At 44.0% G+C, this 62,284-nt stretch overlaps 1 protein-coding gene across 7 annotated transcripts; it reads right to left on the reverse strand.

Moving 5' to 3' along the window:
* Window positions 1-7,647: 7,647 nt before the first annotated feature.
* Window positions 7,648-59,787, reverse strand: LOC110533736 (connector enhancer of kinase suppressor of ras 2). 7 transcript variants are annotated; one of them, XM_021618222.2, is made up of 22 exons: window positions 59,271-59,787; window positions 52,805-52,968; window positions 43,476-43,678; window positions 41,109-41,196; window positions 40,253-40,294; window positions 39,983-40,102; window positions 35,865-35,924; window positions 35,657-35,725; window positions 34,082-34,228; window positions 27,518-27,651; window positions 26,298-26,503; window positions 25,653-25,742; window positions 24,329-24,504; window positions 24,171-24,219; window positions 23,863-24,041; window positions 23,642-23,715; window positions 16,036-16,107; window positions 15,763-15,830; window positions 14,467-14,570; window positions 12,752-13,259; window positions 10,292-10,491; window positions 7,648-9,758 (listed from the first exon to the last, which is right to left on the reverse strand). In XM_021618222.2, the coding sequence occupies exons 1-22, from the start codon at window positions 59,332-59,334 to the stop codon at window positions 9,711-9,713; spliced, it is 2,865 nt and encodes a 954-aa protein (XP_021473897.2). In that variant the 5' UTR covers window positions 59,335-59,787; the 3' UTR covers window positions 7,648-9,710. The 7 variants fall into 7 exon arrangements, with proteins under 7 accessions (XP_021473897.2, XP_021473895.2, XP_021473896.2 ...); XM_021618220.2 differs by having other exon boundaries at window positions 26,298-26,536; XM_021618221.2 differs by having other exon boundaries at window positions 41,109-41,214.
* Between the last annotated feature and the right edge of the window lie 2,497 nt (window positions 59,788-62,284).

Below are 62,284 nucleotides of genomic sequence, written 5' to 3' on the forward strand. Positions count from 1 at the left end.
CAAACATTTGGATAGATAGCATGCATACAAAAATAGACATGTGTTTCTGATCAATGATTCACAATTTACAGTACTGGTTTATTATTGCCAGTTCTCGTATGTCTGTCTGTCTGCCTCTGTGCACCAGTTTGTGTTTATTATAAGAGAGAGAGAGTTAATGGCTGCCTACCTACACTACATGACCAAAAGTATGTGGACACCTGCTCATCAAACATCTCATTCCAAAATCATGGGCATTAATATGGAGTTGATCCCCCTATAACAGCCTCCACTCTTCTGGAAAGGCATGTATGGACCTCGCTTTGTGCACACGAGCATTGTCATGCTGAAACAGGAAAGGGCCTTCCCCAAACTGTTGCCACAAAGCTGGAAGCACAGAATCATCTAGAAGGTCATTGTATGCTGTGTCATGACGTTGGCCTCTTTGGGTGTAGCAAGCCCCATCCCCCTCTCCCTGCCTCCCCCTTGCCTCCTTCAACTAGGTTGCTGTGGTCAGAGAGACGTCGTAAATTCCTGAGGATCTCCTCATGGACAAACAGTATGGAGAGAGTACATTTTCATAGAGAACAAAGCAATTCCTTCCACCTCACAGAACTTGAGGTACGAACAAATGTCATGTTCCGGAGAAAGTATAAAAGATCGGTGAAGAATCCAGCTACGAACTGGTCCGTTTGTCACAACTTGGGGAAGCTCATGGGAGACGGTGTGGTCACATTACCATAACGCTGTTTATATAATAGCCTCAGATATGAGATTTACATCTAATTGTTGTATAATATGAATGTGAGTATGATACTGTTTGTAAAATTGTGTAATATGATTTTGGACTGTTTAATGAAGGGAAACTCAAAAAGGGGATTGGAGTTAACTAAATCAGAGGACCGCCCCTGAGCCCAGTTAGGGTCAGGCGTCCTGAGACAGCACTTTTCTGCCATTCCAAATAAAACCCAACTTTGAGAAATTATCACCAGACCATGTTTTTCTCCATTTGGGGAGGACAAAGGTTGTGGACCATTGCTGAATCTTTTAACCATACCACATGGTTAAACTCTTAGACTATCGATACCGACAGAATAAGAACAAGTCTTTGATATTAATTACTAGTCTGCAGCTAGGAATTCAGTATCATTGAATGCGAAGAACGACAACCACCGAAACATCCACTCTATAACGAAACGAATGAGTCACTCTGAACAATCCACTATAACCACGACAGAGAGAGAGAGAGGGAGAGAGACGGACAATTCTACAAAAGAAACAAACTTTTCACCAGCGATCAAGACGACACACTGATCGTAAATATATATATTGATTGCAATTGTTCCCGAATGAGTGAGCGTTCATGTGCAAGGGATTAGCATTTAAATTGTTATAATTATCACTCTGTAGTGACTTCTTAGTCAACCCCCACTTCACCTTTTGTCTAACAAGCCGCCATGCCGGTTTAGCCCACTAGGGCACATTCTCCTATCATTTCTTGTAACCATATTCACTGTATGTTTATGCATTTCTGTGAATTACTAAGTTAGTAATAAATAAATGATTTAAGACATTTGATGTATGGATGACTCATAGTGAAGACTGGGTTCATGCAGATAACCAATCATTTACGACGTTTGGGATGAGACTAACGCGAGGTAAAGTAAATAATTAATTAATTTGAAGACTAATTGATCAGATAAAATATCTGAAAAGTTATTTTAGGAAATGATAATTTTGTAATCTGAATATTTTTCCTTGGTGCCCTGACTTCCTAGTTACAATTACATTTACATGATTATTCAGTCTAATCGCGCAATACTAATTACAGAGAATCTTTGATAAAACTTATAAGTCTTCAGTTTAATGATAGTAAAGACATGACAGCTGTAACATTAAGATTTCCATTCACTGGAACTAAGATGCCCGAACCATGAAAATCAGCCCCAGACCATTTTCCCTCATCCATCAAACTTTACAGTTGGAAATATGCATTGGGGCAGGTAGAGTTCTCCTTACAACCGCCAAACCCAGATTCGCCTGTCGGACTTCCAGATGGTGAAGCGTGATTCATCACTCCAGAGAACACGTTTTCACTGTTCCAGAGCCCAATGGTGACAGGCTTTACACCACTCCAGCCGACGCTTGACATTGGCCATGGTGATTTTAGGCTTGTGTGGGCTGCTCGGCCATGGAAGCTCCCTGCTAATAGTTCTTAGCTTCCAGAGGCAGTTTGGAACTCGGTAGTGAGTGTTGCAACCGAGGACAGACGATTTTTATGCGCTTCATCACTTGGCGGTCCCGTTCTGTGAGCTTGTGTGGCCTACCACTTTGCGGCTGAGCTGTTGTTGATCCTAGACGATTCCACTTGACAATAAAAGCACTTACAGTTGATAGGAATATCAATTAAATTCAAGGGCTTTATTGGCATGGGAAACATGTGTTAACATTGCCAAAGCAAGTGAGGTAGATAATATATAAAGTGAATATATAATAATAATATAATATATCTCTAGCAGGGCAGAAATTTCACGAACAGACTTGTTGGAAAGGTGGCATCCAATGACGGTGCCACGTTGAATGTCGCTGAGCTCTCAGTAAGGCCATTCTACTGTCAATGTTTGTCTATGGGGATTGCATGGCTGTGTGCTCGATTTGACACACCTGTCAGCAATGGGTGTGGCTGAAATTGCCGAATCCACTCATTTGAAGGGGTGTCCATATACTATTGCGTGTATAGTGTATATAGTATACCCATTCATTCTTGAAGAATATAACTTGTAGATGCTCATGAGCTAAGTTCATCTATTGTGACCCATCAGAGTCTGGGTCTTGCAAGGCACACCCAGTTCGCTGAGAATTAAGAGTGCTGGGGGCTGACTTTTGTAAATATGGTGTATGTTCACCCAGTCTTGAAGTGTTAATAACTTCAGAATCTCTGAACACTAAAGTTGAGATGTAATTGCCTTACTTTTTGCACTGACATCGCAGCTAACAACAAATGTTCCCACAACTTTAGAGAACGTTCCTTTTAAGAGTCTCATTACGTCATTATCTAACGTTTTCATATGAATGTTCCAGTGATGTGCAAGACTTTTTCCAAGAGACCATTAAACACAACTTACCCAGATTGTGGTTACTATCAAGGCACAAGGCGAGACCCAGATGCAGACACAGGAGACAGATGGTTGGAGTCTTACAATGTTTAATAATCCAAAGTGAAGGCTGATACCCCATGGAGCACTCGAAAGGGGAGAGTCCCGTGGCAGAACTGGGAAGGGTGTTCCGGGCATACTCCACCGATCGGAGACCATGTCTACCGGGAGTCCATGGATTCGGAAGACATTCTGCACCATAAGCTGGGCAATCTCCTTGGCAGAAGGTAGTTTGGGGGTCAGATGAAATGGGCGGCCTTGGATAATGACATCAGACGGAGGGAGCCCAGTGGCAAATTCCAGAGATATATGAGACCAGGGACGATGAGGGACCGGTAGTGACTGAAGGAGGCCAGAAGGCACTTGCCGTGGAGTCTTGTTCTCCACGGCAAGTGGAGAACAAGTCTTGTCTTGCACACACTGTGCAAGCGGCGATGAAGGCAGAGACGTCAGGAACCGTTGTGGGCCACTAGAAACGTTGTCGGAGGAAGGCTAGTGTACAACGGGACCCTGGATGACAGGTCATCCTGGAGGAATGATCCCATTCCAGACCCGGGACCGGACTGGATTAGGGACAAAAGGCCAGTTAGCCGAGCCCCCTTCAGGTCCAGGCTGAGAGCTTTGTGCCTCGCGGACTAGGTTCTCAATACCCCAATCCACAGTGGCAGCAAGGCATGAGGTAGGGAGAATGGTTTCAGAGGTCGAGGGTGTGGCAGAGGAACTGTATAGGTGGGAGAGGGCATCAGGCTTCACATTCTTTGACCCAGGGCGGTAGGAGATGGTGGAGTTAAATCTGGTGAACAGGAGGGCCCACCGGGCCTGCCTGGAGTTGAGGCGCTTGGCTGTACGGAGATATTCCAGTTTTGTATGGTCAGCTGTTCTGCTCCTTCCAGGCAGTGCTTCCACTCTTCCAATGCCTTCTTCACAGCCAGGAGATCTCGGTTTCCAACATCATAGTTTCTTTCAGCAGGATTGAGACTGGAAGGCACAGGGATGAAGCTTCTGGTCCTGGGCAGGTCGCTGGGACAGGATGGTCCCCACTCCAACATCCGAAGCATCCACTTCCACCACAAATTGACGCGAGGGGTCCGGATGGATGAGGATGGGTGCTGTTGTGAACCGATGCTTCACGTCTACAAAGGCTTTGTCGACAGCTGAAGACCATTTGAACGGTACCTTGGGAGAGGTATACATTTATTTATTTATTTATATTATTTTTTATTTTACCTTTATTTAACTAGGCAAGTCAGTTAAGAACAAATTCTTATTTTCAATGACGGTTAACTGAACTGCCTGTTCAGGGGCAGAACGATTTTTACCTTGTCAGCTCGGGGGTTTGAACTTGCAACCTTCCGGTTACTAGTCCAACGCTCTAACCACTAGGCTACCCTGTCGCCCCAGTGACGAGAAGGGGGCCGCCAGGGTGGTGTAGTCCCAAATGAAATGTTGGTAGAAGTGTGCAAACCCAAGAAACAGTTGCAACTGCACCCTGCGTGTTGGTTGAGGCCAATCCACCACTGCTTTCACCTTTCCAGGATCCATCTGAACTTTGCCCTCAGTAATGACATATCCCAGAAAGGTGATTGTAGAGCGGTGGAAATCACACTTCTCGGCTTTCACGAACTGTTGGTTCTCCAGGAGGCGCTGAAGGACCTATCTGACATGAAGATTTTCTTGTGCAGATTGGGAAAAAAAACAGGATGTCGTCAAGGTACAAGAACACAAACCGGTTTAGCATGTCCCGAAGCACATCATTGACCAAAGCCTGGAAAACAGCGGGGGCGTTGGTGAGTCCAAATGGCATGACCTGGTACTCATAATGTCCACTGGCTGTGTTGAAGGCTGTCTTCAACTCATCCCCCTCACGTATCCAAACCAGGTGGTAGGCATTTCGAAGGTCCAACTTGGAAAATATGGTGGCCCCCTGGAGAGAGGAGAGGTAGGGGGTAACGATTCTTGACAGTAATGTCATTAAGTCCCCGGGAGTCACCGCACGGACGCAGGGTTTTGTCCTTCTTCTCCACAAAGAAAAACCCTGCGCCGGCAGGAGATGCAGACGGACGGACGGACCCAGTGGCCAGAGACTCCTCTACGTACTCCTCCATAGCTTTGGTCTCTGGTCCAGACAGAGAATACAATCGACCCCGAGGTGGTGTAGTGCCTGGGAGAAGATCAATGGCACAATCATAAGGATGGTGCGGGGGAAGGGAAGTAACACGTAATCAGATGGTTATCGGCTACATTAACATTGCAGTAGTCAGTGTAGGGTTGATTACCTAGCAAGCCATTGAGGCATGGTAAAATAATCACAAACAGAGCTAGATAAAGCCAGAAGAATAATATACTTGTTGAGCATAGCTATAGCCATCAGTCTTGTGTGTCTATAGCCATCAGTCTTGTGTGTCTATAGCCATCAGTCTTGTGTGTCTATAGCCATCAGTCTTGTGTGTCTACAGCCATCAGTCTTGTGTGTCTACAGCCATCAGTCTTGTGTGTCTATAGCCATCAGTCTTGTGTGTCTATAGCCATCAGTCTTGTGTGTCTATAGCCATCAGTCTTGTGTGTCTACAGCCATCAGTCTTGTGTGTCTATATCCATCAATCTTGTGTGTCTACAGCCATCAGTCTTGTGTGTCTACAGCCATCAGTCTTGTGTGTCTATAGCCATCAGTCTTGTGTGTCTACAGCCATCAGTCTTGTGTGTCTACAGCCATCAGTCTTGTGTGTCTATAGCCATCAGTCTTGTGTGTCTACAGCCATCAGTCTTGTGTGTCTATAACCATCAGTCTTGTGTGTCTATAGCCATCAGTCTTGTGTGTCTACAGCCATCAGTCTTGTGTGTTTTTCATGATCATCACTCACTCAAGTATGTCATTCTACAGGGCTTTTTGTTGCAAGCATGCGCGCGCATCACTCAAACATGACGTTTGCTTGTAAACAAAAAAATGGGTCTATGAACCTAGCTAAGCTGTGGAGGTCACTAGAGAATGTTTGCTGTGCTGGTGCTTGTGCACATGTGTAATGTTTTGGAAATACAGTACATTGGGTTAGCGCCAGCCTAGTGCATCAACTCCCATCAAAACAAAACACACTGAAAGTAGAGTAGTGAGCATTTTCACATTATAGCATCTAGTTAAATATGTTTGTATTGTCATATTAATATGACAGTTTTGGTTGCACAAAACAAAACGTGTTGAACCAAGAAAAAGTGGCAAGTTATCCAATACACAGTGCTGGCCAACATAATTAATCTTGGCTCAACAAACATTACATCGAATTGAACACATTCATGGGAACATGAGTGGGAAAAGTCTTGTAATCATGTATCTGTAGGCCTAGTAGTGCATAAAGGGAAGGGCTGCCTACAGGATATTTATATCATAAGGGTGGCTTTCTAAACCTTAATGAACAGAAAACACATTAGCATAGTTTGATAACAATGACAAGCTCATTAAACAGTGTTGGCCGTCTCCAACGGGATTGTCTTGTAAGTTTACAGTGATCAGATATCGTTCTCCCCATATATCTAAATAAATAGGGAGCAAAAGTTTCTCGTTCTGTCCGAAGCTGATTAGCATGTTAAACTCAAACCAAGTGCAGCCAAATTAAATTGACCAACAAAGGTACAAACGTCCAATGCATTTTTTTAAGAACTTGAACTTGACCGGCTAACTTCAAAACAATTAATCTTAGATATTATCTGAAGAACTTATATGCCCTAACCCTCGTAAAAATCTAGGATTTTTTTCCAACGGGATGCAACTTCTGCCTCCTTGCTGTCGTCAGCCAATTGCTTCTTCCTTGCCACTCCTTCAATGCTGAGCAGCTCCAGGGCTCTCCAGAGTGATTGGCTTGCGAAGCCCCTGCAACCGACCTAAACTGGGGGCGTATTCATTACGCCGATTCTGTTGCAAAACGTTTCTTCAACGGAAACATACGGAACGAAGCGGGGAGGAACCTACATTCATTTGTCCAATAGAAACTTTTGTGTTCATTGCAAAACACAACTGTTTGCAACTGTTAGGACTAATGTTTTCACACCTGGTAGATTCGAGGCTCTCCATCCATTCTGCTCAGGATGAGGGACTGGTATTTCTTGAGCTTCCAATCATGTGCCTCCTCTATCCTCTCCTCCCAGGGCACTGTAAGCTCGATGACGACCTGTACCTGCGTGGTGCCTCTAGACCAGAGAATGATATCTGGTTTGAGGCTTGTGCTGCCTATCTCCTCTGTAAATCTGAGCTGCTTCTTCATCAACCTCCTGATAGGCTGACAGCCATGTTCAGAGATGGATTTATAGGGAATGTTCTGTTCTTTTCAATAGTGTATCAACATGAGGGTTACCAAGTAAGAAGTACTTATTAATGCTTACTGCTGATACAGTATAAGGAAAAATCCAACATTGAGGGAGAACCTTTCAGAGGAAAATAGTTTTATCTTGTACAATCTGTGTTCCCCTCATCAGGAGTAGAGCACCTAAGAAAATACTTGAAATGGAGGATTCACCATTCAGGGAGAGTTCAGGAGATGGACAAGCCATCGTTTATTATTGAATAAAAAAGTAAATTAGCCACGTTACGCCAAACATGTGCGACTTCCATAGATTTCAAATGGCATGATATTCTGTTTAAGTTATACAAAGCATGCTCAAACAACGAACAGTTTATAAATACAGTTATTTACCTTTCTGCAGAGAACACTTCAAAAACAAACACTTTCTCCTGTTGCTTTTACTTCAAATGTAAAATAGCTCTTAGAAACACAGAGTGAATGATGGGTTCACACCAGCAGTCCTCATGATGGGTTCACACCAGCAGTCCTCATGATGGGTTCACACCAGCAGTCCTCAGATCACACACCTCGGAATACAAAACCATTTACAAACATTTGGATAGGTAGCATGCATACAAAAATAGACACGTGTTTCTGATTAAATGCTTCACAATTTACAATACTGGTTTATTATTGCCAGTCCTCACCTGTCTTTCTGTCTCTGTGCACCAGTTTCTGTTTATTATAAGGGAGAGATTACGCCCTGCAGCCATCAACTATTTATGTTCACCCAGTTTTGGAGTGGTAATACTTTCAGAAATCGCTGAGGCACAACACTGAAGTTGAAATTATATCTCCTTAGATTTTGTTCTGACCTACCAGTTATGCGATATCCAGTTTATGAAATAAATATATATGATTAACATACTGTACACTCTCCTAACACACAGACATACATACTCATTTACCATTCACACATGCATAACATAAACATTGTAGACATCAAAAATACAATTGCTTATTATAGTTCGTTTAAGATCAAGATTCATTGTAGTGTTACTGTACACAACCCTGGCATAGTCTTCAGAACAGACAGTACTGTACAGAAGCAGAAGGTTCTAACATGGCCATGCAGGTGAGCAGTGAGTTAAAGGGCGCTCCACTAATGCAGTCTTTCAGATGAGGGGACATATCCAATATCATCAAACCAGAAAAGGCTGTGGAAGTCTTATGTGCCTTCTAGAAGCTTACTCTTAGTAAGTCAAACAATACTGTCCTTCACAGACAATGTTCTGAGAGAGTGAGAGAGATAGAGTGGACAGAAACCCAGAGTGAGATGAATATGTGTCCAAGAGCTGCTGAAACAGGTGGAGGGGAGATGGAAATAAAGACACACAGGGCAACATCCTCATGCAAAACAGCATTGAACTGTGCAAAAAATACCATAAAACTCAGGCCATGTTTCAATCAGATCAGCGCTAACAGACAAACTCATAGCTTAATATTGCTTTTATTTAGCCGGTGTCGGAGGTGTAACTGCATTCGTGGACATTGCCATTAGATGCACTGAGTCACATGAGTAGAAATCCCATGCAGCCGTGTTACAAGTTTGAACACTGGATTGTGTGATATAATCTATACCTCGATTAGGCTGATATAAATCATTATTATTTTGTTTAATGATTTTCAATTTGAGTGTCATTATTTCTATATAACCTACACTTTCTCCTTCTGAACTTCTAACGCGGGTGGGACATAAGGACGGCGTGGTTTTCGTGACAACGACCACAAGCGCAGCCGCTCACCGACTTAACAGCTCCAACGCAGATACACCTCCGACATCGCCTAAACAAAGGCAATATTAAGCTACGCATTTGTTGAATACCGTGGGTTAAAGCTAATCTGATTCAATCCTGGCCTCACTATATTCTCCAGTGCAATTTATGTTATAACTTTCCTTTAACAATGTCAATGAGAAGAAGACTATTATTGAACTAGAGTTTAATTACTGTAAATAGCGTGAACATGCATTGCACGATGCAACTATTGAATATGTTATGGTTATTTTGATCACTGAACAAACTATTTGGCATGAGGGAAGGTCCTTAGAGGTAGATGTGGGCATGCAGAGAGAGAGTGAGATTGAGTGAAAGAGAGAGGTAGAGAGGGGTTAATCCTGGTTGTTGTGACTGTCTTCCAGGGATGTGGGCATGTCTGGGGGTAGGGCAGTAAGGTCACGTCCCTTGGCAGGATGAATTGGGTGACTATGATGGTGCTGCTGTGTCCATGGTCCGTTCCATACAGGCTATCCTAAAAAACCCAACGACGGGTCAGAGTCCTGAAGAGGGACATTCTGTCAGGGGGAAAGAAGAGTATGATTTAAGATGTGATACACTGTATACAGTACATAAACAGTACACCCACTGTGCACACTATATTCTATAGGTCCTGTCATCTATCAATCAAATGTATTTTATAAAGCCCTTTTTACATCAGTAGATGTCACAAAGTGCTTATACAGAAGCCCAGCCTAAAACCCCAAAGAGCAAGCTTTGCAGATGTAGAAGCACGGTGGTTAGGAAAACTAGGAACCTAGGAAGAAACCTAGAGAGGAACCAGGCTCTAAGGGGTGGTCAGTCCACTTCTGGCTGTGCAGGCTGGAGATTATAAGGATACATGCAATTAAGGTCGGATCGTTCTTCAAAAAGATTTTCAAATGTTCATAGATGACCAGCAAGGTCAAATAATAATCACAGTGGTTATAGAGGGTGCAACGGGTTAGCACCTCAAGATTAAATGTCAGTTGGCCGAGCATTCCACACAGCAGGTGCAGTAGAGAGAGAGAGAGGGAGATGGGGAGAGAAAAAGAGAGAGAGGGGGTCATACCTTGAGCGCACTCTGTAGGATGCGGAGACGGTGCAGCTTTTCGCTGAGCAGTGGGTCGTTGACGCGGCGGACAAAGGAGCGTTTGTACTCAAGGCGGGCGGAGGGCCGGTGGTCTCCCATGGAGGACAGGTTGGCCCTCTCCAGGGCCCGGTACAGGTCCCCCAGAGAGTCCGTCTGGGGACGGCCCTCTCTCTCACGGCCTGAGGAAAAGCAGAGTCACAATACATGGCATTCACCGGCTGGCACCACATTCAACAACAAAAACAGCAATATGCATGTGCATCAAGATCTCTCACTCCTGGAAGTTAGAACAATACTGCATTTCCTCATAGGCAGGCAGAACACACACAGTAAGCTGCTACAGTGGAATGTCCCATGCTATCCTTTACATATACTGCCCTCTTATGGTGCTATTGCCACATAGCTCTTATCTTATCTGGCACCCGTTCAAATGAGTGGATTCGGCTATTTCTGCCACACCCGTTAATGACAGGTGTATATAATTGAGCACACAGCCATGCAATCTCCGTAGACAAACATTGGTAGTAGAATGGCACGTACTGAAGAGCTCAGTGACTTTCAACATGGCACCATCATAGGATGCCACATTTCCAACATGTCAGATTGTCAAGTTTCCGGAGGTGTCAACTGTAAGTGCTGTTATTGTGAAGTAGACACGTCTATAAGCAACAACGGCTCAACCACAAAGTGGTAGACCACACAAGATCACAGAACGGGACCGCCGAGTGCTGAAGCACGTAGCGCGTAAAAATCATCTGTCCTCGGTTGCAACACTCACTACCGAGTTCCAAACTGCCTCTGGAAGCAACGTCAGCAAAATAACTGTTCGTCGGGAGCTTCATGAAATGGGTTTTCATGACCGAGCAGCTGCACACAAGCCTAAGATCACCATGTGCAATGCCAAGCGTCAGCTGGAGTGGTGTAAAGCTCGCCGCCATTGGACTCTGGAGCAGTTAAAACGAGTTCTTTGGAGTGATGAATCACGCTTCACAATCTGGCAGTCCAACGGACAAATCTGGGTTTGGTGCATAGTGACAGCTGTAAAGTTTGGTGGATGAGGAATAATGGTCTGGGGCTGTTTTTTCATGATTCGGGCTAGGCCCCTTAGTTCCAGTGAAGGGAAATCTTAACACTACAGCATGAAATTACATTCTAGACTATTCTGTGCTTCCAACTTTGTGGCACAAAGCGACAAAGCGAGGTCCACACAGAAATACTTTGTCGAGATCAGTGTGGAAAAACTTGACTGGCCTGAACAGAGCCCTGACCTCACCCCATCAAACACCTTTGGGATGAACTGGAACGCTGACTGGGAGCCAGACCTAATCACCCAACATCAGTGCCTGACCTCATTAATGCTCTTGTGTCTGAATGGAAGCAAGTCCCCACAGCAATGTTCCAACATCAAGTTGAATGCCTTCCCAGAAGAGTAGAGGCTGTTGTAGCAGAAAAGGGAGGACGAAGTCCATATTAGTGCCCATGATTCTGGAATGAGATGTTCAACTGGCAGGTGTCCACATACTTTTGACAATGTAGTGTATGTTGACTAAAACTTAACCAAAGGTTTTGTGTCTGGTGGTTGTCATACTATGCTGTGCATTTTCAATACGTGTTTTGGGGGTCAGCAATACGTGAGTTTTGGGGGTCAGTTGTGAAGCTGTGGGGCTGTGCCTCTTTAAGTGTATCATGCAGTATTTGCTGCGTGTTTTTGTGTTAGAGCCTATAGAGGGAGTAGTAGAGACAGTGAGTGATAGAGTGGCAGAGAAATTAGGACAGGAAAAAAGGCCCCTTGGGCATGTTTCTTTGTCCTCTTCAAAATTCAATGTTAACTTGGGCTGAAAGGATTCTCCCTCGCCCCACCTCCCCAAACACTGGAGGTGGGGCACAGCGATGTCTCTATCATGGATGTGTGTGTGTGTGTGTGTGTGTGTGTGTGTGTGTGTGTGTGTGTGTGTGTGTGTGTGTGTGTGTGTGTGTGTGTGTGTGTGTGTGTGTGTGTGTGTGTGTGTGTGTGTATGGAAGACATCGAGGAGGAGCCCGGGCTGCCAGGATGAATTAGTGTCAATTAGGACACTAAGATTTCCCCTCACTTTAGAATAGTGTCCTGGAGATCTGTAGGGATGGGGGATGGGGCTGGTCTAAATCTCAGACAATCAGCAATGTCTGTGACACAGACTGTGTCTGAACAATGCCTATAATTAGCAACATCATTTACCATTGGATACCAGGTTATAACCCTATAAGTACTAATTTCCATGTAAGTATATAAAACAATTTTTACACATCAAGTTATCCTAGAATGTAACAGGGAGAGAGAGGTTAAGGTCGTTGTCACATCTCTTTCTTCTCTGTCTCATGGTGCCATGTCTCTCTATCTCATGGTGTCATGGCTGTCACGTCTTTGTCCTGTGTCTCAGTCATGCCTTAGTAATGTCTCACCTGTGTCTCTGGCCAGCTGGTAGTGGTGGTGGTCCCTGTGGTCAGAGGCGCTGGCCGAAGCTGAGAGAATGGCATGGAGCCCACTGTCTCGGGGCAGGGTGAAGCTACGTTGTTTCCCCACAGCCTCTACAGGGACACTGGAGCTGAGTTGCAGGGGCAGTGGGCCATAGTGCTCCTGCAGCAGGCTGCGCTGGGCAGGGAGGGTTGACTGGCGGCGGTACTCCACAGACAGACCTCCTCCTCCAGGGGAACATAGCAGGGCCTCTTCCAGGGGCAGGGGCAGTGTCTGCAGGTAGTGGAGCCCCGTGCTGCCCAAGGGCGTCTCAATTAGGTCCTGCCACGAACGCCGTTGGCTGGAGGACTTCTGGCCAGGCGAGATGCCGCCTCCGCTGCTGCTGCCCTCCTGTGGCTCGGGGTGGAACTCCTCATGAGAAGAGCGTGACTGGAAGGTCTCAGAGGAGGAAAGGCGGCCGTGTTTGGGCTCCAGGTATGGACTCATCTGGGACACCTACAGACAGAGAGGTGTCATGGCATAGCATTGTGTCATGACGTTGACCTGGGGGCAGGTTTATGACAGTCATAAATACCTCTTCCCCCCTTTTCCCTCTCTCTACCCTACTGATGTGACATGGTTAACATAGAGATTCTGGGAACATCAGAAGGAAATGAACTATATTCTGGTAATCCGACCAACTGAACATATGCGGTGGTACTTAATGAATATGATGTCAGTTTGTCAGTCTGAGACATTCTCATCGATGATAGGATGACATAAACTCTACAGTGGAAAGTCTACACATCAGAGTTATCGGATTCACATGGAATTGTTGTTCAATTTAAATGTTGAATATAAAATTATTGGTGAAAAGATTAAATGTAATTTTAGCTTCCAAATGAGAGATTTGGGTTTTCATAAGGTTAGGGCTCAGCTCAATCAGTGGCCTGCCCCTGTGAAGGGACATGGGTTATAAAACGTTTCAAACACACCCTTCTCGCTCCACTATATAAAGCCTTGACGAAAATGTAACCTCCTGTTCCAAGGAGGTGAGGTCTGCAGCCTCTGCATTAAAAGGACTAACATGTCAACTACAGAATTAAGCAAACCTCAGCGTGAGCTTTGGTTGCGAATGGTATGAACTTTGAACTCTTATTCTCTACAGAAGTGATACCTCCTAGCCATTGAGTTAGCAACAGCAGCTGCAAACGCGGGCTAGGAAAGAACAGACAGAGTATCCCGTCTACCACACAATGACGTTCCTACAATGTATTCAATTTACCACCAGGGACATTCTTCAAAGGACTCGGTTGGGCAACACGGCCTTCCATCTACCACCAACCTACCGAAGCGCAGCTCAGAGTAAATATCTATTGCATTTTCCTTTTCCAAATGGGCAGTAATTTAGAATGCATAAGATACTGTATTTACAATAGCACAGCTTCGCCCTTTGTTCCTCAGTCTTCCCGCTCTTTCACTCAATCCCAGACCCTTTTCTTTTGTGTAACCAGCTGTCGTATCTGTTCCGCTTGCTAGGGACGTTTTCCTTTATGACGTAATTTGTAATCAAGGAATATTTTTTGTAAAGGGAAGAGACTCAGCTAGAGAGGTATATAATGGCATTGTAACAATAATGTAAATAACAGGAGGATTAGAAAAGAGGGAAGAGTCCAGATTAAAACTATGCACAGAGTAGCTTTTCACAGAAAGAGTGACTTACCGAGGGGGGCCTGGGGTAGGTATCATAGGGGGGAGGAGGGCTGTCCTGTTTGGGCATGGTTGAAGGCATCTCCATGTCCTCATGGTCACTTTCACTCCAGTAGTCTGGCCATGATGACAAGGATGAAGCAGAGAAGAGGACACGTCACCATCAGAAAGAGACAATGTGGGGGGATTTTCTAAAGTAGACCTAGGGCAAATGAAGCAGCTCTTAGCCTCTATTATTGTCAACTATATTAACTTCTTATGGCTGGGGGCCGTATTGAGTAGCTTGGATGAATAAGTTTGCCAAACTAAATGGCCTGCTCCTCAGTCTCAGTTGCTAAAATATGCATATTATTATTAGTATTGGATAGAAAACACTAAATTTTCCAAAACTGTCAAAATATTGTCTGTGAGTGTAACAGAACTGATATTGCAGGCGAAACCATGAGGAAAATCAAACCAGGAAGTGGCTTCTATTTTGAAAACTCCATGTTCCTTAGCCTGCCTTTGCTCCATTTAAAGGGATATAAACCATATTCCCTTTCCTATCGCTTCCTCAAGGTGTCAACAGTCTTTAGGCATAGTTTCAGGCTTTATTTTGAAAAATGAGCGAGAAAGATAACATCGCGTCATTGTATGGCCGGGTGCCAGTAGCGTTTTGAATGCGCAACAGAGTTTGGGTAGCCATTGCCTTTCCCTCTCCTACTGAAAAAGAGAGTTGCGGTTGATATATTATCAATTATATATTTTTAAAAACAACCTGAGGATTGATTATAAAAAACGTTTGACATGTTTCTGTGCACATTACGGATACTATTTGCAATTTGTCTGCGTTGTCGTGACCGCTCTTTCCTGTGGATTTCTGAACATAACGCGCCAAACAAACAGAGGTATTTTGGATATAAAAATAATCTTTATGGAACAAAAGGAACATTTATTGTGTAACTCTCGTGAGTCTCGTGAGTGAAAACATCCGAAGGTCATCAAAGGTAAACGATTAATTTGATTGCTTTTCTGATTTTCGTGACCAAGCTACTTGATGCTAGGTGTTCATAATGTTTTGTCGAGCGATCGATAAACTTACACAACCGCTTGGATTGCTTTCGCTGTAAAGCATATTTTCAAAATCTGACATGACAGGTGGATTAACAAAAGGCTAAGCTGTGTTTTGCTATATTACACTTGTGATTTCATGAATATAAATATTTTTAGTAATATTATTTGAATATGCAATTCAGCGGTTGTTGATGAAAATTATCCTGTTAAGGGGATGGCAGCCATAAGAAGTTAATGTGTATTGACGTATTCTCACCCTGGTCCTGTCGGATCCTCTCCTGCTCCGAGTAACCTGCCACTGCCATGGTCAGACGACTCAGCCACCTGTGAGGGAACAACATCAATGACCCCATTCCAAATCTCACACACCATTCTGTTATCTCCTGCTGTTTTTGCATCTCACATCAGCTCACCTGGTCATCTGCCTAGCCCTATTTGTCAAAACCGTTCAGTTTTTCTCACCTCCTTGTCTCTGCCTGCCTCCCCCTCCGTGTTAGCTACAGTAATTATGTCTGACAGTGACTCTCACCTGTTCATGTCATCTGCATTGTCTGCTGCAAAGTAGAAACTCTTGATCTTTGGATGGCAGGCCTTGAAAGCACTGGAACAAAGAAACATGCGGTCAAGGACAGATTATACCATACAGTAAATAGTGCTGAGCGGTTAGTGCTTTTTGAGGTCGGTTAGGTTCGGTTTCAGGTTTGATTATAACAAAAATAATTACGTTTTTTGGTTTCGATCATTTTTTAATACATTATGAAATACAGCTTTTTAATGGACATTCCAAAGCCAAAAATAGTGGGCATTCAATTGACAAAACATTTTAAACATTCCATTGTCTCTGTCACGTCTACATTGGGTAGACATTCAAACCCCCGAGCTGACAAGGTACAAATCTGTCGTTCTGCCACTGTTCCTAGGCCGTCATTGAAAATAAGAATTTGTTCTTAATTAACTGACTTGCCTAGTTAAATAAAGGTAAAATAAATAAATAAAATCAATAGAAAAACAGGAAATTACTATGAAATAATAAAATATTTCAGTTATGTGTATTACTTTGTTTTATTTGATGACTTTATTATTTTTCATTTCTTCAAGTCATCTCATCTCTGCTCAGGCACTAGCAGCCAAACCTAGCTTTACCTGTGTGTTCCCCATAATTTACTGTCTTTAGTTATCCTATTTAGCTATTCAGCCTAAGTAGCCTATGCTGCAGAACTGTCTGACAAAATCATTTTACTAGTTCTTCAACGTAGATAAGATATACTTTCACAAACTGTCTCTGTCCCTCTCGTCGTTGTGTTGTGAACATTACTCTCTCATGTGGTCTGTGTTTATCTAACCCAGGGTTGCCAGGTCAAGCAAGAAATTTCAAGCCCAATGACCACTCTAAACCCACCCAAAAGACCTGAAAACTAGCCTCATTTTTCTATATACAATAAAGCCTTTTTCCATAATGTTTTCGAGACAATTAAGAAGGAATATCATTGTATCTTGTAATGACATACAGTGCCTTGCGAAAGTATTCGGCCCCCTTGAACTTTGCAACCTTTTGCCACATTTCAGGCTTCAAACATAAAGATATAAAACTGTATTTTTTGTGAAGAATCAACAACAAGTGGGACACAATCATGAAGTGGAACGACATTTATTGGATATTTCAAACTTTTTTAACAAATCAAAAACTCAAAAATTGGGCGTGCAAAATTATTCAGCCCCTTTACTTTCAGTGCAGCAAACTCTCTCCAGAAGTTCAGTGAGGATCTCTGAATGATCCAATGTTGACCTAAATGACTAATGATGATAAATACAATCCACCTGTGTGTAATCAAGTCTCCGTATAAATGCACCTGCACTGTGATAGTCTCAGAGGTCCGTTAAAAGCGCAGAGAGCATCATGAAGAACAAGGAACACACCAGGCAGGTCCGAGATACTGTTGTGAAGAAGTGTAAAGCCGGATTTGGATACAAAAAGATTTCCCAAGCTTTAAACATCCCAAGGAGCACTGTGCAAGCGATAATATTGAAATGGAAGGAGTATCAGACCACTGCAAATCTACCAAGACCTGGCCGTCCCTCTAAACTTTCAGCTCATACAAGGAGAAGACTGATCAGAGATGCAGCCAAGAGGCCCATGATCACTCTGGATGAACTGCAGAGATATACAGCTGAGGTGGGAGACTCTGTCCATAGGACAACAATCAGTCGTATATTGCACAAATCTGGCCTTTTTGGAAGAGTGGCAAGAAGAAAGCCATTTCTTAAAGATATCCAAAAAGTGTTGTTTAAAGTTTGCCACAAGCCACCTGGGAGACACACCAAACATGTGGAAGAAGGTGCTCTGGTCAGATGAAACCAAAATTGAACTTTTTGGCAACAATGCAAAACGTTATGTTTGGCGTAAAAGCAACACAGCTCATCACCCTGAACACACCATCCCCACTGTCAAACATGGTGGTGGCAGCATCATGGTTTGGGCCTGCTTTTCTTCAGCAGGGACAGGGAAGATGGTTAAAATTGATGGGAAGATGGATGGAGCCAAATACAGGACCATTCTGGAAGAAAACCTGATGGAGTCTGCAAAAGACCTGAGACTGGGACGGAGATTTGTCTTCCAACAAGACAATGATCCAAAACATAAAGCAAAATCTACAATGGAATGGTTCAAAAATAAACATATCCAGGTGTTAGAATGGCCAAGTTAAAGTCCAGACCTGAATCCAATCGAGAATCTGTGGAAAGAACTGAAAACTGCTGTTCACAAATGCTCTCCATCCAACCTCACTGAGCTCGAGCTGTTTTGCAAGGAGGAATGGGAAAAAATGTCAGTCTCTCGATGTGCAAAACTGATAGAGACATACCCCAAGCGACTTACAGCTGTAATCGCAGCAAAAGGTGGCTCTACAAAGTATTAACTTAAGGGGGCTGAATAATTTTGCACGCCCAATTTTTCAGTTTTTGATTTGTTAAAAAAGTTTGAAATATCCAATAAATGTCATTCCACTTCATGATTGTGTCCCACTTGTTGTTGATTCTTCACAAAAAAATACAGTTTTATATATTTATGTTTGAAGCCTGAAATGTGGCAAAATGTCGCAAAGTTCAAGGGGGCCGAATACTTTCGCAAGGCACTGTAAGAAGCAAATTTTGGGTTTCTTTCAAATATAAATTATTTTAGTTTCCATACTATAGTTTCTATACTATGCGTTGTGCATGTAACATGAAAAATTATGAAAGTGTTTTAGTCTTGTGAGGGGTGTGATTTGAGAAGCTATAAGAGATAATTATTTTCCATGAACTTTGCACAGGGATCAGTCACCGCCCTGGAGTGAGGTCAGGGAGCATGCCAGCCTGCCGGAACCACCCCTTTCCAGCAAAAGGTATAAATGATGGGTTTAAAAAAACTCACATTGGACCAAAAAAGAATGAAGCTGCAGCTGCGCATTTAAAGTGGTTTGAACTTTGAAACTCAACACGAGGTGGAGACGATAAACTCACCTCCCAGACAATCATTGGTACGGGTGATTAGCTGTTCTAAGTAAAGTATTTTTGGTAGCGAATTTAAGTAGGATCATCCTGTTACTCTGCTCAAACCATCGATACAGCTGGCTAGCCTATCTTCAAAGAAGCCTCTTCCAGAGTGAAAGGAAGGAAAGTCAACTCTGTAGTTCTGTTCAGGACTACATGACAAGTCACCGGATACCGAACAACTACAAAGAAGGACAACAGTAGAAGACTTGTTGGAACCATTTCGGACAATCGGAGCCTTACAAACATGCTGCGAAAAGGACCAACGCCCTTTCCAAGGCTGCCCTGTTTACCGAGAGATCCCCGGGATTTCACGTAAATACATTCATGATTTCTTGCTCAAAGTGGGCGGCTGTTCGTGTGCAAAGTATTTGGTTACTATAGGTGAGAGTAGTTTCTGAATGTACCAAATTTTAAGTGCCTCTGTCCCTCTCTCTCTCCCCCTCTTCTTTAACAAGCTTTAACAATGTTGTTGTCATTCCGCTAGAGACTGGTTTTCAGTGTATTACGTCTCCAGTCAATAACCGGTGCAGAGTGTGTATGTTTATCCTGTGTCCTATTTAAGTAGCTAATAAATAAATACATTTGTGTTGTAGTGGATCACAAGTAAGGCTCAGGTTTTTGCAGATGCAATGAGGTTACGACTGTTCAGAATGATGATATGATACGAGGTTATGATTAATAAGTTAACTGTTTATAGATGTGATAGGTAAATACCTTTTAGAGTTTAATTCGGGAGATGGTAAGAAAATAAAGGTTAAATAAAAAATAAAAACTAGTTGATAGCACTCTCGTGTTGCCCCAGATCCTAATCAGCTAATTGTTACATGATTAATTGAATTGGGTAACAATTAAAGATAATTAGTTAATTTGATGAATAACCGCCTTCAGATTAATATTAAAGTCAAGTCACGAGAATATGTACAGAAACAGTCAAAAGTCTGGACACACCTACTCATTCAAAGGGTTTGCTTTATTTTTACTACACATATACATTGTAGAATAATAGTGAAGACATCAAAACCATGAAATAACACATATGAAATCATGTAGTAAAAGAAAATGTTAAACAAATCAAAATATTTTTTGCCTTGAAGACAGCTTTGCACACTCTTGGCATTCTCTCAACCAGCTTCACCTGGAATGCTTTTCCAACAGTCTTGAAGGAGTTCCCACATATGCTGGGCACTTGTTGAGTGCTTTTCCTTCACTCTGAGGTCCAACTCATCCCAAACCATCTCAACTGGGTTGAGGTCACGTGATTGTGGAGGCCAGGTCATCTGATGCAGTACTTCATCACTCTTCTTCATCACTCTTCATATTATTCCAGTGCTAGCTTCCCTACACTGGCTTCCTGTTAAGGCAAGGGCTGATTTCAAGGTTTTACTGATAGCCTACAAAGCATTACATGGGCTTGCTCCTACCTATCTTTCTGATTTGGTCCTGCCATACATACCTACACGTACGCTACGGTCACAAGACGCAGGCCTCCTAATTGTCCCTAGAATTTCTTAGCAAACAGCTGGAGGCAGGGCTTTCTCCTATAGAGCTCCATTTTTATGGAATGGTCTGCCTACCCATGTGAGAGAAGCAGACTCGGTCTCAACCTTTAAGTCTTTACTGAAGACTCATCTCTTCAGTGGGTCATATGATTGAGTGTACTCTGGCCCAGGAGTGTGAAGGTGAACGGAAAGGCTCTGGAGCAACGAACCGCCCTTGCTGTCTCTGCCTGGCCGGTTCCCCTCTCTCCACTGGGATTCTCTGCCTCCAACCCTATTACAGGGGCTGAGTCACTAGCTTACTGGTGCTTGTCCCTAGGAGGGATGCATCACTTGAGTGGGTTGAGTCACTGACGTGATCTTCCTGTCTGGGTTGGCGCCCCCTCTTGGGTTGTGCCGTGGCGGAGATCTTTGTGGGCTATACTCGACCTTGTCTCAGGATGGTAAGTTGGTGGTTGAAGATATCCTTCTAGTGGTTTAAGAAGTGAGGGGGACATAATCATATATATAATTTTTTATCCAGTCAGGTAAACACTCCAAACAGGATACCCGACCGTTCGGAGGCATCCGCATGGTCCTAAAGCACACCGTTGCCCAGTTTTGTATCACATTCTAATTATAAAACAGGGGGGACAAAAATGCTATTTCAGAATGTGGGGGGACATGTCCCCAGTGAAACGTGCACCCCTGGCCTAATCTGACTACTGTTACCGTCAATCTAATGCATTCATAATAACACAAGTCTACAACAACAATAAACTGAAGTCATAGGCTATTTATTAAATTGGTTTGCCAGCTCCAGGTAGGCTACACAAGTGATTTGCAATAACGCCAGTGATATCGTCATTTCAACACGTTTATTTTATTAAATGGTAGCCTACAATGGTATATATATTAATAGGCTACTTGATGGCCAACATAGGCAAATGTATAATTCTCCACATTAGCCTAATGTCAGTTTCATTGAGGACTTTTCTCCATAAAAACAACCATGTGAGGGAGTTCCATAACTTGCATTTCAAATCTCCACTCGGGCAGCCCCTGAGACCCAAGAACTGAGCATGCATAAAGAACTTCGCTTGATACCGTTTTATTTAAGCAGTCAACATTAGAATGCAGTTTAAACCACCTCTGAGCGAATGTATGTAATGCGCTCTAGTGTGCCTAAAGTCATTTTCCAGTACTTTTTCTCCATTATTTCTTGATGTGCATTAGTTCTAGTGTAATAATATGTTTTATGGAAAAAAGGGTTATAAATAGGTGTCTCCATACCGACAATCTAAATAGCCTACCCCCAACTGGGAAAAAGTTGTCACAATGTGCAAGCGTGCTGCTCTCTCTCCTCTCGCTCACGTGACACAGCCAATAAATGTAATGCTCTGTCAACACACACACACACACGCACACACCCCTCCGGCCCTCCACGTCACTCACTCATTCAGCAACTGTCACGCCCTGACCTTAGAGAGCTGTTTTATTTCTCTATTTGGTTAGGTCAGGGTGTGATTTGGTTTGGGCATTCTATGTTGTCTATTTCTTTGTTTTGGCCGAGTGTGGTTCTATCATTGTCTCTGATTGGGAATCATACTTAGGCAGCCTTTTTCCCACCTGTGTTTGTGGGTAGTTATTTTCTGTATAGTCTCTGTTACCTGACAGAACTGTTCGCTTTCGTTTTGTTACTTTGTTTGAATGTTTTTTGATAATAAAACAAATCATGAACACTTTTCACGCTGCGCTTTGGTGGACTCCTTCCGACGACAGACGTGACAGAACTACCCACCAAAGAAGGACCAGGCAGCGTGGTCAAAAGGGCGAGTGGACATTGGAGGAGATCCTGGACGGAAAAGGACCCTGGACGTAGGCTGGGGAGTATCGCCGTCCGAAAGAGGAGATAGAAGCAGCAAAAGCGGAACGGAGGCATTACGAGGAGTTGTTCGAGGCATTACGAGGAGTTGGAACAACGAGGCAAGAAGGAGAGGCAGCTCCAAAACATATTTTTGGGGGGAGGCACACGGGGAGATTGGCAGAGTCAGGATTCAGACCTGAGCCAACTCCTCGTGCTTACCGTGCTTACCGTGAGGAGTGAGTGACCGGTCAAGCACCGTGCTATCTGGTTCTGCGCACCATGCCTTCAGTGCGCATCCACAGCCTGGTGCGCTCTGTGCAAACTCCCCGCAGTGGCTGTGCTAGAGTGGGCATTCAGTCAGGACGGATTGTGCCAGCTCAGTGCTCCTGGCCTCCGGTGCGTCTCTTCGGCACAGGTCCCTGGTTCGCCAGCACAGCCCAGTGCTGCCTGCGCTGGCTCTATCCTAAAGCACACCGTTGCCTCATTTTGTATCACATTCCAAATATAAAACTGGGGGGGAACAAAAATGCAATTTCAGAATGTGGAGGGACATGCCACCCCCCGTCCCCAGTGAAAGTTGTGCCCCTGCGTAAAAGTGTATCCATCCAGAGATCTGTATATAATGGCGAGATGCTATTGTCTCCGTCCTATCTATGGGAGTCGTTGTCCCAAAGGCAGGAAGACAGGCGACATGTTTAAATCCAAAATAAGCCCATAGAAACGCATTGGGCTTATTTTGGACAGATTTTGGCGAGAGTAAAACCTCTCGCTTCGCCTCTTCCCCTCTTCCCCATCTCTGTCCAAAAAAGAAAAAACTGGCGCAATGGATTATAGGATTATAGTTAATTACCATGTTTCTGAGCTAAACTAGGTTGAATATTTGCGAACTACAACTCCCTTTAGCCCAGCGTTCCACATAGCTCTTGACTTGATTTCTGTCTTGAAAGATTTCTCTAGAGAAACGTCACGCTGGGCTCACAAAAAAACAAACTACATGGAATACCAGTAATTGAACCGACGTCGGTCAATTAGTTGTTAAATAACAACAAAAAATGAAATGTCGGTTAATCGCTCAGCACTACCTGTAAGTATTCTGGGGCACAAACACAGGTTGCATATACTGAACATATATTGTATTTAAAGACTCACACACTACATTCTCAATAGATTCAAACAAACACATGCCAAGGTTCACACAGACAAACAGACTACAAGACTCACATATGAATTTATTGTATACAAACACAAATGCATGTACTCACTACTTCCTACGGCACTCAGACGCACGATCAATCTTGAATTCTGGGAGACTAACAAAGCCCTCTGCCTTTTCATCCTGAGGGAGGAACAAACATTACTTTACTGAGTTACAAAAAATATAGAGGAATGGTTAACATCTTCACAGGATAATCAAGAGAGGATGCAGAGAGGGAGTCACAGTACGACAAATTAGCAAGTTGGTCAGTATCACTCACACACTCACCTCCTCATTCATGTACCAGTATAGGCAGGTATCTTTCAGGATGAACCAGTATTTCTTCCACTTCTGGGAGAAGTAGCTTTTAGCATCCTTCTTTTTCCACAGCCAGCCCTCACAGTCCCCCCGCCCCAGGTCTTTACATGAGATACGCCTCTTACTGATGGAGGACAAAGAGTCACCAGCTGTAGGAAGGAGAGAGGAGTATCAATGAAACAACTGTATTGGATGGTCTGCATCAGATTACATGTATGTATGTAGTGTATATGTGAAACTGTACATGCATTGTGGACTGTAGGTTTTGAATAACTCACCTTTACTCTTCTTCCTAGACCTTGAGCGCAGCGAGGATCGTTCAAACATCTACAAAATAACACACAGGAAAATGAGAGATATCAAACCACATTAATCTGTCTCCACTGTGCTCAGACCTCTATATATCTACTCATAATCACAACAAAAAAACACTTACATGGTAGAGGGAGGCGGAGTCAGAGCCAGACGTGGAGACTTCCATCTGGAGGGCTGGGAGGAGGGCGTAGTGGGCGGGGCTGCCCTTGTCACTCTTCTTCCTGCTGCGCCCTGTCAGGTACTCCTCTGGCATGGCCTTGTCCTCACTCTGATTCACATAGCAGAGCAGGGAGTTCTCTACGAGAGCAGGGGAGGCCAGCAATTAGATCACTTTGTCTAACACCATTTGATTATATCGGCCTACTATATGTACATCATTTCTACCTACTGAATATTCATTGTGCTGTCACTTTGTTACTACAAACTTTAAACAACAGCGAAAAACAAGCCCAAAGCCAATTCTAGAGATTGTGTAATGATTGCTTGGAGGAAAAGGGACAGTTGTGTGACTTGTGGACTTAGTCATGTCATTAGGGCCTTGAGGATACAGCGAGACCCCTGATGAACATCCTCCATCTGACTCTTATAGGCTAGTTTTGGGAGCCATATCATTGGGAAGTGTAATTGATGTTTTGTGTAATCCTGTGGTGTGTCCAGGCATTCGGCTTTAGGGCTCTGAGGCTTTACTCGGTCTTGTCATTCAGACAAATGCCTAGGCTTCACTCTAACCCCATTATTGTACTGAACCAACAGAGCTATTTCCAAAGGATTGTCATTATTCTGATATTTGCAAGACATCTTCCCCAAAAAATTGAAAGAAATGTTGCCTTTAGGCAATACGTCAAGATACTGCCTCTTGCCAAATATACAGATAAATATAGCACCCTAAATGATGCTGAAAAGCCCAGGGGGAATAAACTAAATTGCCATTGGGAATAAAAACACAACATCACAGTGGCTGCCTCTCAGACTGAACCAAGGCCATTCGCTCTGTTCCTACTCTGATTGCCACCAGGCCTAGCAGCAACCAATCAAACCAAGCAAATCTTGGGAAGAGCCTGGTTACAGTTGCCAAGGCAACGACATACCTTCAAGACCCAAAAGCAAAGAGAGAGAGAGAGAGGCAGAGAGTCACTGAGAGAAATGGGTGAGATTGAAAGAGAAAGAGAGTAGGAGGGACTAACAAAGATACACAGAAAGAAGAGACCGGAAAAGAGGGACAGATAGAGAGGAGGATAGCTAATTCAGCATCATATCTATTATGCACTGAGCCCTGCCTGGCTGCTCAGCTTCCTAGTCCCTTGGCTAAGACATCTGAGATGGGGAAGCAGAAAACCCAATTATGAGAGATATCCACCCACTCACCTCTGCTGCTATAGCTCTCTCTTTCTGTCTCCCCTCTCTTTTTATCTCTCCCTTTCTCTCCATCCTGGCCTCCCACTCACCTCTCCTGCTCTCTCTCTTCAGCTTGGCCGGGTCTTCATAGTCTCCCACCCAGTTATATTCCACTGGCATGGAGATGGGCCTAAGCCTGCCTGGAGCACCAGCACAGATAACACACAACATTACAGACCTACCCAGGAAAATCTAAGAGCTACAAACAGCCTATATTAACAATACAGTGACAAACATCACAAACACAGCAGGCATTGTATACAGATGTAGGATCATTCATTTTGCTACAACAGGAAAATAATCCTGCAGCAACAGGAAATGTGAATTATTATGTGTATTACAATTAATGAGCATTTTTGTAGGGGTTGATACATTTTTTGTTTGGGCAAATCAAGTCTGAAATGTTCAAAGTGGAGATTACAAACTTTAGAAGCATTTTTAAAACAGAAATACACTACACGTTTGCATTTCCTGCTTTGCAGGACATTTTTCGCAGCAACAAAAGAGTGATCAAATCTATAGGAAGTGCACCACCCGCATCTCTCATACAAACACACAGCCTTGGACTGGGTTGTAACATATATGGGGGATAGACATCCCACATACAAACAAACAGGCTTGGACTGGGTCATATCATACAGTATATGGGGGACTGACATCCCTCATACAAATATGCGGTTTGGACTGGGTCATACCATAAGTGGGGGTGCAGTCCCTGCGGACAGGTGGAGGCCCGTGGTTCTGGTCGTATTCGTAGCAGTACAGAACAGCATCCTCCTCCACCAGAGGGAAACGTCGGCGACACTCCTGGTCCAGGAAGGAGTTGGGGGACTCAGAGCCCTTGGCCACCGGGATGTCAGTTTGGAGGTCGTCATCACCTGATAGATTTCCCTTGTCGTCTCTGCAGCACAGATCATGGAGAGAGTCTGTTCGCCTATGGAGCATCGACTGCATTGGTAAACTTCAACAAAGTCATATACTACAAGGCACATAAATCCCCCCACAAAAGGGAATAAACTGACTAAATTCACAGAGTGAAGTAATTACACAGGTAAACCACTACACTTTTTCACTGCAGATAATAACATAAAACATAATCAAAGTACATTATACAGTGACTACACTGTGTAATCCCTCAGGTAAAACATACAGTATAAACAGTGACTACACTGTGTAAACCCTCAGGTAAGGCATACAGTATAAACAGTGACTACACTGTGTAATCCCTAAAGTAAGGCATACAGTATAAACAGTGACTACACTGTGTAATCCCTCTGGTAAGGCATACAGTATAAACAGTGACTACACTGTGTTATTCCTCTGGTAAGACATACAGTATGAACAGTGACTACACTGTGTAATCCCTCTGGAAAAACATACAGTATAAACAGTGACTACACTTTAATCCCTCTGGTAAAATTTACAGTATAAACAGTGACTACACTGTGTAATCCCTAAAGTAAGGCATACAGTATAAACAGTGATTACACTGTGTAATCCCTAAAGTAAGGCATACAGTATAAACAGTGACTACACTGTGTAATCCCTCTGGTAAGGCATACAGTATAAACAGTGACTACACTGTGTTATTCCTCTGGTAAGACATACAGTATGAACAGTGACTACACTGTGTAATCCCTCTGGTAAGACATACAGTATAAACCGTGACTACACTGTGTAATCCCTCTGGAAAAACATACAGTATAAACAGTGACTACACTTTAATCCCTCTGGTAAAATTTACAGTATAAACAGTGACTACACTGTGTAATCCCTAAAGTAAGGCATACAGTATAAACAGTGATTACACTGTGTAATCCCTAAAGTAAGGCATACAGTATAAACAGTGACTACACTGTGTAATCCCTAAAGTAAGGCATACAGTATGTCAAAGTGAGGCAGCTTGTGTGTCTACCTGGGGGTGTATGGTTCCTCGGGGGGCGGGGGGATGAAAAGGTCCTGCAGGGCACAGCTGTCCCTCCTGGAAGGGGTGCTCAGGGTACTGGTGGGTGTGACCACACTGCTGCTGGGGCTCTGAGGGATGATGGGCTGTGAGGAGAGAGAAACCTAATCAGTTGCACAACTGAATGCATTCAACTGAAATGTGTATTCCTTATGTAACCCAACCCCTCTAAATCAGAGAGGTGCGGAGGGATGCCTTAATCGAAATCCACATCTTCGGCGCCTGGGGAACAATGGGTTAACTGCCTTGCTCAGGGGCAGAATGACAGATTTTTACATTGTCGGCTCTGCGATTCGATAACCTTTCGATTACTGACCCAACGCTCCTACCCGCCAGGCTACCTGCAGCGGGGGAGAGAGGGTGAGTTTTCTGACATACTGCTGTGATGTGTCGTTTCATAATAAATTACGATCAATCAAACCTTTAAAGCTTCAATATGTAGGAAACGCTAGTCTTGTTTCTCCATTGGAGAATGGCTAGAGGCAGGGTTAGGGAAGGGAACATTGATTTGATCCTTTGCATTTGATGAATTATAAAGCATAAATCAATAACTGAATCTGGATGTATGATGAAATGAGGAGGAGGGTACAGAGAGGAGAAGAGAGGAGGCAGAAAAGAGGTAAAGGAGAAGGGGGAGGAGATGAGAGGGGATTAGGAGGCGGCAGAGCTCTGACGCGCTCCAGTTGGTCAGGGCCCCAGGGGGAGGGAGGGAAACAGCACTTAGCCCAGCGTGGGACTCAGAGGGGGACAGGGATAGAGTCACATATGCCCGTCTCATCTCCACACATACGCTTCCCTCCACGCACCAGTTCAGATACAACACAGATATGAAATAATTGTTTGGGGTAAAATATGACAGACACAGAGACAGACACATTCACAAAAAGTCACTGCTTTAACGAGACCCACAAACATGGAATGCACTCTCCTGCTTGCATACTCACCATGCACAATCAGGCACATACTGTGCACATACAGAAGTTTGCCCTCTCAGTCATTAACCCAAAAGAAAGTGGTATACAGTACATAAATCACCTCTCACTAACACACAGGGCTCTATTTTAACAAACCTAACGCAATGGTAAATCTTATCACTGGTGGTAGCACTATAGGTCCTGGGTGTGTCAGAAATACTTTTGTTATTTTCACAGCAGGAATTATGAGCTCATAGGCTGGCGGGGGTGTGAAAGGGTTTAGATTAATAAACAATTTGTAGGTGTGACGAGAACTTGGCCACTCACTGGTCAAACAATGTGTTCCATGGCTTAATAATTTTTTTATTTCACCTTTATTTAACAAGTTCTCATTTACAGCTGCGACCTGGCCAAGATAAAGCAAAGCAGTGCGACACAAACAACACAGAGTTACACATGGAATAAAATAATGTACAGTCAATAATACAACAGAAAAATCTATATACAGTGTGTGCAAATGTAGTAAGATTAGGGAGGTAAGGCAATAAATAGGCCATCGTGGCGAAATAATTACAATTTAGCAATTAACACTGGAGTGATAGATGTGCAGAAGATGATATGCAAGTAGAGATACTGGGGTACAAAGGAGCAAAAATATAAATAACAATATGAGGTAGTTGGGTGGGCTATTTACAGATGGGCTATGTACAGGTGCAATGATCGGTAAACTGCTCTGACAGGTGACGCTTAAAGTTATTGAGGGAGATATAAGTCTCCAGCTTCAGTGATTTTAGCTATTTTTGCTGGAAGGAAAGGCGGCTAAAGAAGGAGTTGGCTTTGGGAGTGACCAGTGAAATATACCTGCTGGAGTGCGTGCTACTGGTGGGCGTTGCTATGGTGACCAGTGAGCTGAGATAAGGCAGAGCTTTACCTAGCAAAGACTTATAGATGACCTGAAGCCATTGGGTTTGGCGACAAAAAAATAAGCGAGGGCCAGCCAACGAGAGCATACAGGTCACAGTGGTGGGTAGTATATGGGGCTTTGGTGACAAAACGGATGGCACTGTGATAGACAACATGCAATTTGCTGAGTAGAGTGTTGGAGGCTATTTTGTAAATGACATCGCCGAAGTCAAGGATCGGTAGGATAGTCAGGGGGTATGTTTAGCAGCATAAGTGAAGGAGGCTTTGTTGCGAAATAGGAAGCCGATTCTAGATTTAATTTTGGATTGGAGATGCTTAATGTGAGTCTGGAAGGAGAGTTTACAGTCTAACCAGACACCTAGGTATTTGTAGTTGTCCACATATTCTAAGTCAGAACCGTCCAGAATAGTGATGCTAGATGGGCGGGCGGGTGCGGGCAGCAATCGGTTGAAGAGCATGCATTTAGCTTTACTTGCATTTAAGAGCAGTTGGAGGCCACGGAAGGAGTGTTGTATGGCATTGAAGCTCGTCTGGAGGTTTGTTAACACAGTGTCCAAAGAAGGGCCAGAGGTATACAGAATGGTGTCGTCTGCGTAGAGGTGGATAAGAGAATCACCAGCAGCAAGAGCAACATCATTGATATATACATAGAAAAGAGTCGGCCCAAGAATTTAACCCTGTGGCACCCCCATAATACCGCATGCGGTTGTCTCAAGTTGTGTAGGTCATTGACGGTCTTTGAGTTGCTGGGGGCACGGAATATTCTCGTCCTAGTCCACTGTGGAATGACACCAACTACGGTTTATTAAATGGCATAAGCTACAGTAACGAGTATAACAAGAGTAAAAAAAAACATCCAGTGTTTGCTCAATATGTTCAGAGTGTTAGCAGTCAACATTGTTGTAATTGCCTTAAATATTTACACACCTCAAATATCGCCACTCCTCCCATCTCAGCGCAAGTGAAATGCCACCCTATTCAATATTTACTATAAAGTAACCACTAAAAAGGAGGACCTTCTTGATGCAATTAAAGCCTTTGAGTCTAGGAAAGGGCTGGATGACATACCAATTAAGGTAGTATATCAAACCTTTTTGGTTGTACTCGGAGGACCGTTATTAGCATGTTTTAACCACTCCTATAAAAATGGTAGATTATCAGACACTCAACAAGAAGGTCTGATTTCACTATTACTGAAAGAGGACCCAAGTGGTAAATATAAAGATCCAGTCCATTTAACAAATTGGAGGTCCCTTATACTTCAGTGTTGTGATACAAAAATTCTAGCAAAATGCAAAGCGCATAGAATTAAAAAGGTACTGTCAGATATTATTATACATTATAATCCTATTAATCCAGTTTTCTTTAACATAAACAATACATTGGAGATAGTATACAGTGCTTCTTCCATGTAAGAATGATCGAGGCCACTGTGTTCTTTGGGATCATCAATGCTGCAGAAATGTTTTGGTACCCTTCCCCAGATATGTGCCTCGACACAATCCTGTCTCGGAGCTCTACGGAAAATTCCTTTGACCTCATGGCTTGGTTTTTGCTTTGACATGCACTGTCAACTGTGGGACCTCACATAGACAGGAGTGTGCCTTTCCAAATCATGTCAAAGTAATTTAATTTACCACATGTGGACTCCAGACAAGTTTTAGAAACATCTCAACGATGATCAATGGAAACTGGATGCAGAGGGTCTGAATACTTATAAGGTATTTCCTTTTAAAATGATTTTTATACATTTGTCATTATGGGGTATTGTGTGTAGATTGATGTGACTACAATTTACTGTAATCCATTTTAGAATAAGGCTGTAACGTATCCAAATGTGGAAAAGGGGAAGGGTTCTGAATACTTTCCGAATGCACTGTAAATACTGGAAACAATAGAACACTATGCCAAGTCTGGGAAACCAGGCCTGGTATTCATAGCTGACTTTGAAAAGGCTTTTGATAAAGTGTCCTATATTACATATATGATCTAAAAACAAAATGAAACTTTTACATTACCGTGTCGTTTACCAATAAAATGGTCTGAATGGGAAGTGGACATACTCTGTATTCATATCCCGAAAGAAAGAAATGTTCTCACTACAATACATTTTAATAGAAAGTTAGCAAAAAATAAATAAGATCTTGTTACCGTGGAAAGGAAAATATCTGTCTATTTAGAAAAATCACCCCGAGTCATATCCCAGTTAACCTATTTGCTTATGGCCCTGCCTACACCTAACGACTTGTTTTTCAGTTATATGAGCAAAAAATATTCAATTTTATTTGGAACGGCAAGACAGACAAAATTAAACGGGCCAATTTATATAATTAATCTGAAATCGGAGGGCAGAAATGATTAAATATTAAAGTATTAGACCTCTCACTAAAGGCTTCAGTCATGCAAAAGCTATACTTAAATCCGAACTGGTTCACTAGCAGATTAGTAAATATGGCTCACTCCGTGTTCAAGAATGGCCTTTTCCCCTTTATTCAGATTACAACCTCTCACTTTCACATTATTTGAAAACGAAATAATCTCCTAAATATTGCTATTTTTAAAACAAACCAAAGAAAGTTGGTTGCAATTTCAATTTAATCCACCAGAAAAGACAGAACAAATATTACAACAAATATTTTGGTTAAACTCAAATACACTAATTGATAAAAAAAAAGCATTATTTTTGGAGGAACATTTTTTTAAACGGTATAATCTTTGTAAATTATATCATAAATAGCACTATTCGAGTTATGTCACACATGCAGCTAACAAAAATATATCTAAATGTCTGCTCTATCCAAAATGTCAACCAACTAATTGCAGCAATACCGCAAAAATGGAAGAGGCAAGATGAAGGGGGAGAAAGTGAGGAACTTGTCTGTCAGCCCTGCATTAAAGACCAAAATTTGTTAAAGAAAATTGTGATGAATAAAATAGTATAAGAATCAAAACATTTACAGCTGTGCCATACAGATTCAAAAATAGTTGGGAAGAGATTTTCGATGTACCGATTCCATGGCACTGATACACAAAATAATGCCAGATTTAAAACATAAGAGTTTTTAAAATTTAAATGATTATTCAAAATTCTTGAAACCAATGGTATGTTATATACATTGCATTCGGAAAGTATTCAGACCCTTTGACTTTTTCTATATGTTATTACGTCACTGCCTTATTCTAGAATGGATTAAAAAAAAAAAATAAAAAAAAAAATATATATATATATATATATATATATATATATATATATATATATATATATATATCAATCTACACACAATACCCCATAATGACAAAGTGAAGACAGGTTTTTAGAAATGTTTGCAAATGTATTAAATATTAAAAAAAAACAGAAATACCTTATTTAATTGAGTATTTAGACCCTTTGCTATGAGACTCAAAATTGAGCTCAGGTGCATCCTGTTACCACTGATCATCCTTGAGATGTTTTGAACAACTTGATTGGAATCCACCTGTGGTAAATTCAATTGATTGGACATGATTTGGAAAGGCACACACCTGTCTATATAAGGTCCACAGCTGACAGTGCATCGGGGGAGATGGGCCTTGGTCAGAGAGGTGACCAAGAACCCAATGGTCACTCTGACAGAGCAACAGAGTTCCTCTGTGGAGATGGGAGAACCTTCCAGAAGGACAACCATCTCTGCAGCACTCCACCAATCAGGTAGAGTGGCCAGACGGAAGCCACTCTTCAGTAAAAGACACATGATAGCCCGCTTGGAGTTTGCCAAAAGGCACCTAAAGTACTCTCAGACCATGAGAAACATGATTCTCTGGTCTGATGAAAACAAGATTGAACTCTTTGGCCTGAATACCAAGTGTCACGTCTGGAGGAAACCTGGCACCATCCCTACGGTGAAGCATGGTGGTGGCAGCATCATTCTGGGGGGGGGTGGATTTTTTTCAGCAGCAGGGACTAGTCAGGATCAAGGGATAGATGAAAGAAGCAAAGTACAGAGAGATCTTTGATGAAAACCTGCTCCAGAGCACTCAGGACCTCAGACTGGGGTGAGGGTCACCTTCCAACGGGACAACGACCCTAAGAACACAGCCAACACAACGCAGGAGTAGCTTCCGGACAAGTCTCTGAATATCCTTGAGTGGCCCAGCCAGAACCCGGACTTGAATCCGATCGAACATCTCTGGAGAGACCTGCAAATAGCTGTGCAGTGACGCTCCGCATCCAACCTGACAGAGCTTGAGAGGATCTGCAGACAATAATGGGAGAAACTCCCCAAATACAGATGTGCCAAGCTTGTAGCGTCATACCCAAGAAGACTCCAGGCTGTAAACGCTGCCATAGGTGCTTCAACAAAGTACTGAGTAAAGGGTCTGAATACTTATGTAAATGTAATATTTCATTATTTTTTTTATAATATTTTTTTTGCAAAAATTTCTAAAGAACAGTTTTTGATTATTATGGGGTATTGTGTGTAGATTGACGAGGGGAAAAATATATGGGAAATTGGAAATGATTGGAAATGATGCAGACAATTACATTGATAGAAGCCACAATCTATCTGCAATACTAAAGCTGATCTAATTTTAAAAAATAATAATAATAATAATAAAGAACCACTATTAAGGGAATGGTTTGTGATTTCACACCCATTCATCAGTTGTGTGGAGGTTGAAAGTGAATGTGTTGTCATACTTGCAGGGCTAAGGGTTTCCATCTCATGTTCTTCAGCAGTGCTGGGGTGGATGTCAGCGTGCTCTGTGGTCGCTTCTTCAGAGTCAGCATAACACCCCCGGGGTCCCCACGCAGAGAATTCACCAAGTTCTTCAACTGCCAGCCCACCTAGCGCCACAAGCCAATACACACACACACACACACACACACACACACACACACACACACACACACACACACACACACACACACACACAAATATAACACACACACACACACACACACACAAATATAATGAAAAACACATAGGGCAACATTTCGCACAAACATAGTAGTAATCATAGGGTAGTCCTATAACAGTATGTAAACGTAAGATAAATGGGGATGGACAAGGGAGATAATATAAAAAATATACACAATTCATGACCTTCACCAGAGCTCGCTCTCAGCCAGAGATGGTTAGCATGTTATAAATGTTTTCTGTAGGATATTACAAAATCGATGTCAAAATGTAGTTTTCTTTATCAATTATCAATGACATAGAATGAATCATTAGATTGGACTTTACAATATTATAACCTTAATATACTTGTGTTTGACAGTGTTGATGAAATAAGAATGTTAATTTGCGGTGACCGTTGCTAGTTTAGATTGTGCAACTCTTGGTTGTATCTCTTCCATATTAGGCATTGTGTGGTGGTACCATTTGGATGTGTTTCCAAATGGTTGAACCAATCAAAATCAACTTGATATCATTTTCACCTCCAGATCCTTGGCTTTCATTGCCTAAAATGATGATCACTCTACGTTGAGAGGGGCCATTTCTATGCCGATTTAAAGGGAAAGACTGGAACAGATTGTCTTTCGCAAAGGGTGGATATTGAAATTCAATCTCTTAGCTTTGTAAATAAATATATATTTAATCTAATTTTAATTATTGTATTCAGCAGATTTCATTTAGAAAAAGCCCATGTTTTCACTCATGAACCTGCAGCCACTAGTTAGCTTGTCAGTTGAGTTTCGAAGTTAGCGCCGTTCTGCCACGGAGCAGCGCCACAGAATTCTATTGAGCAGTGACCGCTTTTTTTATCATACAGTGATGACATTCCATTCACTCTAAACATGCTAAATTCTCAGAGTAAATTGTCTGTAACGTTTGAACCATATACAGTGTAGTAGAGACATGAGGTTTGGATTATTGTTTTTCTGATGAAATTCTATATTGACTGGACTTTTCTTTTTATGCAGTCAGATGAACACTCCAAACAGCCTACCCCGACCGATCAGAGGCAGCCGCATGGTCCTAAAGCACACCGTCACATTCCTATGATAAAACTGGGGTTGACAAAAATGCAATTTCAGAATGTGGGGGGGGGATGTCCTAACCGTCCCCGGTGAAAGTTGCACCCGTTTGTATTAACCTTGAATTAATTAATCCTTTCATGGGTGAACATCTTAAATGTTATATTGACTACTACTGCTATCTTGGCCAGGTCACCCTGGAAAAAAAGAACCTGCTTCTCAATGCGTTTCTTCCTGGTTAAATAAAGGTATCATTTTTTTTTTTTAAAGGTTAGAAAATAGAGAGAGACGCACCACTGTCTGATGATTGACCTGGATGACTTCATCGCCTGCATGAATTTTCTTACAGCGGTCAGCCAGAGACTGATGGAGAGGAAGAGACACATCACACAGCTATAAAAACACTGATGGGCCTGATGCTGTTCACTGTCATTTAGGAGATTCACTGTGACACCGCCTTGAGTGACACATCTCCCTCTGACTGAGCATGATCGATACTCACTCCCTCTGTAGTTCCAGTGATGACATGCAGGCCATCATATGTTGATTTGATGTACATGCCCTATAGAGAGACAGAGAGAGGTAGCTTAGCGCCATAGCCTGGTAATAGTTTGCACATCCATATACAGTACATTACAAACACAAACACATAAATGCATACAGTACAAAATTACAAAAAACATCCATGAATCTATATTGTACATATTCAATCGGACACTGTCACTCAGAGAGGCAAACAGACAAACATACTCAAATGTTCAAGCCTTTCCTCAGGGGGGCTGTAAGTGCATAACAAACAGACACACAGAAACGCACACGCGCGCATACACACACACACACATTCAGTGCATCTCAGTCTGAGTGAGAAGAGAGTAAGAGGTTTATTTTTGACCCACTCTGCCCACTCCTCTGTTCAGGTTCAATTGACAGTCCTGTATGTGAAAAGCTCTGTTGCCTTCTGTGTGCTCTGTGGCCCTATGAGGGCTCTGTGCATTTGTGTGTGTGGGGGGGGGTGGAAGTTTACAGCCCCAAGCAGGACAGACATATCAACAGTTGCAGTCAGAAGTTTACATACACCTTAGCCAAATACATTTAAACTCAGTTTTTCACAATTCCTGACTTTAAATCCTACAAAAATTCTCTGTCTTAGGTCAGTTAGGATCACCACTTTATTTGATAGAAAGTGAAATGTCAGAATAATAGTAAAGAGAATTATTTATTTCACCTTTTATTTCTTTCATCACATTCCCAGTAGGTCAGACGTTTACATACACTCAATTAGTATTTGGTTGCATTGCCTTTAAATTGTTTAATTTGGGTCAAACGTTTCGGGTAGCCTTCCACAAGCTTCCCACAATAAGTTGGGTGACCCATTCCTCCTGACAGAGCTGCTGTAACTGAATTAGGTTTGTAGGCCTCCTTGCTCGCACACGCTTTTTCAGTTCTGCCCACAAATTTTCTATGGGATTGAGGTCAGGGCTTTGCGATGGCCACCCCAATACCTTGACTTTGTTGTCCTTAAGCCATTTTGCCACAACTTTGGAAGTATTCATGAGGTCATTGTTCATTTGGAAGACCCAACCAAGCTTTAACTTCGTGACTGATGTCTTGAGATGTTGCATCAATATATACACATAATTTTCATTCCTCATGACGCCATCTATTTTGTGAAGTGCACCAGTCCCTCTTGAGGCAAAGCACCCCCACAACATGATGCTGCCACCCCCATGCTTCACGGTTGGGATGGTGTTCTTCAGCTTGCAAGCCTCCCATTTTTCCTCCAAACATAACGATGGTCATTATGGCCAAATAGTTCTATTTTTGTTTCATCAGACCACAGGACATTTCTCCAAAAAGTACAATCAGTTGCAAACCATAGTCTGGCTTTTTTTATGGCAGTTTTGGAGCAGTGGCTTCTTCCTTGCAGGGCGGCCTTTCAGGTTATGTCAGTATAGGACTCGTTTTACTGTGGATATATGTCACGTTCTGACCTTAGTTCTTTTGTTATGTCTTTGTTTTAGTATGGTCAGGGCGTGAGTTGGGTGGGTAGTCTATGTCCATTTTTCTATGTTGCGTTTATGTGTTTGGCCTGGTATGGTTCTCAATCAGAGGCAGGTGTCGTTCGTTGTCTCTGTTTGAGAATCATACTTAGGTAGCCTTTTCCCACCTGTGTTTTGTGGGTGATTGTTTTCTGTTGAGTGTTTGTATCTGCACCAGACAGAACTGTTTTGGTTTTGTTCGTTCACTTTGTTGTTTTTGTTCAGTGTTCTATTACTTTATTAAAAATATGGACACTTACCACGCTGCGCATTGGTCCTCACCTTCTTCCATCGCCAACGGCCGTTACAGAATCACCCACCAAAAAAGGACCAAGCAGCGTGGTATCGGGCAGCAGCAGAAATCTCTGGACTCATGAACATGGGAGGAGATTCTGGACGGAGAAGGACCCTGGGCACAGGCTGGGGAATATCGCCACCCCAAGGCAGAGCTGGAGGCAGTGAAAGCTGAGCGGCGGTGGTATGAGGAGGCAGCACGGCAGCGCGGCTGGGACGAGAGGCATCCCCAAAACTTTCTTGGGGGGGGGCACACGGGGAGTGTGGCTAAGTCAGGTAGGAGACCTGAGCCAACTCCTCGTGCTTACCGTGGAGAGAGGTGGACCGGGCAGGCACCGTGTTATGCCGTGAGGCGCATGGTGTCCCCGGTGCGCAGGCATATCCCGGTGCGTTACATTGCAGCGCCTCGTATCGGCCGAGCCAAGTACCATGAAGCCGGCTCAGCGCATCTGGTCTCCAGTGCGTCTCCTCGGGCCAGGGTACATGGCACCTACTCACGGTGTCCCCGTTCGCCAGCACAGCCCAGTAAGGTCTGTTCCACCTCGCTGCACTGACCTGGCAACGGGGAGTATCCAGCCAGGTAGGGTTGTGCAGGCTCGGTGCTTGAGACCCCCAGTGCGCCTCCACGGCCCGGTCTATCCTGTGCCTCCTCCAAGCATCAGGCCGGTGGCAGCCCCACGCACCAGGCTGTCTCTCCGTGTCCTTCCTCCAGGTGCTCCCTCCTGTCCAGCGCTGCCAGAGTCTCCCGTCTGTCCTGAGCTGCCAGAGTCTCCCGTCTGTCCTGAGCGGCCAGAGTCTCCCGTCCGTCCTGAGCTGCCAGAGTCACCCGTCTGTCCTGAGCTGCCAGAGTCTTGCGTCTGTCCTGAGAGGCCAGAGTCTCCCGTCTGTCCTGAGCGGCCAGAGTCTCCCGTCTGTCCTGAGCGGCCAGAGTCTCCCGTCTGTCCTGGGTGGCCAGAGTCTCCCGTCTGTCCTGAGCGGCCAGAGTCTCCCGTCTGTCCTGAGCGGCCAGAGTCTCCCGTCTGTCCTGAGCTGCCAGAGTCGCCCGTCTGTCCTGAGCTGCCAGAGTCGCCCGTCTGTCCTGAGCTGCCAGAGTCGCCCGTTTGTCATGAGCTGCCAGAGTCGCCCGTCTGTCCTGAGCTGCCAGAGCCGCCCGTCATTCAGGAGCTGCCACAGTCGCCCGTCAGTCAGGAGCTGCCAGAGCCGCCCGTCAGTCAGGAGCTGCCAGAGCCGCCCGCCAGTCAGGAGCTGCCAGAGCCGTCCATCAGTCAGGAGCTGCCAGAGCCCCCCTTCACTCCGGTGCTGCCGGAATCGCCACCGCGGACAGACGCCCACCCAGACCCTCCCCTATAGGTTCAGGTTTTGTGGCCGGAGTCCGCATCTTTGGGGGGGGCCAACGGCCGTTACAATATACATACTTTTGTACCTGTTTCCTCCAGCATCTTCACAAGGTCCTTTGCTGTTGTTCTGGGATTGATTTTCACTTTTCGCACCAAAGTACGTTCATATCTAGGAGACAGAATGCGTCTCCTTCCTGAGCGGTATGAAGGCTGCGTGGTCCCATGGTGTTTATACTTGCGTACTATTGTTTGTACAGATGAAAGAGGTACCTGGTCTACAATTATTTTTCTGAGGTCTTGGCTGATTTCTTTAGATTTTCCCATGACATCAAGCAAAGAGGCACTGGGTATGAAGGTAGGCCTTGAAATACAACCACAAGTACACTTCAAATTGACTCAAATTATGTCAATTAGCCTATCAGAAGCTTCTAAAGCCATGACATCATCTTCTGGAATTTTCCAAGCTGTTTAAAGGCACAGTCAACTTAGTGTATGTAAACTTCTGACCCACTGCAATTGTGATAAGGTGAAGTATAAGTGAAATAATCTGTAAACAATTGTTGTAAAAATTACTTGTGTCATGCACAAAGTAGATGTCCTAACCGACTTGCCAAACTATAGTTTGTTAACAAGAAATGTGTGGAGTGGTTGAAAAAACGAGTTTTAATGACTCCAACTTAAGTGTATGTAAACTTCCGACTTCAACTGTAAGTGCAAGTTAGGGCAAACATGCAGGTTTTAGATAACGGTTTATATCCACATACTGTACTGTACAGTACAAATATACTAAGTAAATACATAGTAGTTACTCTCCAAAATCTATTACCCAGAAGAGTGATCTGTCACCCAGAAGGAGTGCATGTTTTGTAGTTGTGTTAGAGAAAGAGAGAAGGTAAGTAAAAGGTACAAGACCTTTTAGTCTGTACGTCTGAGTATCTGGGGAGTCTTACCAGTCCCTCAGTGGACTTGATGTTGGCCAGCTGAACCACCTCCAAATGGGCTGACTGGGACACCATCGGGTCAGAGGACAGGGAGATGATGTGATCACATACTCCAGATAGAGTCTTACACTGTAGACAGAAAGGATGGAGAGTAGGGAAAGAGAGAAAACAGGGATTTTAGATGGATTAGGGATGAGTCGCCAGACAGTAACTGAGTTATGGGGACTTTAATTATGTTTGGATGCATTGAAAGGAATGGAAATAAGTGGGCCCACTCACCACATGCAGAATCTTATTTTCTGTCTCATACACAGAACAGTCCTGCCAAACAGAGGGAGATGGAGAGGCAGAGATTACCACAGGACAACGTGTCAGAGAAGTGCTTATTCCAGTTATAACAAGGTGGCAATATGAAAAGAACAGAGAAGTTCAGCACTGATGCCCCACTCTCACACAAACACACACAAACAGTCCGCTACGAGTCACTCTGCCTTGTCAGGGGCATGTGTCCCCTCTCTCCACTCCTTCTCTCTCTCTACAGACAATATCTCCTGGCCATCAGATAGACTCCATAGACAGCCACACATGGATGAAACCTCTGCTGCTCTACCTGCTGCTCTTTGTAAACACCTCTGCAGCCTTGGACCAGGCCCTCTTGTAGAGCCTGTACCCGAGCCAATCCCTGCAGGACCAGGCCTGAACTCACCCTCCCTCCCTCCCTGCAGCCCTCCTCCTACAGTACGTTGTCCTGCTCTAGTGAAGACGGATGCCTCTATACAGTCACAGCCTTCCCCTATTTATATCTATTGGAACAGTTCAGTTCTGCTCCCGCAGTAGGAATTAGAGCAACACAGAGAAACCCTTCCACATCCTCCCAGCGTACACACATACTGTATGGTAGGCAGGCAGGCTGTCATGCTCTTTACAAAAGGAAAGGCTCCATTTGAGTAGCCAGAGGCTGTCTTTGCTCAGTTGGCATGATGACACATACAGTTATTTCCAATAGCAGAGCAGAGAACACAGGTCCTGTGTTGACTAACTCCATTTAAAAAGACCTTTGAGACATGTTTGTTACAACAGTGGTTAATGCTAGCTAGTGGTACAGCTGTATATGGGATTGTGTTTGATGGCTTGCCTGCTGTACAATCGTGGTGAGCTCTAGACACAGCTGAATCACATTGTTTCTTGTCATGGAGTAGTCTGCCACTGCTGCGAACGGAGACCTGAAAAAGAAGTAGCACCTGGAATGAACCATTAGATCATTCTTCATTCTGATCCCTTTGAGTGGACAATGCATGTGGGTGAGTATGAAGTGTGTCTCGTGTGCCATATTATATATGACAATGACCGTTATCTATGAAGCCGGTGTTGTTCAGTTCTTCAACTAGAGTGCAAGTCTAGGGAATCAAACTAATAATGCAGCTTTCATACAAGTTTGCCTACTGCATATGATAGTCTTAATACACCCACCCACACGCCGGTCCACACGCACAAACACACACACAGACACACTGTCTGGCAGCAACTCACAGAGGACCTGAGGAGGATACACAGCAGCTCTTAACAGCTCTCATGGCCAACCTCTCAAAAACAACCCTTACATAAAGGCTTTACTCATCCTTTGTTCGTCAGCTGATTGCTCATGGAGATTATGTAAGGACATAGACTTTTGAGTGGTCGAAAACAGACCCTGTCTGTCTGCTACCCAGTGAGCCATCGCTGACCCTTGACCTCTGAATTAATTATGGGTAAATGTTCATATGACACCCTATGGGTCTGGACCAGTGGCGACTCGTCATTTAGGTCAGGTGGGGCAAAAAAAAAAAATGGGGGGCTTGCCTGTTTTGCTTGTTATTTTCGCATTTACATGTCACATATCAGTTTGCAAACAATGTAAATAAACAAAAATGTAACTGAGTTAATAAAGCTGCATACATTTTCTTGAGTAAGGCAGCTCCAAAATGCAGGTGTTTCAGCTTAGCTCAGTGCTTTCTGTGATGGTGGGGGTAGCCAGCATGATTGGCTCAGTTTTCTGTCATTCATGGTACAGTACGTCACCCCCAATTCTATGGTTAGAGCTCGGAAATTTTAGCCCCTTGGTTTCTGCTATAGAGTTATATTAGAAGTGCCCATCCAAGAAGGCAAAAGATCATTGGCCACAGATAGAATGACATCAAATCACGTTATATCTACAATAACTTTGATTGGACTTTCAAAGTCTTAGCTAGCAGTTATTATCATGAATCAAGTCGACAATCTACTGGCAAATTATTTTTAATCCTTGTCATATGAAGAGAAATAATGAAGAGAAATTATAGATAAAACGTATCGATGCTCATCGGCAATTGGAAATAAAGATTACACATCAAGTTGGAAATCGCAAATACAACAATGAGTCTTATGGAAGGAATCAGTGGCTAACTGCAAGCAGTGCGAAGCAATAAGTAACAGCCTGCTATTCAATCGAGTGGCTGTGTGTTTTCTTTTCCGAGTTCCTACCATAAATCCAGAGAATGACAGACTTTGATGACAAAGTTTGATGACAAAACCGCAGCGTCACCTTTATGTTTAAGTGAGCAAATCACAAGCCAAGGTGAGTCCAAAAATGTATTGTATGCTGCTGCATAAATTATGTAATATGCCAGGGAGATATGTATTCTGTAGCTGAGAGAGTAATACTAAATGTATGTTGTGTGGTAAGCTGTTAGTAGCCCATGTGCCTCACCCTAATCATTTGGTCAATTTTCACCAGCGCGGTACTGTAAACACATCGTTCGTGGCCGGTGTGTGCTTGTTTGCCTATCACCTGTTTAAGAGAAATGTATTCATCAAATATTGTAAGAGCTTTCATTGTCTGTTTGTATGTAAGAACGGCCCATGTGCTGAATTCTGTCACTGTACATTTAAAAAATGCTGAACAAATAGTTCAAGTATATTGACTACGTGGCAGCAGGTAGCCTATATAGTTGGGCCAGTAACCAAAAGGTTGCTGGATCGAATCCCCAAGCTGACAAGGTAAAAATCTGTCTTTTTGCCCCTGAGAAAGGCACTTAACCCACTGTTCCCCTGGCACTCAAGACGTGGATGTCGATTAAGGCAGCCCCCCGCACCTCTCTTATTCAGATTTCAGTTGAATGCATTCAGTTGTAGGGGACTGTGTGATTTGAAAAACAACCTTTGAGAGTAGTCTGTGTATGATAGTGTGTCTCTGAGCATGTACAGTGCAGATGCTGTCAAATATGTTATTGCACTTTACAATGAAGTGCAATGGAGCAGAATGTTCTGTTTCCTCTTTTCAAAACTGGTGGAATGTCTTTTCTACCCTGTAGGCACCTGAAACTTACCACAGGTGAGATAAATTACACAGTAAAGAGAATCACTTGCCACCAACAACATTAATTTGACTGATTTACTTGTTTTACTTTGAAGTGAAAAACGATGTATGCGATTACGTGTGTGTGTGTGTGTGTGTGTGTGTACTGTAGCTCTTTGCAAATCTCACCTATCCAGCCATGCCAGCAGGCTCTTGGCTGCAGCGATGAGGTCCACCACAGAGGTGAGAAAGTCGTTGGGCAGCTTGTGGGTGGCGCGGCCGTCATAGTGACCACTGCGACGCCTCCCTGTGATGAAGTTCTGCAGGTTCTTGGCTGAGGCATTCAGCTTGTGGGATAGAGTCTTCAGATTCTCTGTCTCCAGACCGTAGTTCTGAGAGAGCGAGAGAGAGAGAGAGAGAGAGAGAGAGAGAGAGAGAGAGAGAGAGAGAGAGAGAGAGAGAGAGAGAGAGAGAGAGAGAGAGAGAGAGAGAGAGAGAGAGAGAGAGAGAGAGAGAGAGAGAGAGAGAGAGAGGCAGAGAGAGAGAGAGAGAGAGAGAGAGAGAGAGAGAGAGAGAGAGAGAGAGAGAGAGGATTTGGTTGACTCTCGTTGTCATTTATTACCGGGATGTTATTGTAGTTTTATTTGGGATTTTGGATGATTTCTGTTGTTGTATGTCTCTACAGAACCCTCATGAAGAGGGACCGGCCGGGGGAGTGGGCGGCGTTCATACCCTGGGCAGAGATGGCCCAAAACTCCCTCCGCCACTCCTCTACCAACTTCTCCCCCTTCCAGTGCGTACTGGGGTACCAGCCAGTTCTGGCGCCGTGGCATCAGAGCCAGATCGAGGCTCCTGCGGTGGACGACTGGTTTAGGCGCTCGGTGGAGACAAGGGACGCCGCTCATGTGCACCTCCAGAGGGCCGTGAGGCGTCAGAAAGCAAGCGCAGACCGTCACCGCAGTGAGGCCCCGGTGTTAGCACCGGTCTGGCTCTCGACCCAAAACCTGCCGCTGCCCTGCCGGAAGATGGGCCCGCGGTTTGTGGGGCCATTCAAAGTCCTGAGGAGAGTGAACAAGGTTTGTTACAGTTTACAGCTTCCCCCAGATTACCGTATTAACTCCTCGTTCCATGTGTCTCTCCTCAGGCCGTTGGTGGCTGGTCCACTCCAGGAGCCTGAGGTGACCCCGTAGTGCCGGAAGACATGTGTGAACAGGGCCTCTGCAGTCTGTAGGGCCGTAGGGAGACCGGGCAAAGGGAGGATACGGAGGGACTTAGAAAACCGATCCACAACGACCAGGATCATGGTGTTGCCCAGTGAGGGAGGAAGATCCGTCAGGAAGTCCACCGACAGGTGCGACCACAGCCGTTGTGGAATGGGTAGGGGTTGTAACTTCCCTCTGGGCAGGTGCCTAGAGGCCTTGCACTGGGCGCACACCGAGCAGGAGGAAACATAAACCCTCACTTCCTTAGCCAAGGTGGACCACCAGTACTTCCCACAGCGCACTGTCCGACTGATGCCCGAATGACCAGAGGAGGGTGACGTGTGGGCCCAATAGATCAAACAGTCGCGGACAGCAAACGGAACGTACAGACGCCCAGCTGGACACTGGAGGGGAGTGAGCTCTGTACGTAACGCCCACTCGATGTCCGCGTCCAGCTCCCACACTACCGGTGCCACCAGGCAAGAGGCCGAGAGTATGGGAGTGGGATCCCTAGACCGCTCCTCTGTGTCATACATCCGGGACAGTGTGTCTGTCTTAGCGTTCTGGGAACCTGGTCTGCAGGGCAGGGTGAAAACAAAACGGGTAAAGAACATGGCCCACCTTGCCTGGCAAGGGTTCAGTCTCCTCGCCGCCCGGATGCACTCCAGATTGCGGTGGTCCGTCCAGATGAGAAAAGGGTGTTTAGCCCCCTCAAGCCAATGTCTAGACGCCTTCAAAACAAATGGAAAATGAAAAGTGGATCGGCGATGGCTAGAAGGCCGCTGACGTCGACCAGCGTTCCTGCTCGAACAAGGAGAGGGATCTACTCCGGCGGAAGTCGTGACAGTACTAACTTTCCCAAAAGCTGTAAATATACTGTATGACAATGTTGTTTAGATAATCAAGTCAACAGTAATCATAAAGATGCTCCTTAAACTCACCTTCACGTTAACACTGTTCACCCTCATTCAAAGGAAGGGAATGTGGCATAAACACACAATTCACTGTAGCATGTTTCTTTCCATAAAGGCAGAGAAAGTAAGGGATTAAAAGTGTGGTAAATAAAAAGCCAATTGTACTGACAGGGGCTCACAGGGAGTCTAGCCTGCCTGCTTATGCCTGCCTCAATGTGTGACAAACATGCGAGGATCTAACAGAACGAGTGACCCATCAGACCCGTCCCCCATTCCCCCTCCAGCTGTCACCTCGCATGTGTGGGGAAACCAGAATACTCATTACCCGCTACCCACAATGCCCCGCTGCACGTGGGGGCCTGTGGGCGTCTGTCATGAGAGGGTTTCTTGGAGGGGGGCTGGCCGATGAGTAATCATATTTAATACAGTGCCTAACTGTGCCTGACTGACTGACTTAACCAAATCCGAGTTACATAAGGGGCTTAGGGAGTGAAGGCGAGCTTACCCGTACGGCTAGGGAGGATGAGTGGGCTTCAGATAACATCTGTGACCTCTGACTGCTTACTCTCTATCCCCTCCTCTCTCTATACCCTCCTCTCTCTCTCTCCATTCCCTCCCCTCTCTCTATCGCCTCCTCTCTCCCTCTCTTTCTATCCCCTCCTCTCTCTATCTATCCCCTCCTCGCTATATTCCCTCCTCTCTCTCTCTCTCTCTATCTCTCTCTCTCTATCCCCTCCTCTCTCTCTATCCCCTCCTCTCTCCCTCTCTATTCCCTCCTCTCTCTCTCTCTGTATTCCCTCCTCTCTCTCCATTCCCTCCTCTCTCTCTATCCCATCCTCTCCCTCTCTATCCCCTCCCTCTCTCTATCCCCTCCCCTCTCTCTCTCTCTCTCTCTCTCTCTCTCTATTTCCTCCTATCTCTCTATATCCCATCCTCTCTCTCTATCCCCTCCTCGCTCTATTCCCCCTCTCTCTCTCTCTCTCGCTATCCCCTCCTCGCCCTATTCCTCCCCTCTTTCTCTATTCCCTCCTCTCTCTCTCTCTCTCTCTCTCTATCCCCTCCTCTCTCTCCCTCTCTCTAGCCCATCCTCTCTCTCTATCCCTCCTCTCTCTCTCTATCCCGTCCTCTATTTCCCTGTCTATCCCCTCCTCTCTCTCTCTCTCTCTGTATTCCCTCCTCTCTCTATTCCCTCCTCTCTCTCTGTATTCCCTCCTCTCTCTCTATCCCCTCCTCTCTCTCTATCCCATCCTCTCTCTCTCTCTCTCTCTGTATTCCCTCCTCTCTCTATTCCCTCCTCTCTTTCTCTCTCTCTGTATTCCCTCCTCTCTCTCTATCCATTCCTCTCTCTCTCTCTCTCTCTCTCTCTCTCTCTCTCTCTCTCTGTATTCCCTCCTCTCTCTCTATTCCCCTCTCTCTCTATCTCTCTCTCTCTGTCTCTCTATCCCCTCCTCTCTCTCTACCCCCCTCTCTCTATCCCCTCCTCTCTCTCTATCCCATCCTCTCTCTCTCTCTTTCTCTCTCTCTCTCTCTCTCTCTCTGTATTCCCTCCTCTCTCTCTATTCCCTCCTCTCTTTCTCTCTCTCTGTATTCCCTCCTCTCTATCCATTCCTCTCTCTCTCTCTCTCTCTCTCTCTCTCTGTATTCCCTCCTCTCTCTCTATTCCCCTCTCTCTCTATCTCTCTCTCTGTCTCTCTATCCCCTCCTCTCTCTCTACCCCCCCTCTCTCTATCCCCTCCTCTCTCTCTATCCCATCCTCTCTCTCTCTCTCTCTATCTCTCTCTCTCTGTATTCCCTCCTCTCTCTCTATTCCCTCCTCTCTTTCTCTCTCTCTGTATTCCCTCCTCTCTCTCTATCCCATCCTCTCTCTCTCTCTGTATTCCCTCCTCTCTCTCTATTCCCCTCTCTCGCTCTCTCTCTCTCTCTATCTGTCTCTCTATCCCCTCCTCTCTCTATCCCCCCTCTCTCTATCCCCTCCTCTCTATCTCTCTCTCTGTATTCCCTCCTCTCTCTCTATTCCCTCCTATCTTTCTCTCTCTCTGTATTCCCTCCTCTCTCTCTATTCCCCTCTCTCGCTCTCTCTCTCTCTCTATCTGTCTCTCTATCCCCTCCTCTCTCTCTATCCCCCCTCTCTCTATCCCCTCCTCTCTCTCTCTATCTCTCTCTCTGTATTCCCTCCTCTCTCTCTATTCCTCCTATCTTTCTCTCTCTCTGTATTCCCTCCTCTCTCTCTATCCCATCCTCTCTCTCTCTCTCTCTCTCTGTATTCCCTCCTCTCTCTCTATTCCCCTCTCTCTCTATCTCTCTCTCTCTGTCTCTCTATCCCCTCCTCTCTCTCTACCCCCCTCTCTCTATCCCCTCCTCTCTCTCTATCCCATCCTCTCTCTCTCTCTCTCTCTCTCTCTCTCTCTCTCTGTATTCCCTCCTCTCTTTCTCTCTCTCTGTATTCCCTCCTCTCTCTCTATCCATTCCTCTCTCTCTCTCTCTCGCTCTCTCTCTCTCTCTCTCTATCTCTGTATTCCCTCCTCTCTCTCTATTCCCCTCTCTCTCTATCTCTCTCTCTGTCTCTCTATCCCCTCCTCTCTCTCTACCCCCCCTCTCTCTATCCCCACCTCTCTCTCTATCCCATCCTCTCTCTCTCTCTCTCTCTCTCTATCTCTCTCTCTGTATTCCCTCCTCTCTCTCTATTCCCTCCTCTCTTTCTCTCGCTCTGTATTCCCTCCTCTCTCTCTATCCCATTCTCTCTCTCTCTCTCTCTCTGTATTCCCTCCTCTCTCTCTATTCCCCTCTCTCGCTCTCTCTCTCTCTCTCTCTCTCTATCTGTCTCTCTATCCCCTCCTCTCTCTCTATCCCCCTCTCTCTATCCCCTCCTCTCTCTCTCTCTCTCTCTCTCTCTATTCCCTCCTATCTTTCTCTCTCTCTGTATTCCCTCCTCTCTCTCTATGCCATCCTCTCTCTCTCTCTCTCTCTCTCTGTATTCCCTCCTCTCTCTCTATTCCCCTCTCTCTCTCTCTCTCTCTCTCTGTCTCTCTATCCCCTCCTCTCTCTCTATCCCCCCTCTCTCTATCCCCTCCTCTCTCTCTATCCCCTCCTCTCTCCCTCTATATTCCCTCCTCTCTCTCTATCCCTTCATCTCTCTCTCTCTCCTTCCCTCTCACCATCAAACAAAATAATATTTAATTTGTCACATTTTTAGTAAACAACAGGTGTTGACTAAGAGTGAAATACTTATTTACGGGCCCTTCCGAACAATTCAGAGACAAAAAAAATAAATATTATAATAATAATAGAAAATAGAAAAAAAATAACACGAGGAATAACTACACAATGAGTAAAGATCACTTGGCTATATACATGGGGTACCAGTACCGAGTCGATGTCAAGGGGTATGAGGTAATTGAGGTAGATATGTACATATAGGTAGGAATAAAGTGACTAAGCAGCAGGATATACACTGAGCATACCAAACATTAGGAACCTTCCTAATATTGAACTGAATCCCTCTCTTTTTCCCTCAGAAAAGCCTCAATTCATTGGGGCATGGACTCTACAAGGTGTCGAAAGCGTTCCACATGGATGCTGGCCCATGTTGACTCCAATGCTTCTCACACATGTGTCAAGTTGGCTGTATGTCCTTTGGGTGGTGGACCATTCTTCATACACACAGGAAATTGTTGAGTGTAAAAAACACAGCATTGTTGCAATTCTTGACACAAACCGGGGCGCCTGGCACCTACTACAGTACCATATCCCGATCAAAGGCACTTAAATATTTTGTCTTACCCATTCACCCTCTGAATGGCACACATACACAATCCATGTCTCAAGGCTTAAAAATCCTTCTTTAACCTGTCTCCCCCCCTTCATCTACACTGATTGAAGTGGATTTAACAAGTGACATCAATAAGGGATCATAGCTTTCACCTGATTCACCTGGTCAGTCTATGTCATGTTCCTAATGTTTTGTACACTCAGTGCATAATAAACAGTAACAGCAGCGTATGTGATGAGTCAGAAGAGTTTGTGCAAAAAGGGTCAATGCAAATAGCCCGGGTAACTAGAGTTGACTTCGGAAGTTTACATACACTTAGGTTGGAGTCATTAAAACTAGTTTTTCAACCACTCCACACATTTCATGTTAACAAACTATTGTTTTGGCAAGTCTGTTAGGACATCTACAAGTAATTTTTCCAACAATTGTTTACAGACAGATTATTTCACTTATAATTCACTGTATCACAATTCCAGTAGGTCAGAAGTTTACATACACTAAATTGACTGTGCCTTTAAACAGCTTGGAAAATTCCAGAAAATGATGTCATGGCTTTAGAAGGTTCTGATAGGCTAATTGACATAATTTGAGTCAATTGAAGGTGTACCTGTGGATGTATTTCAAGGCCTACCTTCATACCCAGTGCCTCTTTGCTTGATGTCATGGGAAAATCTAAAGAAATCAGCCACGACCTCAGAAAATAAATTGTAGACCTCCACAAGTCTGGTTCATCCTTGGGAGCAATTTCCAAATGCCTGAAGGTACCACATTCATCTGTACAAACAATAGTAAGCAAGTATAAACACCATGGGACCACGCAGTCATCATACCACTCAGTAAGGAGACGCATTCTGTCTCCTAGAGATGAATGTACTTTGGTGCGAAAAGTGCAAATCAATCCCAGAGCAAAGGACCTTGTGAAAATGCTGGAGGAAACAGGTACAAAAGTATCTATATCCACAGTAAAACGAGTCCTATACTGTATCAGCATAACCTGCAGGAGGGACTGGTGCACTTCACAAAATAGATGGCATCATGAGGCAGGGAAATTATGTGGATATATTAAAGCAACATCTCAAGACATCAGTCAAGAAGTTAAAGCTTGGTGACAAATGGGTCTTCCAAGTGGACAATGACCACAAGCATAGTTCCAAAGTTGTGGCAAAATTGCTTAAGGACAACAAAGTCAAGGTATTGGAGTGGCCTTCACAATGCCCTATAGAAAATCTGTGGGCAGAACTGAAAGAGCAAGTGCGAGCAAGGAGGCCTACAAACCTGACTCAGTGACACCAGCTCTGTCAGGAGGAATGGGCCAAAATTCACCCAACTTATTGTGGGAAGCTTGTGGAAGGCTACCCGAAACGTTTGACCCAAGTTAAACAATTTAACGGAAATGCAACCAAATACTAATTGAGTGTATGTAAACTTCTAACCCACTCATTCTTAAAATAAAGTGGTGATCCTAACTGACCTAAGACAGGGCATTTTAACTAGGATTAAAAGTCAGGAATTGTGAAAAACTGAGTTTAAATGTATTTGGCTCAGGTGTATGTAAACTTCCGACTTCAACTGTATTTGTTATCTATTTAACTAACTATTTAGCAGTCGTATGGCTTGGGAGTAGAAGCTGTTCAGGGTCCTGTTAGTTCCAGATTTGGTGCATCTGTACCGCTTGCCATATGGTAGTAGAGAGAACAGTCTATGAGACAGCCTACAGGGAGTTCAGAGACCTGGCAGTGTGGTGTCAGGACAACAACCTCTCCCACAACATCAGCAAGACAAAGGAGCTGATGGTGGACTACAGGAAACAGAGAACCGAACACGCCCTCATGCACATTGATGGGGCTGTAGTGGAGCAGGTTGAGAGCTTCAAGTTCCTCTGTGTCCACATCACTAAGGAATTATCATGGTCCACTCACCAACACAGTCGTGAAGAGGGCATGACAATGCCTCATCCCCATCAGGAGGCTGAAAAGATTCAGCATGGGCCCTCAGATCCTCAAAAAGTTCTACAACTGCACCATTTAAACCATATACAACTGCTTCTTGACTGGCTGCATCACTGCTTGGTATGGCAACTGCTTGGCATCCGAATGCAAGGCGCTACAGAGGGCAGTGTGTATGGCCCACTACATTACTAGGGCCGAGCTCCCTGCCACCCAGGATCTCTGTTCAAGGCCGTGTCAGAGGAAGGCCCTAAAAATTGTCAAAGACTCCAGCCACCCAAGTCATAGACTGTTCTCTCTACTACCGCTTGGCAAATGGTACCAAGTCACCAAGTCTGGAACCAACAGGAACCTGAACAGCTTCTGCCCCCAAGCCATAAGGCTGCTAAATAGTTAGTTAAATAGATATCCCACCTCACTCGTTTCCCTTTATTCCCATCAATCTCACCCACTCAATCTTTACTCGGATCCTCTCTCTTCTCTCTCATCCTCTATCTCCCCCTCTTTCTCTATATCCATTATCTTCTGTTGGTCATCGTTCTTTATCGTCCATGTGTCACACCCACCCAAACCACCCTAGAAGCTGGTGTGATTGTGTTGTGTGTTTGGGGTGGTGTGATTGTGTCTGTACAGTATGTGTGGGGTGGCAGAGAGAATGGAAAATTAGTCCAGGGGATTATCAGAGATTATCAATGTTTATTTTCTGTGAGTAACTATCCCTCCGGCATACAGGTGGAACAAGGGAAATTAACTGACAAACAGGGCAATTACCTGATCTGCACAACACTTGTCAGCCTAAAACAGATATTAGCCAACTGTGAATATGTCAACAACTAATTATCAATAATCAGAAAGAAAATCCAACCTAAAGGGAATATTGAATGATAGAATGTCCTAAAATGGACACAGATGTCAGACAAACAAAACATACAAGATGGAACAAGAGTCTGAAATGCTGTCAGCACAGAAATGCTTTAACATATCACAGCACTTCAATCCTAAACTGTAAAGACTCTTACAGTTGAGCCCTACGCCAGCTGCCTGTCTGACCTCTCCAGAAAGGGGTCTTCACTATGGCCAAAAAATAAGGGGTTGGTTTCCCGGACACAGATTAAGCCTAGACCTAGAGTTTTTGAGTTGGTCTAAGGATGGTTCTCTGACTTCCTGACTTGATTCACACTCTTTGGTGGGTTCATCAGTCCTCAATGATTCTCAACTCCTAATATTGAGCAAATTACAATCACTGGAGTATCTGACATAGACTTTGAAAAAGCCCCCACGAATAGGCTACCAGTGTGGCAAATGCTACTGGTTGGTGGTAAGCTTTCTTGACTTGGTAAATCATTTTTGCAAAAACATGGCTAACCTTTGTTTAACCAGTTAAACAGCTGCTATTTTTTAGCTGCTATTTTCGAACTTTCTAGCTAATAGGCAGGGATGGAGGACTCACCAGGGCACAGAGTAGGTAAACTTCATCTTCCAATAATAATGTGGGGAGGTCAAAATAGTGAAAAACGATCTACCATATCTATTAATAAAAAAAAAAAAAATGTTGATTACTTCACCTTGCCATTATCATTCACCTGATGATAAGACAAGATATGAAAAAAAAAGTTTGGTAACAACAGGTTGAAGACCTGCTCTGGAGGGGAATGAAATGACTGAGTGAAAGGGATGGAGGACTCACCAGGGCACAGAGTAGGTCCACAACCTCCAGGATGAGCTCCTGGTGTCCGATGCGGGTGACCCCCAGCTCCTCCAGCTCCTGGTGGGTGATACGAAGCAGCTGGTCTCCTCCCACCTTCTCTCTCTCAAACGTCTTAATGTACTGCAGCAGACAGTCATCCAGCCCTGGAGGGAGAGGAGGAAATTACACGGTGAAAAGTCTCATTGCATAGGGATGTGTTCAGGTAAACAGATGTGTATTGGCTTACTCCTCTCTGCTGCTATCTGATACTGCTTTATACAAGTATTGATGCATGTATAATTGAGAAATAGCATATTTAGCATATTGTTTTGAGAGACAACATAATATCATTTAAGTAACAGTAATCTTGGTATCAACTCCATCTATCCAGATTACTACCAAGACCAATGCAGGCAGTGTGTTTCAAATGTAAGCTCCAACAACCTCAGTCCCTCAAAGGCATCACTCTAAATATTGTGTGTGAAGATGTTATGTTATCTGGTCGGGGCAGTGTGAAGAAACTTTCTCTTGTCAGCTCTGCAGTCCTGAGGGGTTTACAGTGACTCTATCGCTCCACCTTGTCTCTCCCCCCCCCCCCCCCCCCCCCCCCCACTCTCTCTTTCTATCACTGACTGTGTGTGTGTTTGTGTCTCTCATTTCTGGGCTTTGAAACTGCAGCCTGTGAGTGTGTGCCAGTGCTTGGTTTAACGAAAATGGACAAACAGAGATCTCAGAGATGAACATAGTGCCTTTCTGGGCATCGCTGAACAGATATACACACACAGACTCACCAAGCTTTAATCAACCACGTCACACAGACCTCCACACATGTCCAACAAATTACAGTGGTATGTACAACCCACAAACAACCAACCCTTTCCACATACCATTACATACAACCGTCCTACTATTATTGTGTAGTTCTTTCCACACAAAGAACTACACAAAAAGTATCATTACTTTATTAAGATCATGACACATTCAAACACTCTCACATTTACTGCACACTTACAGCCCACTCATAACCAACAGTTGGCACAGGTCATTCATGAGTAAACATTTAGCCCCACACTAAACCCACTTGAAACACAGTACCATCCTTCCATCCTTCCCTCCTTCCGTCCTTCCCTCCCCAGTTTGAACAGAGGAGCTGTTCAAACTGATCCTCCTATCCCACTGGCATGCAAACACAGCGATAGCACCATCTCTGTCATTATCTCTGAAAGCTTTCATTCACAGCTGTACAAACGCTATCTGTCACTGTCTCAATCTGGACTCAACACTCACGCAGACACAAACATTCGCTCCAGCACTGACACACACTGCTGTCTCACACACACTGCTGTCTCACACACACACACACACACACACACATCATGGATCTCATCTCAAGGACCGTTGCCTCAAATAGGGGCAGACCTACTTGGCAGAGCTTGATGTTGTCATGGAAACGCCCCCCCCCCCCCCCCCCCCCCCCCCGCTCTTCATGGATGGTGACATTGTCCTCACATTGGCTACCGAAAGATACCGATATACATATAAACACACACACACACACGTAAACACACACACACACGTAAACACACATATACATGTTTAAACACACATATACAATGTTCCTCATCTCTCTCAGTCTCAGTGTTTCTCAATCTCTCCTTCATCCACTCTCATCCCACACTCCCTCTCCCACACTCTTTCTCTCCTTTCTCCTCCCTCGGTCAGCCTCCCACAAAGAAGGCTGTGGAGCCCTCATCTCCTCCTTTTGATTCAATCTCAGTGTGTTCTCTGGCCTGGACCTAATGAAGCATTCGGCTCAAGTTCAGCTGGCAGAGAAATTGTGGAGAAGCAGAAAGAGGAGAGTTCCATGGCTTTGCATACAATTTAAGGGCTTAAAAAATCAGCCTCTTTACCCAGTTAATCAAGAAGCATTTGTCAATGAAGAAAACCCCATGTTGCTATAGAAACCATGCAGTGGGGTTTGGAGTAGTGGCTCCTGCAAGACAACAATCCAACAATACTGTAACTAAACATGTAAGTGAAAAGGTAGAGAGAAAGAAAAGACCCTTCTAACATCTTCCCACCAAAACAAGCAGGGACATTGTCTAAAGTATGAATGCTGTGCCTCGCCAGATAACAGCGCTATCTCCCTGCATAAACACAGTAATCTGTTCTAAAGGACAAATACGTACTTGTCCTTTAAACACCTATATTACACCTCAATTCAGAGATGGGCTTTGTCATTCTAAATGGGCAGAGCAACCCTTCTATAACAAACTAGCCTTGCTTTACCCCACATTGCATAGAGCCTTCCCCCCACTTTGCAGAGAAATTCCCCGTTAATCAACTGGCCTGGCCTCCCTAAACAAACAGAGCTATTCTTTGTGATGAGACCAATGGATGAGACAGACAGCCACCCTGACTGGGAAGAGCACACAGAGAGACACAGAGAGAGATGAGATGAGAGATCTGATTAAGAGACTATTAATTTGCTAGCAATTGAGGCTGCGGTGAGTAAGTTGTGTTTAGTGCTGTGATACATTATTGTGTTGGCTTTGTAGGGGAGGGGCACTATGCTAATCTACATCATTTATCAATGTCAAGAGACATGGGCAGGGTGCCAGCCAGTCAGATCAAAACACACACACACACACACACACACTCAAAGTGTAAGACGATAAACACACTTTAACCAGAGAAACATGCAGTAAATGTGTACACACATACTCTATAGTCTATACATACACTCACTTACCCAACATATGGCACACAATAATATTCAATAAATAAAGAATGTCGCCCACTCCATGTATAAACCAGCAATGTGATGGGTATTTACCAACGTTTCGGCATCACTGTGCCTTCCTCAGGGCCAGTGTGACTTCTCTTTATTTGGATAGTTTAAAGTTTATTCGCCGTTAGTCAGCACCTCCACACAAACACATTTTTCAGGGTGTGCGCCAGCTCATGTTTTTTAATCACATAATAATATTCAAACATCAAATGCATGCAATGTTATCCAACACAAGTGAGGAAATGTGTCTAATTTTCGACATGATTCTGCTAGGGCAGTGCATTACAGCTTAGCTAGCTTGACAATCATCTCAGTAATTGCCTTTAGCACAAATGTATGGCAGGTGTTTGTGTGAAAATAACACATTTAAGATAAAAAATATATATTTTTATAAAACCCTTAGCTGGAACATTAGCCAAGTATTTGCAGCTTTCTAAAACAGGGGCTGGAACCGGTTCAGGGAACGGAATCGAAAACTGGAAAAGACCAAACATTTTCAAGGAACAAAAGTTATCCATACTGTTCTAGAACAGAAACATTATTTTAAAAGCATGGGAACCGGTTAATAACATTATTTTACATTCCAGGCATTTTTCAGTGGTATCTTGCACCATAGGCTACACTTGTCTGTCCATCACGCATGTAATCAACTAGCTTGCCTGCTCTATCTGCACTGATTGGTGAAGTCATTTAATGAGCTAATTGTAATATATATATATATTTCACAGGTTAAAAAAGGAACAGAAAGGAACGATATAAACCGGTACTTTTTGAAGGTTAAAACCGGTTCAGAACTTTATTTGCTGGTCGGAAGAGTGGAACGAAACAAAACAAAACAAAAAACAAAACAATAGCGGTTCTGTTCAGAACGTTCCAACCCCTGGTTTAAAATGCAATACATGGGTAAATAAATGATATGTGCACAATGCACAGTTCACCCTTCATTTCAAATAAGTGGAGGGGTTTCTCAGTGGAGAGGTCTTTGTAGGTGCTGAGAGAGTAGAGAGCTTGGACAGTGCCAGGAGGATGCAGAGAGTGGCATTATGGGAAGGTCACTGGGTGCTCCTATTTGGCCTCAGGTGACATCACTGAGCCCTATGCTAATAATGGAACCTCTGAATGGTAATGATGAGGTGGAGATGCTGTGGGCCCTTGCGACGGGGAGTATATGAATGGATACGAGACAAGATTACACAAACTCCATTTCCTTTCCTTTGTGACTGTGGCATCTTCCTACATCCCTCACTTCACATCCCCATTACTAGACTCTGGGCCTATAACTTGTCTCAGCTCCACTCATCAGATGTGGCTGGGCCACTGTAGGGCCCGCTCTCTGAGATCCACGCTCAGTTTCTTCCAGACATCATCTCCTCTCCTTCTCTTGCAATATGCAATATAATAATCTCTCCATCAGCTCTGAATATCATCATTATTGTCCTTTTACTGTCTCTTCTGCCATTTCCTCTTTCTCTTCTCTCCATCAGCTCTGAATATCATCATTATTGTCCTTTTACTGTCTCTTCTGCCATTTCCTCTTTCTCTTCCATTACATCCCTCTAATCCTCCTGTTCCTCTTGTCTTTCCAGGCAAAAAAACACACACACACACGCACACACACACACACACGCCACCTCAAATAGATGTTTTTCACCTCTTCTTCCAATATGAATTGTATGAACTACTGACTCCAGTTTAGAATTAAGTGGAGTGGTAACACTTAATACACTTCTCAGACGTGTTTAGATAATGTAGGCCAAAAGGCATGCATATTCAGGGGGAGGGGGGGGGGGTCATGCATATTCATTTGAGAGAGGGTATGTTTTCTGTCCATTCTATGTTATTGTTTACATTAATTGTGCGTTACTGTAATGTGTTTTGTGTGTATCACATGCCTGTGTATGTCTGTTTTCATATATGTCGTCATTACTGTGTAATGTGTTGTTTGTCTCTGCTGAGCAGAGTACTCATGTGGAGGATTCTAACCTCGCAGTGATGCTCCAACCACTTGTTAATTTACTTATTCACGCCTCCACTGCCTGAAAACACACTCACTCAAAGATTCAGTCAATCTCCAAACGTACACAACAGCTCAGCTGGCTGACTGAGACAGGCACACTAGTGCCTGACTGCTGGGATCAGACACAAAGTAGTTCATGAGTTCAGTACAAGAGAACATAGTAGTCAAGGCGTCAGTGTGTGTGTGTGTGTGTGTGTGTGTGTGTGTGTGTGTGTGTGTGTGTGTGTGTGTGTGTGTGTGTGTGCGTGCGTGTGTGTTTTTTTGCCTGGAAAGACAAGAGGAACAGGAGGATTAGAGGGATGTAATGGAAGAGAAAGAGGAAATGGCAGAAGAGACAGTAAAAGGACAATAATGATGATATTCAGAGCTGATGGAGAGAAGAGAAAGAGATTACATATTGGAAGAGATGGAGACCCACCGGGCACAGAAGTCAATTCAACATCTATTCCACAATGGTACAACTTAATTTTATTGAAATGACGTGGAAACAACGTTGATTCAACCAGTGTGTGCCCAGTGGGAAGGTGATGTTGACTGAAAGAAATTGAGCTTGGATCTCAGAGAGCTGGCCCAGCCACAGGTTCTGGGCCCAGGGGAGCCTAGTGAGTGTTAAAGATAGGCTTACCAACTGCAGTTACCGCAGGCCACAGTGGCTCAAAAGCACATATGGCACTACCACCATCAGGTTAAGCATCTCTCCAAAGCAACATGGGCCTACTGCCAACCTACTTGCCTCACACACAATACACCTCTCATATGAATCACCCGAAGTAGCACCACATCCATCTTATCTTCTTCATCTAAGATGAAGCTATTACTGCATTATTACCACCACCTGTGTTGCAGATCTGAAATAGTATTTTTGGATGTAGTTAATAAATAATGGATGTATTTGGTATATGCACTAGATCCACTCCAGAGTGATGATGTAATAGCTATTAGTAATATATTCTCTAGAGTCCATCTTTGACTTTCACTTAGATGGGACTCAGAGAATCAAACAACTATCTCAGCTCCACATCCACAGAAATGAAATACATTAGTGTCTCTCTTCTAGACATTTCGGTTTGTTCCATTAATTATATTCTGCATATTCAGAAACATCAACTGCTTCACTTCAAATACCTACAGGTTTTTACTGTAAATACTTTTATCCCTTCAGTGTCATTCATCCCAATGCCTTCATTTCAGTGGATCATTTCTCCCATAATGCCAATATTCAGACCGATCTGAAATGCTATTTAAAAGGCAAAGACTGCCTCCACACAGAACTCTTTCAATTACCAATAAACCAACTCATCCACCAGTGCTTTGACATTTTCTCGGGTCCAAGTCTATATCACTGCCAATTCCACAGCCCACATTTCAATTGAAATTTGAATTCCATTGGTGGTATAGAGAGCCCATTATAGTAAATAATATAATATAATAGATTATCAATTTGTTGCCATTATAATTTAATACATTATTTCTGAGGTCCAGCAGGTGTTTTTGTTTCCCCTAGTCGCCAATGATGGCACTAGCCTCGCACTGTTAATTGATCAGTGTTAGGCGCATTTGGTGCCGTTATACTTGAGTCCAGAGAATATATATTTCCCAGCATTTTGTGTGCAGGTTGATTGGCAACATCTAATGCACATCTTGAAACCGTGGCGTACCTTTCATCCAGTCCACCACTTGACTCGAACTCCACTTGCTCACAGGCTCCATGACCAGAGCCATTGTAGAAGTTTTTCGGGTCTCGCCTGACAAAATAAACGCTCCAACAAGCCCAAAATTCTCAAATGTTTGTTTCTGTAATCCGTTTTCCTGTTTTATAACAACGACGAAGGAGGTCCAACGGATCTGAGACTACGTTATTTTCTGGGTGGCTTGATTCGAGTCGGATAGAGTTATACACATTCCTCTGCGGTCGGTGTTTGTTGTGTTGTGCGCTCGAATAGCTCCCTTGTTTGTCATTAATGCCAGGCGGCTGCACGATTCTGGTGGCACCGTCCGCGACCCTCTCGCCAATTCATCTCATACTACCCTAAAGAGAAGGCATGTAGTGGCGTCTGTGGGTTTATTTCCCAATCGCACCGTGCGGTCCACGCATTCTCCTTCTAGACTGCTACCACCCCATCTGAGTCACACAAGCGCTTGCAAGCTCCCTCTCCCTCTCCCCCTCCCCCTCGCCAGACGTACGTCCACTGTATCTCCCTCCTCTTTCTCTCCCTCTCGCCCATGTTTCCCTCGCGTCTTTGTCGTTGCTCACGCCTCCATCATGCAAGCAAGCGCTGCCTAATGGAAACGACACTCGTAACTGAAGCGAGGATACTGTAATATCTCCTTCTCTTATTCTAATCTTCTGGGAAGCAAGATTTAGGCATTCAGTAAAACATTAATTGATCTGGTTAATTAACATTATGAAAGAGAAGAACGAGCCTATAACAATGTATTTTTATTTGAAATAACAGATAATCAATTTAATAGCACAAGATGTATAATAATATGGTATACTTGCACTTATGAGTTTTTATTGAAAGCTTCTGATAAAAGCCTATTAATTATTAATGGGGCAATCAGCAATTGCTGCTACATTCATTTTTGGACTTAGGTAGGGTATAGGTTACCCTATTATAAGATAATAATGAACGTATGGGCGTTTATTTTAATTGATTATTAACATGAACTAATTGTCCTTGCTTAAAGAGAAAATCTGTAATTGATACATTGATTTTTAGACTTAAAACGAATGATACAATAAATTACCAAATGTATGTGGACACCTGCTCACCAAACATCTTATTCCAAAATCATGGGCATTAATATGGAGTTAACCCCCCCCCCCCCCCCCCCCACCCTCCACTCTTCTGGGAAGGCTTTCCACTAGATGTTGGAACATTGCTGCGGGAACTTGCTTCCATTCAGCCACAAGAGCATTAGTAAGGTCGGGCACTGATGTTGGGCGATTAGGCCTGGCTCGCAGTCGGCGTTCCAGTTCATCCCAAAAGTGTTCGATGAGGTTGAGGTCAGGGATCTGTGCAGGACAGTCAAGTTCTTCCACAGTGTCTTGACAAACCATTTCTGTATGGACCTCACTTTGTGCATGGGGGAAACAGGAAAGAGCCTTTCCCAAACTGTTACCACATAGTTGGAAGCACAGAAATAGTCTAGAATCTCATTGTGTGCTGTAGCGTTAAGATTTCCCTTCACTGGAACTAATGAAAAACAGCCCAGACCATTATTTCTCCTCCACCAAACTTTACAGTCAGCACTATGCACTCGGGCAGGTAGCGTTCTCCGGGCATCCGCCAAACACAGATTTGTCCGGCGGACTTCCAAACTGTGAAGCATGATTCATCACTACAGAGAATGCGTTTCCATTGCTCCAGAGTCCAATGGCGGCGAGCTTTACACCACTCCAGCCGATACTTGGTATTGCGCATGGTGATTTTAGGCTTGTGTACGGCTGCTCGGCCATGGTAACCTATTTCATGATGCTCCCGAAGAACAGTTCTCGTGCTAACGTTGCTTCCAGAGGTAGTTTGGAACTTGGCGGTGAGTGTTGCAACAGAGAACAGACGATTTTTCCCTGCTATGCGCATCAGCACTCGGCGGTCCCGTTCTGTGAGCTTGTGTAGCCTACCACTTATTGGCTGTGCCGTTGTTGCTCTTAGAAGTTTCCTCGTCACAATAACAGCACTTACAGTTGACTGGCGCAGCTCTACCAGGGCAGAAATTTGACCAACTGACTTATTGGAAAAGTGGCATCCTATGACGATGCCACATTGAAAGTCACTGAGCTCTTCAGTAAGGCCATTCTACTGCCAGTGTTTGTTTATGGAGATTGCATGGCTGTGTGCTCAATTTTATACACCTGTCAACAACAGTGTGGCTGAAATAGCCAAATCTACTAATTTAACAGGGTGTCCAAATACTTTTGTATACATACTTTTGTAAACCCATTAATTATTGAAGAATATAACTTGTAGATGCTCATGAGCTAAGTTCATCTGTTGTAACCCATCAGAGCCTGGGTCTTGCAAGGCACGCCCAGTTCGCTGAGAATTGAGAGCGCTGGGAGCTGACACATCACATAGATTACACTCCCTATTTAACATATCCACCAACAGACTCAAGACTCCGTCGAGACTACAATGAATCTCTTTGACATAACAAAGACATCCCACTCACTCAGGTGGAAGCTATAGAATACTGCCATGAATGCATCCCACTACCACAATATGAATAGGCTTACCATAGGTTGAGATGCTGCCTCACGAAGTAGGCCTAAAGAAACAACAAACTCAGATTACTTTGAAGTGGTTTTGCTTTACTGGTGGTCTGGTATAATGTGCAAACAGTATGTGGCGTTCATGGCCTTGGCAAGATGTGATGTAATACACCTGTGCACTGAACAATTATAAATCATATGAATTCCTTAATTAATAATCTAGTCTAAAGCAGGGACACAGCCACTTCAGAATCCTCAGTATTGGTAGTTAGGCTGTTGTGAGGAAGTTTCTACTCAGAGAGCTGAGCCTCACTCACAGCCTTAGCCTGCACACTAGCCCCAAACGCACAATACCTCTGTCAGAGAGCCTACAGAGCGTAGATAGAGAGAGAGAGACTATGGAGCATAGAGAGAGACGTGTCATCAGAACAAAGAGAAACTATTTTCCCATAACCC

This window comes from Oncorhynchus mykiss, chromosome 10 (genome assembly GCF_013265735.2).
Source record: "Oncorhynchus mykiss isolate Arlee chromosome 10, USDA_OmykA_1.1, whole genome shotgun sequence".
Taxonomy (NCBI): Eukaryota; Metazoa; Chordata; class Actinopteri; order Salmoniformes; family Salmonidae; genus Oncorhynchus; species Oncorhynchus mykiss.

Coding starts and splice junctions, on each gene's coding strand:
- LOC110533736 (XM_021618219.2), bottom strand. CDS start 59,334: ATGGCTCTGGTCATGGAGCCTGTGAGCAAGTGGAGTTCGAGTCAAGTG. Junction 40,103..40,252: donor AAAATAAGATTCTGCATGTG/GTGAGTGGGCCC, acceptor TTCTGTCTACAG/TGTAAGACTCTATCTGGAGT. Junction 24,042..24,170: donor GTCTAGGAAGAAGAGTAAAG/GTGAGTTATTCA, acceptor TCCTTCCTACAG/CTGGTGACTCTTTGTCCTCC.